The sequence below is a fragment of the Pan paniscus genome, chromosome X (genome assembly GCF_029289425.2).
Source record: "Pan paniscus chromosome X, NHGRI_mPanPan1-v2.0_pri, whole genome shotgun sequence".
In the NCBI taxonomy this organism is placed as follows: Eukaryota; Metazoa; Chordata; class Mammalia; order Primates; family Hominidae; genus Pan; species Pan paniscus.
Genome location: NC_073272.2, coordinates 80938944 through 81011032, shown reverse-complemented (window position 1 = coordinate 81011032; position 72089 = coordinate 80938944). Strand labels below are relative to the sequence as shown.

General features: G+C 36.5%; 1 long non-coding RNA gene across 1 annotated transcript; it reads right to left on the bottom strand.

The window, feature by feature from the left end:
* Positions 1-41385: 41385 nt before the first annotated feature.
* LOC117977543 (uncharacterized) lies at positions 41386-64616 on the bottom strand. The gene is made up of 3 exons (XR_004668729.1): positions 64182-64616; positions 62981-63152; positions 41386-43736 (listed from the first exon to the last, which is right to left on the bottom strand). It is a non-coding gene; the product is annotated as an uncharacterized LOC117977543 (long non-coding RNA).
* Between the last annotated feature and the right edge of the window lie 7473 nt (positions 64617-72089).

Genomic DNA, 72089 nt, shown 5'->3' with positions numbered 1-72089 from the left:
GTCTTATCAAATACTAGATCTTATCCATTCTCTCTATTTTTGTACCCATTAACATGAAAAGTCACATAACTCCATCTCTCCAGGATTTCTCCCTGGTAATTTAGTTCACTTGGTGAGGTCATATTTTCCTGGATAGCCTTGATGCTTGCAGATTATTACTGGTGTCTAGGCATTGAAGGTATTTGCTTTACTCATTGCAGTCTGGGCTTGTTTATTCTTGTCCTTCCTGGGAAGGATTTCCAGGTATTTGAAGGGAACTGGGTGTGATGATCTAAGTTTTTGATATCTTCACCCATGTATGCATTAAGGGGCATCACAAGCTCAGTAACTCTGTGGCTCTTGCAGACACACAGAGGTACTACCTTGGTAGTCTTGGATAAGATGTGCAAGAATTATCTGGATTACCAAACAGAGACTCTTTTTTTCTTCTCTTACTTTCTTCCAGTAAAACAGAATCTCTCTCTCCCTGTGCTGAGCTGCCTGGAGCTAGAGGAGGAGTGGCCACCACTCCTGGGACTGTGCTAGGTCACGCCAAAAGCCAGCCCACCACTCAATCTTATCCAAGACCCATACTAACTACTGCCTGGTTTGTATGTTTGCTCAAGGCTCTAGGGTTCTACAATGAGGAGGTGGCAAGGCCAGCCAGCCTTGCGTCCTTCCTTTCAGGGCAGCCAGTTCCCCTAGTCCCAGGTGGGTCCAGAGGTGCCATACAGGAGCCAGGGCATGGAGCCAAAAGCCTGAGGAATCTACCTTGGTGCAGCTAAGCTGGCACTCCAGCCACAAAAGAGAGTCATTCCCATTGTTCTGTCCACTTTCCACAAGTAGAGGAGTCTCTGTCCATGGCTGCCACCACTCCAGGCCTGTGGTGAGTACTGCCTGAATACCATTGATGTTCATTCAAAAACCAAGGGCTTTTCAGTCAACTTGTGATGAATGCTGCCAGGCCTGGGACTCTCCCTTCAAGGCAGTGGGCTTCCTCCCCTCTGGCCTAGGGTAGATCCAGAAATGCCATCAAAGAGCCAAGGTTTGAAATCAGAAACTCAAAGAGCCCACTTGGCGCTCTATGCCACAGTAGCCTAGCTGGTACCTATGCTGCAAGACTAAGTCCCCTTTACTCTTTCCTCTTTTTTCTCAAGCAGGAAGAGACTCTCCTCATAGCCATCACAACTGGGTATATACTGGGTCATACCTGAAGCCAGCACATCTCTGAATTTCATCCAAGGCCCATGGTGAGTACTACGTGGATACTATTGCTAATTGTTCAAGGCCTAAGGCCTCTTTAGTCAGCAGCTGATTAATCATGCCAAGACTGGGTCTTTCCTTCCAGGCAGTGGGTTTCTTTCTGGCCCAGTGTATCTAGAAATGGCATCCAGAAGCCAGGGACTAAAAGGAGGGCCTCAGGGCTCTGCCTGTTGCCCTATCCTACTGTGGCTGAGCCGGTATTCAACTAGCAAGACAAAGTCCTCTTTAGTCTCCCCTCTCCTCAAGTAGAAGGAAGGATTCTGTCATGGAGCTATAAGCTGTGGTGCGTAGGGTTGGGAGAAGTGTGGCACAAGCACTCCCTTGGTCTCCCTAGCTGGTGTCTCACTAGGTTGCATGCACCTCAAGTACACTGGCTTTGAGCTCAGCACAACACTAGAACTTGACCAGGAATTGCAGTCTTTGTGGTCTTGACTGCCTTTCAAGCGTATTTAGAACACCAGAGCACATTAGCCTGCAGCAGCAAGCCTTGCCAGAATTCAGGTTCCAACGCAAACTATGAAATTCCTTTTTGATTAGGGCTGGTCTAAATGCACTATCTATGGGTGCTGTCTAAATTCTGCCCTGTGTTGCTTTTCTCTGTGTCAGGGCAGCACCAAGTTCCAATGTGAAGTCCCACAATCACTTCATTTTCTCTCCCCAAAGCACAGAGCTTCTCTCTCAGCACCATATGGTTGCTACCAGGGGATGGGATCAGGGGTGGCGTTAGCAATTTAAGACTGTCTTTCCTACCCTCTTCAGTGCCTCTTTTAGTAATATGAAGTTAAAATCAGGTACTGTGATCACTCACTTAATTTTGGGTTCATATATAGGTGCTTTTTTGTGTGGATAGTTGTTAAATTTGGTGTTCCTATGGGGAGAACGATTGTTGGAGGCTTCTATTCAGCTATCTTGCTCCATCTCCTACCAAACATTTGTTTTTTAAAATATCAGACTTGAGGAGATAAGATGGCTGACAAAATACAGTCAGAAAGCACTGCTCCCACTGAGAGAGCCCACATTATCAAGTAAATCACCATACTTTGAGCAGACCTTCAGAGAAAGAAACCACTGAGAATGAACAAAAAGGCAATGGTGAAGCCCAGGCTGAAGGAGGGGGAAGCTGGGATCCCTGGACAGGATACCCAAATGGCAGGGCTAGTTCCTGGCCCTGAGTAAACCTTGGGAAAGTGGTGAGTGAGAGAACTGAGAGAAAGCTGGCTTTCACTATGGACCTCTGAGATCCTAGTCACAATGGACCCCGTGTCCCCCAGGGACACATGATCTGGCAGAGACAGGCCTTCAGATGGCATGGAGTAAGGGAGCTTTTGTGCACTGATAAGCTTCACTGGAGAGCAGCCATAGACATACATACCCAGGGCTTCCTGTCTACCTCCAAGAGGCACAGGGCCCAGCTGACCCTCGAGCCAGTGAGAGTGGAGCCGGTTTCCCTGTGGGACTGTGGCACATCTGTTCTGCAAGTCCTGTTGCTCACCAGCCCCTCCGAGGTTCCATGCCTAGCTGCCTTGCAGGAGTGGGTGCACAGCTCAGCTTCCACAGCACAGACTGAGTGCACTGCTGTACCTGAGTACTTTCTTGGTGACCCAGGAATAAATCAGATTACACCATAGCAGTATGAACTCAACCCAAGCTGTGAGACATCCAGTACCCCCAGGGCTGCAGCAAAAAACTCAGGAGTATGGAGCCGAAATCTGTAGCCAGCACTCGGGCATGGGAGGAACGTCACCTTTATAGCACTGAGAGGGATGAGACACACTGGCTCCTGAACTGGGTGGGAGCAGGGCATACTTCCTTCCACATGGCCAGTCCAGTCCACAAAAAGTGTGGCATATTTCCCAGCCACAGCCTCTGCCCAAGGGGGACCTGCGCCTTGAACACCTAATGAAAACAGCCCCATGGTTGGGTATTAGCCTAGATACCAGCCATTACTCTTAAGTGCCATCTACTGGGTCACAGACCAAACTATAGCACCAGAAATTTATCCTACTAAAATATACACCTGAGAAAAACAAGTGCAATTATTCACCCACACATATTCTGTACAGAGCCCTTGTTCCCTGAAAGCATCTGGAAATGAAGCCAAATGACTATACTCAATTTGTGCTACGTTAAAGGAACATCAATCTTTCCAATTGAGAATCAGTACAAGAACACTGGCAAGCCAACAAGCCAGTGTCCACTTACCTCAAAACGAGCCACTAGCTTCCCAGCAGTGGTTCTTAACCAGTCTAAAACGACTGAAATGACAGAGAATTCAGAATATGGAAACCAAGGAAGCTCATCGAGATTAAAGAAAAAATTGAAACCCAATCCAAGGAATCCAAAAAATCAAGTAAAATGATCCAAAATCTGAAAGATAAAATAGTCATTTTGAGAAAGAACTAAACTGAAATATTAGATCTAAAAAAGTCACTACAAGAATTTTATAATATAATCAGAAGTACTAATAGTGGAATAGACCAGGCTGAGGAAAGAATCTCAGAGCTCAAAGGCCAGTTCTTTGAATCAACTCAGTCAGACAAAAATGAAGAAAAAAAATTAATGAACAAAAGGGTTAAGGTCAAGATGGCTGACTAGAAGGAGCTAATGTGCACTATTCTCATGCAGAGGAGATAGGGTGGCCAGTAAACATTAGCTTTTCAATGGGGTCATCCAGGAGGACACATTGGGATTCATCAAGGCAGTATCATGACTCACAGAGATCAAAGAGGATGAAGACCAGATAGCTGCCTACCCAGGAATGACATGGAGCCCAGGGAGGCTCCTAACCATGGGGAAATGCTGAGTAAGCAAGAGACCCAAGAGACTCACACTTCTGCCATAGACCTTTGCAATCCTGGAAACAGGAGATCTCCCCTGACCCCCTTTCCCTGGGACATCCAGACTAACATGGAAAACTGTGTGGAGTCTGGGAAAGGTCACCACTCAGGCCCACATAAAGTCCCAAGGGCCTTGGACTCTTAAGTATTCTGGCATTCGCTACCATAGCTTCTCTGACAAGGGAGGCCAGGCTTCTTGCACGGTCCAAGGATAGGAGCTGCATCCACAGTACTAAGAAGAAGACAGACTACAGGCCTTGTCTCTGCTACATGTTGCCAGGCAAACCCCACTGTCCTGAAACCTCAGCATAGCCACCACACCCTCATCAGAATACTTGAGCCAGTAGCAGCTCTGCATTTCTCTGGGACAGAACTCCCAGAAGTCACCAACTGGTCTGCCATTTTTGCCACTGCCACAGCCCCACCCTTACTGCCTTCAAGCTGGGAAGAGAGTGAAGAACCCAAGAACTATCATGGGCCTCTAGCACACCACAGCTGCATTATGAAAAAGTAGCCAGACTATTTTCCATGCGGGTTCCTCCTCCCATCTGCTCCTCAATGGGCACGACCTTCTGACATGGGCCCACAACATAGCAGCCCTGCATCGAGCTTATCACTTCAGTCAGTGGCACCTCTGCATTTCTATGAGAGGAAATCCCAGAGACAATCTACAGACTCTGCCATCGCCACTGCAGTGGTACTGCCCTTGCTGTCCTTGGGGAAGGAACAATGAGCCTGATGGCTTTGATTGCACTGACAGCATGCCACAGCTCCCATACTGGAGGCCAGTCTCTCTTCTCTCTGAGCCTCTGAATCCCTGCTCTTCATTAGGCAGGTCCCCTGGCTTGGGTCAGCAGTGCAGATGCTCAGATCTTTCAGCTGAACATTTGCATTAGTAGTGGCTTCATATCTCCCTGGGATGGAGTTCCCAGAGATAACTGACAGCCCCTCTGTCACTGATGCTGCAGCAGCAGTATCCACCCTTTCTGCCTCCAGGCTGCGGAAGCGACAAAGAGCCTGAGTTCTTTACTCAAAATCCGTATGCCACAGCCATCCTATAGAGAAGAGACCAGACTGTCTTCCCCATGAGTCCACCACCCCACATTCTTTTCACCAGGCAGAGTCCCCCATCTTGGGCAAGCAATGCAGACACCCCACCCCAGGCTGATTATTCTAATTGGCAGCAGTTTTGCATTTCTCTGGCATTAAGCCAATGTGCACTCAATGCTGGAGTACCCAGAGTCATAAAACAGGCTCTTAGAGATTTATGAAGAGACTTAGATAACCACACAATAATAGTGGGAGACTTCAACAGCCCACTGACAATATTGAATGATCACTGAGGAAGAATACTAAGAAAGATATTCTAGACCTGAACTTGATACTTGACAAAATGGATTCAACATCCATCTAAAGAACACTCTACCCAACAAAAACAGAATACATATTCTCATCGGAGAGAGACAAGAGTCAAGTGAAAGGGTCTCTGTCATTGCCACTGACAAGGTCCCCAACCATGCAACCCTTAAGATGGTAAGTGAATAAAAAGCCTGAGCCTGACCCAGGGCTGAAATGTGCAGCCTGGGAGTGCCAAGCCAAGATGTGTGGCCAGCACTGGAGAGGGAGATGAGCCTACACACTCAGAGCACTGAGAGGGTGCAGGGATGCAACATGAAGAAGTAACAAGGAGTCATATGGCAGAGTAAGAACCTATCTATCAGGAATTACACTTAAGTGCCAGCTACTAGGTAGCAGCTCAAACTTCAATAATGAAAATACTATGTTAAGACATCCTCCCTGTCAGACCAAGGGGAAGAATTCAGCCACAAATAAAGAGCCTACACAAAGCCTCAGCCCTCTGAAAACATCCAGAAATGAAGCCAACTGAGTATAATCAAATTACATCACAGTTAAAAGAACATCAGCCCACACAGATGAGAAACAACCAGGGCAAGAATTCTGGCAACTAAAAGCCAGTGTGTATCCTTACCTCCAAACAACTCCACTAGATCCACAGCGATGCTTCTCAACCAGAATGAAATGGCAGATATTACAGACATAGAATTCAGAACCTGGATGACAACAAAGATAATTGATAGCCAGAAGTAAGTTGCAACCCATTCCAAAGAAATATAAGGAATCCAATAAAATGATTCAAGAGATGAAAAACAAAATGGTTATTTTAGGAAATAACCAGATTTGAGCTCATGAAACTGAAAAACACACTACAGTAATTTCATAACACAATTTATAGCACTAGCAACAGAATAGACCAACTGAGGAAATAATCTCAGAGTTCAAATACCACTTTTTTGCATTAACTCAGTCAGATAAAAACAGAGAAAATATAATTTGAAAAAAATGAACAAAATGTCTGAGAAATATTGGATTATGTAGAGACCAAATCTATCACTCGTAGAGGTCCAAGAGAGAGAAAGCAGAGCAGAGGGAGAGAGAGCATGAAAGCAACTTGGAACAAATATTTGAGCATATTGTCCATAAAAATGTTTACAACCTCACTAGAGAGGATCGCACCCAAATTCAGAAAATTTAGAGAAACCCTGGGAGGTACTAAACAAGACAACCACCCAAAACGCACAAAGACCCATAGTCATCAGATTCTCCAATGTCAAAGTAAAAGAGAAAACATTAAAGGCAGCTAGAGAGAAGAGGCAGGTCACCTACAAAGGGAGCCCCATCAAGATAACAGCAGACCTCAATCCCACAAGCCAGAAAAGATTGAGGGCCTATATTCAGCATCCCTAAAGCAAAGAAATTCCAACCAAGAATTTCATATCCAGTGAAACTAAACTTTATAAACCAAAAAGAAATAAAGTTTTTTCACACAAGCAAATGCTGAGGGAATTTGATACTGACAGACCTATCTTACAACAGTTCCTTAAGGGTGTGCTAAGTATGAAGAAAAAGAAGACCATTACTGTCCACCCCTAAAAACACATTCAAGTACATAGACGATTGACACTATAAAGCAAATACACAAACAAGACACGTAACAATCAGCTAACAACATGAGGACAGAATCAAATCTGCAAATATTAATATTAACCTTGAATAAAAACAGGCTAACCACCTCTCTGAAAAGGCACAGAGTGGAACATTGAGTAAAGAAGCAAGACCCAACTGTACACGGTCTTTAAGATACCCATCTCACATGAAAGAACAACCATAGACTCAAAGTAAAGGGATGAGAAAAGATTTATCAAGCAAACATAAAACATAAAAGTGCATAGGTTGCTATTCTAATTTGAGAGAAAACAAGCATTAAACCACAAGAATCAAAAAGGATAAAGAAATGCATTACTTAATGATAAAGAGTTCAATGCAACAAGGTGACTTAAATATTCTAACTATATATGCATCCAGCATAGGAGCACCCAGATTCCAAGTTTTTTGAGACGTATGAAGAGACTTAGTCATGCAATAACAGTGAGAGACTCTAACACCCCACTGACAGTATTAGACAGATGATTGATACAGAAAACTAACAAAAATATGTGGGACTTAAGGTTAACACTTAACCAAATAGACCTAATAGACATCTACAGAAATCTCCAGCCCAAAACAACAGAATATACATTATTCTCATCTGCACATAGCACAGACTCTAAAATCAAACTCACACTCAGCCATCAAGCAGTTTTTTTAACTTTTACTTCAAGTTCAGGGTTACAAGTGTAGGTTTGTTACATAGGTAAACTTGTTCCATGGGGGCTTGTTGTATAGATTACTTTATAACCCAGGTATTAAGCCTAGTACCCATTAGTTTTTTTTTTATTCTCTTCCTCCTCCCAACCTCCTCCCTCCAAAAGGCAGCAGTGTGTGTTGTTCCCCTCTGTGTCCATGTGTTCTCATTATTTAGCTCTCACTTACAAGTGAGAACATGCAGTATTTGGTGTTCTGTTCCTGTGTTAGTTTACTAAGAATAATAGCCACCAGCTCCATCTACGTCCCTGCAAAGGACATGATATCATTCTTTTCACAAAACACTTTTCTACAAATTAAAAAAAAATGAAATCATAGAAACCACACTCTCAGACCAAAATCATACAAACCACACTCTCAGCTCAATAAAAAAAGAAATAAATACCAAGATCTCTCAAAATCATACAATTAAATGGAAATCAAACAAACTGTTCCTAAATGACTTTTGGGTAAACAATAAAATTAAGGCAGAAATCTAAAAATTCTGTGAAACAGATGATAAAAAACATAAAACATTCCAGAATATATGGGACACACTTAAAACACTGTTAAAAATAAAGTTTAAAGTACTAAATGCCCACATACGAAATTTACAAATACCTCAAATTAACAATCTAACATCACACCTAAAGGAGTTGGAAAAACAAGAGCAATCTAACCTCAAAGCAAGCAGGATAAATGAAAAAACTAAAATCAGAGCTAAACTGAACAAAATTGAGATGTGGTACAAAAGATCAACAAAACCAAAAATTGTGGTTTTATTGAAAAAAAGATTGCTAGAATTCTAGCTACACAAATAAAGAGAAAAAAGAGAATATCCAAATAAACACAATCAGAAATGAAATAGGGGACATCACTACTGACCCCACAGAAATACAAAATACACTCAGAGACTATTATGAACACCTCTATGCACTCTAATTAGTAAACCTAGAAGAAATGTATAAATTTCTGTGAACACACCACCTCCCAATAATGAAGCAGGAAGATATTGAAACCATGAACACACCACTAATTAGTTTTGAAATTGAATCTGTAATAAAAAATCCTACTAACCAGAAAAGGCAATGGACCAGACAGATTCACAGCCAAACTCTACCAGACAAATAAAGACCTGGTACCAACCCTGTTGAAACTATTCCAAAAAATTGAGAATGAGGGAATCTTCCCTGACTCATTCTATGAAGCCAGCATCATTCTGACACCAAAAAACTGGCAGAGTCATAATGAAAAAAAATTCAGGTCAATATCCTTGATAAAAATATATGCAAAAGTCCTCAAGAAAATACAAGCAAACTGAATCCAGCAACACATCAAAAAGCTAATCCACCATGATCAAGTAGGCCTTATCTCTGGAGTGTAAGGTTGTTTGGACATACCCAAATCAATAAATGTGATTCATCACAGAAACAGAACTTAAAAAAAAAAAGCAACATGATAATCTCAATAGATTAGATTAGAAAAGGCTTTCCATAAAATTCAACGTCCGTTCATATTAAAAATGGAAAATCCTAGGCATTGAAGGTACATACCTCAAAACAATAGGAGCCATCTATGAAAAACCCACAGCCAACATTATACTGAATAGATGAAAGCTGTAAGCATTCCCTTGGAGAAGTGAAACAAGACAAAAGTCCCCACTCTCACCATTCCTCTTAAACATAGTACTGATGGCCTTAGCCAGAACAATCAGGCAAGAGAAAGAAAGCAAAAGCATCCAAATAGAAAGAGAAAAAGTTGAACTGTCTCTCATAGCATATAATTCTATATCTAGAAAACTCCATAGTCTTTTCCCGAAGACTCCTAGATCTGATAAACAACTTCAGCAAAGTTTCAATATACAAAATGCATGTAAAAAATCAGGCTGGTCATGGTGGCTCACGCCTGTAATCCCAGCATTTTGGGAGGCCAAGGCAGGTGGATCACCTGAAGTTTGGAGTTTGAGACCAGCCTGACCAACATGCAGAAACCCCATCTCTACTAAAAATACAAAATTAGCCGGGCATGGTGGTACATGCCTGTAATCCCAGCTACTCGGGAGGCTGAGGCAGGAGAATCGCTTGAACTTAGGAGGCAGAGGTTGTGGTGAGCCGAGATCACCCCATTGCATTCCAGTCTGGTCAACAGGAGGGAAACTCCACCTCAAAACAAAACAAAGTCAGTAGCGTTTCTATACACCAATGATGTCCAAGCTCAGAGCCAAATCAAGAATGCAATCCCATTCACAATAGACATAAAAAGAATAAAATGCCTAGAAATACAGTTAAATTGAGATGTTAAAGATCTGTTAAAGAAAAATGACAAAGCAACACTGCTGAAAGAAATCAGAAATGACACACACAGCTGGAAAAATATTTCAAGCTCATTGATAGGAAAAATCAATGTTGTAAAAGTGATGATACAGCCAAAAGCAATTTACAGATTCAATGCTTCTCCTATCAAACTACCAATAACGTTATTCACAGAGTTAGAAAAAAAATTCTAAAATTTATTTGAAACCCAAAAAGAGCCCAAATAGCCAAAGCAATCCTAAGCAAATAGAACAAAGCTGGAGGTATCACACTACCCAGCTTCAAACTATACTACAAGAATACAGTAACTAAAACAGCTTACTACTGATAAAAAACAGACACATAGAATTATGGAACAGGTTACAGAGGTCAGAAATTAAGCCACACACCTATAACCATCTGATCTTTAACAAAGTTGACAATAACAAGCAATGGGAAAATGAATCCCTATTCAATAAATGGTGATGGAATAACTGGCTAGCCATATACAAAAGATTGAAACTGGACCCTTACATTTCATCATATACAAAATCAACTCAAGATGGATTAAAGACTTAAATGTAAAACCTAAAACTATAAAAACCCTAGAGGAAAACCTAAGAAAGACCACTCTGGATATCAGCCCTGGCAAAGACCTCATGACAAAGACTACAAAAGCAATTGCAACAAAAACCAAAATTGAGAAGACATAATTAAACTAAAGAGCTTCTGCAAAGCAAAAGAAATTATACACAGGGTAAAAAGACAACCTACAGAAATTGAGAATATATTTGCAAGTTATACATCTGAAAAACATCTAATATCCAGATATCCAGAATCTATAAGTAACTTAAGCAAATCAACAAGCAAAAAAAAAAAGAAAAAAGAAAAATTACTAATGGGTCAAGGACATGAATGGACATTTCTCAAAAGAAGACATTCACGTAGCCAACAAGCCTATAAAATAATATGCAACATCACTAATCACAAAACCACAAAAATATATAGCCTCACACCAGTCAGTATAGCTATTATTAAGATGTCAAAAAATAAAAGATGATAGTAAGGTTACAGATAAAAAGGAATATTTATACACTGCTAGCAGGAATATGAATTACTTCAGCCACTGTGAAAAATAGATTTCTCAGAGAACTTAAAAGTGAACTACCATTAGACCCAGCAATTCCACTGCTAGCTACATACCCAAAGAAATACAAATCATTCTACTAAAGACACATATACATATATGTTCATCACAGCACTATTCATAACAGCAAAGACATGGAATCAACCTAGATGCTTATCAACCGTGGACTGAATAAAGAAAATGTGGTACATATACACAATGGAATACTACAGATTCATAAAAAAGAATGAAATTGTGTCCTTTGCAGCAACAACGGAGCTGGAAGCCATTCATCTAAGCAAATTAACCCAAAAACAGAAAACCAAATACTGCATGTTCTCACTTATAAGTGGGAGCTAAACACTGAATTTACATGGACTCAAAGGGAACAATAGACACTGGGGCCTACTTGATGGTTGACGGTGGAAAAAGGGTGAGGACTGAGAAACTACCTATGGGGTACTATGCTGATCACCTGGGTGACAATATTTTCTGTACACCAAAACCCCATGACATGCAATTTACCCATGTAACAAACCTGCTCATGGACCAGTTAAATCTAAAACAATAGTTGCAATGAAATAAAAAAATAAACAAAACCTCTGAGATGTATGAGATTACATAAAGAGACCAAATCTATGACTCATCAGCATTTCTGAGGAAGGAAACAAAATTACCAACTTGAAAATGTTTGAGGACATAGTTCATGAATATTTTTCTAATCTTCATAGAGTTTGACATGCAAATCCAACTAATAGGGAGAAACCTGGCTAGACACTATGTAGGATGACCATCCACAAAGCACATAATCATCAGCTTCATGAAAGAGAATGCAAAAAAACAAACAAAAGTCTTAAAGGCAGCTAGAGAAAGGGCCAGGTCACATAAAAAGGGAGTGCCACCAGGCTAGGAGCAAACTTTTCAGCAGAAACCTTACAAGCCAGAAGAGATTAAAGATCAATTTTCAGTGTCCTTAAAGAAAATAAATTCCAACTAAGAGTTTCATATCCTGCCAAACTAATTTTCATAAGTAAGGGAGAAATAAAGCTCTTTTCACACAAGCAAATGCTGAGGGAATATGTTTCAACTAGACCAGCCTTACAAGAGGTTCTTAAGAGAGTGCTAAACAGGGAACAAAAATAATGACACCTGCTACCACAAAAGCACGCTTAAGCACATAGCTCACAGGCACTATAAAGTAACTATGCAATCAAGTCTACATAACAACCAGCTAACAACATGATGACAGGATTAAAATCACACATATCAATACTAACCTTAAATGTAAATGGGCTGAATGCCCTGCTTGAAAGACAGAGTGGCAGGCTGGAAAAAAAGAAAAGACCCAACCATCTGTTATTTTCAAGAGACCCATCTCACTTTTAATGACACCCACAGGCTAAAAGTAAAAGGATGGAAAAAGATCTACCATGCAAATGGGAAAAAAAAGAGCAGAAGTTGTTATTATATAAGATAAAGTAGGCTTTAAACCAATAAAAAATAATACAGATAAAGCAGAGCATTACATAATAAAAAAGGGTACAATCTAACAAGAAGCCCTAACTACCCTGAATATATAAACATCCAACATTGGAGCATCCAGATTTACAAAACAACTTCTCGGCCTACAAAAGGAATTAAAGAACCACAATAATAGTGGGAGACTTCAACACCCCACTGATAGCATTAGATAGATCATTGAGGCAAAAGAAACTCTAGATTTAAAGTCAGCACTCGACCAATTGGACTGAATAGACATCTACAGAACACTCCATCAAACAACCAAAAAATATACATTCCTCTCAACTGCATATGGAACTTATTTTAAAATTGACCACGTGCTCAGTCATAAAGTTTTTTTAAACTCAATAAGTTCAAAAAAATTAAAATCATACCACGCATATCCTCAGACCACAATGCAATTAAAATAGAGATCAATGTCAAGAAGATATACCAAAACTACAGACATACATGGGAATTAAACAACTTGTTCCAGAGTAACTCCTTGATGAACATCAAATTAAGGTAGAAGTAAAAAAATATATATGTGACAATGATGAACATGTGATCATAAGTTACCTAAATCTTGAGGATACAGCAAAAGCAGGGTTAATTTGAAAGTTTATAGCTATAAACACCTTCATCAAGGAGTTAGAAAGATCTCAAATTAACAAGCTACCCTTGCACCTAAAGAAACAGAAATAAAAGAACAAGTCAACCTCAAAGCTAGCAGAGGAAAAGAAATAACTATAATTAGAGAACTGAATGCTGTTGAGATGCAAAAATCCCTACGAAAGACCAATGAAACCAAGAGTGGGTTCTTTAAAACATGAATAAGATTGATGATATATGTCTAGCTAGATTAACAAAGAAAAAAAGAGAGAAGACTCAAAAAGTACAATCAGAAATGACAAAAATGACAGGACAACTAATCCCACAGATATACAAAAGATCCTTCTGGAAAACTATTAACAAACTTGTGCATAGTAAATAAAAAATCAGTGAGAAAGGGATAAATTCCCGAAACACAGTCTGTCCAGATTGAATCAGGAAGAAACTGAAACACTGAATAGACAAATATTGAGCTCTGAAGTTGAATCAGTAGTAATAAAAACCTACCAACACAAAGAAGCCCTGGAACAGATGGATTCACAGCAAAATTCTAACAGGCATACAAAGAAAAACTGGTCCAAATCCTACCGAAACTATTCAAAGAAATGGATGAGGAGGAGCTCCTCCCAAACTCCTATGAAGCCAGCATCATCTTAATATCAAAATCTGGCAGAGACGCAATAAGTAAAGAAAACTTCAGACCAATATCTCTGGTGTACATAGATGCAAAAATACACAACATAATACTAGTAAATTGAATCCAGAACCACATTAAAAAGCTAATTTCCCATGATCTAGTAGGTTTTATTCCTGAGATCCAAGGTTGGTTCAGTATATGCAAGTCAAAATGTGATGCACCACATAAAAAAAATTAAAATTAAAAATGATCATCTCAGTAGATGCAGAAAAAGCTTTTGATAAAATCCAACATCCCTTCATAATTAAAAATTTCAACAGACTAGGAAACAAAGGAACATACCTCAAAATAATAGGAGCCATCTATGGCAATCCTATAGCCAACATCATACTGAATGGGCAAAAGCTAGAAACGTTCCCCTGGAAAACTGAAACAAGGGAAGGATTTTCACTCTCACCCCTCCCATTCAACATATAACTGGAAGTCCTAAACAGGGCAATCAGGCTAGAAAAATAAATAATAGGCATCCAAATTAGAAAGAAAGTCAAACTCTCTGTCTTCACTGAGGATACAATTCTATCCTTAGAAAACCTAAAGACTCTGCCAAAAGGCTACTAGAACTGATAAATGATTTTAGCAAGACATCGAGATACATATCAATGTCATATAAATCAGTAGCATTTCTGTAAACCAATAATGTCCAGGCTGAGAGTCAAATTAACAACACAATCACATTTACAATAGCCATAGACCAAATGAAATACATAAAACTACAGCTAGCCAAAGAGGTAAACAATTTCTACAAGGAGAACTACAAAACACTACTGAACGAAATCAGAGATGACACAAATAAATGAAAAAACATTCCACTGCTCATGCATTGGAAGAATCAATATCATTAAAACGGCAAAGTAATCTACAGATTATATTCAATTCCTATCAAACTACCAATGACAATTTTCACAGAATTAGAAAAAACTATTTGAAAATTCATATGGAACCAGAACAAGAGCCCAAATAATAAGCAAAAAGAAGAAAGCCAGAGGCATCACATAACCTGACTTGAAACTATGCTCTAAGGTGATACTGATATGAAAGCAGACACAGAGATCAATGGAACAAAAAATAACCTCAGGAATGAAGCTGCACATCTACAACCATCGGATCTTCAACAAGACCAACAAAAACAAGCAATGGGGAAAAAACTCCCTCATCAACAGATGTTGCTGGGATAACTGGCTAGCCATATGTGGAAGAATGAAACTAGATGCCTGCCTTTCATCATGTACAAAATCAAACTCAAATTGAATTAAAAATTTAAATGTAATACATCAAACCATAAAAATCCTAGAAGAAAACCTAGAAAATACCTTTCTCAATATAGGCTTAGGCAAAGAATTTATGGCCAAGTTCCCAAAAGCAATTTCAATAAAAATAAAAAATGAAGCAAGACCTAATTAAACAAAAGAGCTTCTGCACAGCAAAAGAAACAATTAACAGAGTAAACAGACAGGATACAGAATGGGAGAAAATAATCACAAACTATTACACACCTAACAAAAGTCTAATATGTAGGATCTACAATAAACTGCAAGAATTCAACAAAGAAAAATCAAATCACCCCATTAAACAATGAGCAGAGGACATGAACACTTTTCAAAAGAAGACACACATGTGGCCAACAAATATATGAAAAATGCTTATTATCACTAATCCTTAGAGAAATGCAAATCAACCCAGTGAAATACTACCTCACACCAGTCAGAATGGCTATTAATAAAAAGTCAAAAAACAACAGTTGCTGGTGAGGCTGCAGAGAAAAGAGAATGCTTATACACTGCCTGTGGGAATGTAAATTAGTTTAGCCACTGTGGAAAGTAGTTTGATATTTCTCAAAGATCTTAAAACACAGCCACCATTAAACTCATTAAACCATTACTGGGTGATAGGGTTTGGATCGTGTCCCCGCCCAAATCTCATGTCGAATTGTGAACCCAAATGTTGGAGGAGGAGCCTGGTGGGAGGTGATTGAATCATGGGGGTGGATTTCCCCCTTGCTGTTCTAGTTGACAGTGAGTTCTCACAAGACCTGGTTGTTTAAAACTGTGTGACACCTTCCCATTCACTCTTTTCCTCCTTCTCCAGCCATGTAAGATGTGCCTGCTTCTCCTTCACCTTCTGCCATAACTGTAATTTTCTTGAGGCCTCCGCAGCCATGCTTCCTGTACAGCCTGTGGAACTGTAATACAATTAAACCTCTTTCCTATAAATTACCCAGACTCAGGTAGTTCTTTATAGCAATGTGAGAATGAAGTAATACACTGGGTATATACCCAAAGGAATATAGATCATTATACCAACAAGATATATGCACTCGTATGTTCATTGCAGTACTATTCACAATAGCAAAGACATGGTATCAGCCTAGGTGCCCATCAACGGTGGACTGGATAAATAAAATATAGTACATATATATTGTGAAATAGTACACAGTCCCAAAAATGAATGAGATCATGTCCTTTGAAGCAGCATGGATGGAGCTGGAGGACATTATCTTAAGCGAATTAACACAGGAACGGAAAAACAAATACTGCATGCTTTTTTTATTATAAGTGGGAGCTAAACATTGAGAAAGTATACACATAAACACGGTGGGGGGAAAATGCTGCAGACTGCTAGAGGAGGGAGGAAGGGAGGGAAGCATAGGTTTAAAAACTACCTACTGGGTACTATGCTCACCACCTGGGTCAAATATACCCTTGTAACAACCTTACATATGTACTTTCGGAATCTAAAATAAAAGCTGAAATTTAAAAAAAAATCTCAGACGTATTCCTCTGAGGTCACATTAAAATAATTTTTAAAATACTTTATTATTAGCTTAATATCCTTCTTATGGGCCTCAATAGTTTTGTTAAGGACAGAAGACACTTACCACATATCCCCATAACATATATGTCATCCATAAGAATTCAGAAAATAGTCTTGACAAGCAGAATGGCTTACTAGTTTCTTTAGGCCATAGAATGTGCTGCATGAAGATCAATTTCTTGATTTTGCAATTATTTTCAATTATTTTCCTGTAAATGCCCTGTGAATTTACACGGCTACAGGTGCTATTTTTACTTGGCTATTCATCAACCTCTTTCTACTTAATCATCCAGATCATTTTCTTCAACATATTTCTTCAAAAGTGAGAACCCTTCAAAGTGAAACTATTGGTGTGTGAGTTAGAAAACAATTTATTCCAATGGAGGAAAAGCGTCTTACAATCTGAAAAACATTAAATGCCTGGATAGAAGCATCCTATGATACAAAATATTTTATTTGTCAATTATCAGTATTATAGAGCTAAACACATAAGAAGAAAAAACATACTCACTATAAAACTAATACTGTCTATTGTGTCTAAATTCTTAAACTTCGCATAACCTCTCTACTTTTAAGTTATTTCTATTATTTTGCACCTCTTTGAGAATTTACTAAAACTCCAAATCTCAATTATGCCATTCAACCTTTTATACAATAAAGGTGATTTTTTTCACTTCAAAATCCAAGGTTTAGACATCAACTAAAGAAGAAATGTAAACTAAAAATATACAGCTTTGAACATCAGTACAAGTATTTGTGTTGTAGAATTACAGTAGTAGTATATGCAATCATATAATATAAATACATATTTTATGTTGCAAACTGTTCACATAAAGCAGCCAGATGTGCTATCTTACACAGAAATTGACTTTAATGGATCCTATTGTACAACTTAGGTTTATTTAAAGAAAAGCAACTCAGAGAGTATCTTATTAAATAAATACAGTTAATCTGTAACCCCTTTGACATTATGTGCAGTGAAACATTACACTTAAATGAAAGTAAAAATGTTTACATTAGTAAGGCATACTCCATTAAAAGGAAAATTCTCCGTCATCCTCAGTGGCAAAAAAAAAATGAAGTCTGTCTAAAATCAAATGTGGATATTTCTAATGGACTGGAAGAATGTAAATATAAATCACTGGAGAAAGAGTGACAGGAATACAGAGTAGAAAGGATAAAGATGGAATCAAGATGAGAACATTGCTTTGGCACCCTTTTTTTATTTAGAGGTTTCATGTCTTTCCTAATATTAAAAAGAAGGTGAATCCTTTCTTTGTTATTATCAATATGGAAGGCAATTAATTTATATATTTTACTTTACATAATTTTCCATTTTCATGACTTACAAATTTAAAATATATTTTATCTACCTATATTTTATTTTTATTTTTTTTTCAGCTCATCAAACTTAGTAGTATAATTTAGCCAAAAGAAAGAAAATACAAAACAAAATATCTATAAATCACATAAAAAAGTATCCAAAAAGTTAGCATCTATTGACTGTCTATTGTACTATAGGCAAGTGTGAGATACTTTACTTAAAATAGATACATTTAAGAAAGCCTGCACGTTTAAATTCTTCACAAAATAGTGGGGAGGATACATGCATAAGATACAATAGTTATAGTATAGAATTGTGTTGCCCAAGATGGCAGCTACTACCCATGTGACTATTCATTTTTTTTTTTTTTTTTTTAATTATACTTTAAGTTTTAGGGTACATGTGCACATTGTGCAGGTTAGTTACATATGTATACATGTGCCATGCTGGTGCGCTGCACCCACTAACTCGTCATCTAGCATTAGGTATATCTCCCAATGCTATCCCTCCCCCCTCCCCCCTCCCCACCACAGTCCCCAGAGTATGATATTCCCCTTCCTGTGTCCATGTGATCTCATTGTTCAATTCCCACCTATGAGTGAGAATATGCGGTGTTTGGTTTTTTGTTCTTGCGATAGTTTACTGAGAATGATGGTTTCCAATTTCATCCATGTCCCTACAAAGGATATGAACTCATCATTTTTTATGGCTGCATAGTATTCCATGGTGTATATGTGCCACATTTTCTTAATCCAGTCTATCATTGTTGGACATTTGGGTTGGTTCCAAGTCTTTGCTATTGTGAATAATGCCGCAATAAACATACGTGTGCATGTGTCTTTATAGACATGAACAGGCATTTCTCAAAAGAAGACATTTATGCAGCCAAAAAACACATGAAAAAATGCTCATCATCACTGGCCATCAGAGAAATGCAAATCAAAACCACTATGAGATATCATCTCACACCAGTTAGAATGGCAATCATTAAAAAGTCAGGAAACAACAGGTGCTGGAGAGGATGTGGAGAAATAGGAACACTTTTACACTGTTGGTGGGACTGTAAACTAGTTCAACCATTGTGGAAGTCAGTGTGGCGATTCCTCAGGGATCTAGAACTAGAAATACCATTTGACCCAGCCATCCCATTACTGGGTATATACCCAAATGACTATTATCTACCTATATTTTAAAGATAGGCGTAGCTTCAGAAATGCTGAGGTTTGGATACATATAGTTGTCATGATTCTGTAAAGACAGTTACAGAAATCTGTCTACTGAAGACAAAATGGAGCTGGGCAAAACATGAAATGTTCCATCAAAATAACAAACAACATGCAGAAATGAAGTAAAGGAGATAAAGTTTCTATCATCCGATTTTGTTTTTTAATGATTATGATACTTATTTTGAAAGTATCTGACTGATGTTCAAACACAGATGTTTAAAATTAATATTACAATAAATATAGAAGAAAATGGCCAAGCCTCAGAGAGAAAATTTACCTTTGATGTATTCCAAAATTTTAGTCACCATTTTTAGAGCAAATTTTATCTAGGAACAGTTAACTCAACCATCTCCAGTTATGTACAGATTCCCTTGGCAATAATTTTCACTGTCCTGATTTTTTAAAGTTCTACATTTTCTCTAAGATTATAATTTACATATTTAAATACTTCCTCTGCCTTCATAGACTAATGAGAATAATTGTCTCTATATTGTTGTACTATTCTCCCAAATTAAATATTTTTTTCTCAAAATGTGCTCAATTCTGCCAACAATGTCTCTTGGGCTTTATTTTATAAACATTTAATTATTTTGATTATCACATTTGGTTTCCATTATTGGATTATATTTTAACTGTGAAGATTAAAGGGTTTACAAATGTTATAAAGTCTCAACAAATGGTGAGTAGAATAAAAAATCTTATTTTGGGACTAGGTGGGATGTCTTTATATTTGGTAGTTTCCTACTGTGTGTGAAAATTGTATTAAGCTCTTAATTTTTAAAATAATATAGCCAATATGTAAAATTAGACTTATTAATTTTTATAGTTCATCTTGCAATATAATATCACTCATTACTATAACTGCATTCCTGTTACACATCCAATACCCAGCAGAGTGCCCAGTAGATAATAGACTGGGTAAATATTTATTGAATGAATAATTAAATTACTGGCAGTTTCATGAGACAGCAACAAATTGCAATATTAGGCTCTTTACAATTTTTCACCTTGATCTATTTTATCTTCATTTACGTATTCCACACTGCTGGACTTCAGAGAAATAATATAACATTCTGAAGTGGAGTGATTGTGTTTCACATCATAAGGAGCTATGGAATCACCTGGTGGGAAGCGGAGAAAAGTTAAAAACAATCAAGATTATCAGAATTATTTAGAATAAGAGCATAACTGAAAGAAAACAATGGAGAAAAGTTTTGAGTTATATTTGGTTATCCGAAAACCTCAGACACTGTTATCTAATTTTATCCATGTGTACATAAATAGAGTCAGGAAAATTAAGAATGGGAAAATAAATTTAAGTTAAAAATCAAATTATAAATTCAAAGAAAAGCCCACACCAACCCTGTGCATCAATAGAAGAATAATTTTTTCTCTCTATTCAGCCATACTTCACAGACATCCACCTGCACCTCTTCCCTTCCTCCAGAATGGTACATAGTAGAGATAATGAGAAAATGATTAAAAGGTAATTTAAGATCCAAATAGAACAATCACATTTGTCATGAAATGAAATTCAGAGTATTGAAAAATGCTTTTTAAATAGCCAGGCGATAACAATCCAGAAAAAAAAAAGTTAGTGTATCTGGGCTTTTTAATGTCAGTGCTTTTTGTAAGAACCAAAATACACTATTCTTAGGGAATTGCTAATTGCTTTGCTGAAGTTCCTTGGCAACCAGGAAAAGCTGCATATTAGAAAACCATCATCTACCATACTGTGGACACTCATTGATTCTTTCTTTCACAACATAATGTGACGTGGATAATAAGCTATTGTATGCTTATATATAATAAGAGAAGGTCCTGACTGCCTAAATTAGATTATAACCCCTTCCCTTTTTAAGGATATAAAAGAAACAACACACCCTTGATCTGCCACCCATTACATCTCCATTAATTTCTCCAGAGATTGTAAATTATTTACAGCCCAGAATTCAGGTGAAAATCTTGTCACTCGATACGTAAAACTTCCAAAATTTTTCTTTCAAATGTTAGAAATGGAAGAGCTTCTGCAAAGCGTTAGAACATCTAATTCTGTATTTTTGTCGCTGTCAGGGTCCTTTTCAATCTCAAAATAATAACCAGGAGAGAACACTTTTCAGATAATATGTGAAGAGGGAGAAATTAAAAAATCAGCTGACAAGGTAATACCTCCTGAGTCTCCTCATACGGAGTCTGAGGAGGACAAGATAATGTGTCACAATTTGCTTTCTCCCCCTCTATTATTTGTTGAATAGTTTGAAAAGAAAAAGAATACTGAATATAACAAATCATTTGTTGTCAAATTCACCCATGAATCTGAGATTTCTAATATAAAAGCAACAGATCTACAGCTGTTTAAGTGACCACATAGCAAGAAAGAAAGATAAAAGCAGGCAGGGCGCGGTGGCTCACTACTGTAATCCCAGCACTTTGGGAGGCCGAGGAGGGCGGATCACAAGGTCAGGAGATCGAGACCATCCTGGCTAACACAGTGAAACCCCGTCTCTACTAAAAATACAAAAATTAGCTGGGCGTGGTGGCGGACACCTGTAGTCCCAGCTGCTGGGGAGGCTGAGGCAGGAGAATGGTGTGAACCCGGGAGGCCTAGCTTGCCGAGATCGCGCCACTGCACTCCAGCCTGGGCAACAGAGCGAGACTCCGTCTCAAAAAAATAAAATAAAAAAAAAAAGATGAAAGCAATCTAAAGAAAAAAAACATCTGATTGAACAAGGTAAAATATCTATCAACCTATGCACTTTGTTATGTTTTCTCTGGGAAGAAACAATATAAGTATAAACACAATCAAGAGGAAAAAAATGTTCTCTAGAATTGTACAAAAACCATCACAATATCAGAGAGCACAAATCCATCCTATGTCTCAGACTTCTCTCAAACATAAAGGAAATGGCAAACTCTCTGCATCTTTGAGGAAGTGACCAATGTTACAGGGAACAGAGAAGGATTTTCAATTTATTCCCAAATCCTTCATAATAATGAAGCCAGGTTCACATAATTTCTGTGTCACTATTTTAGGCAAGTCATATTTCATTAACTATATTACCCACACTTTGAAAGGTAAACATATCCAAAGCAAAGGCTATTGATAAAAATATAACTCAAACCAGGCAAAATAATATATATATTGTCAGCACATTTACTGTTGAAATACAAATATTATAGGTAACTTAATTTGTTTCCTTTCACCCATGTTCATAAAAATGTTCAAAAAATGACATAAAAATGTCATTGTCTCCTTTATACACAAAGGCACTGTAATGAGGCATCCTCAATACTGTTAGTTTTGCACTGATTTATTTAAAACTTCCTACCCAATTTTCCTTGTAATCAATGGCCTACAACAATATTTTTAGTTATATGATTGAAAACCTAACAATTAAATATAAGCACATTTTACCTTTTTATGTTTTTGGAGTCACTATGGCGTGAGACAGCTGACCATATTTCAGGATATAGTTTTATTTTTCAAATATTTTTTATTTTAATTTTTGTAGGTACATAGTAGGTGTATGTATTTATGGGGTACGTGGGATGATTTGTTACAGACATACAATGCATAAAAATCACATCATGTAAAATGGGGTACCCATCCCCTCAACCATTTATCCTTTTTGTTACAAACAATCCAATTATACCCTTTTAGTTATTTTTAAGTGTACAATTAAATTGTTCATGACTATAGTCACCCAGTTGTGCTATCAAATGTTAGATCTTATTTATTTTTTTCTATTTTTTGTACCAATTAAGCATCCCCATGCTCCCCCCTGCACAGTCCTCCACCTTCCCATCACCCGTCCCAGCCTCTGGTGGCCATCCTTCTACTCTCTATCTCCATGAGTTCAATTGTTTTGACTTTTTAATTCCACAAATAAGTGAGAACATGTGATGTTTGTGTTCTCTGCTTGGCTTATTTCACTTAGCCCATAATGACCTCAAGTTCTATTAATGTTGTAGTAAATGACAAGATATCATTCTTTTTTATGGCTGAACCATACTCTATTTTGTATTAGTACCACATTTCTTTTATCCATTCATCTGTTGATGGACACATAGGTTGCTTCCAAATTTGGGCTATGGTGAGCAATGCTGCAGCAAACATGGGAGTGCATAAATCTCCTTGATATACTAATTTCCCTACTTCTGAGTATATCCCCAGTAGTGTGATTGCTGTATCATATGGTAGCTCTATTTTTAGTATTTTTGAGGAACTTCCAAACTGTTCTCCATAGTGGTTATACTAACTTACATTCCCACCAGCAGCGCATGATGGTTCCCTTTTCTTCACATCCTCCTCAGCTTTTGTTATTTCCTGACTTTCTGATACAAGCCTTTTTAACTGGTGTGAGATGATAGCTCATTGTAGTTTTGATTTGCATTTCTCTGATAATCAATAATGTTAACCTCCTTGTTATATGCCTGTTTGCCATTTGTATGTCTTCTTTTGAAAAATATCTATTCAAATATTTTGCCCATTTTTGATTGGATTATTAAATAGTTTCTGTAGAGTTGTTTGAGCTCCTTATATATTGTGGTAATTAATCCCTTAGTAGATGGTTAGTTTGAAGACGTTTTTTCCCATTATGTGGGTTGCATCTTCACTTTGTTGGTTATTTCCTTCACTGTGCAGAAACTTTTTAACTTGATGTAATCTTATTTGTACATTTTTGCTTTGGTTGCCTGTGCTTGTGGGGTATTACTTAAAAAATGTTTGCCCAGGCTTATGTCCTGGAGATTTTCCCAGATGTTTTCTTGTGGTAATTTATTAGCCAGGGTCTTAGATTTAAATTTTTGATTCATTTTTATTTGATTTTTATATGCTGAGTGATAGGGGTCTAGTTTCATTCTTCTGCATATGGATATCCAGTTTTTCCAGGAACATTTATTGAAGAGACTGTCTTTTCCCCAATGCATGTTCTTGGCACCTTTGTCATAAATGAATTTGCTGTAAATGTGTGAACTTGTTTCTGGGTTCTCTATTCTTTTCCATTGGTCGTGTGTCTGTTTTTATGTCAGTACCTTCCAGCTTTGGTTACTATAGCTTTGTAGTATAATTTGAAGTCAGGTAATATGATTTCTCCAGTTTTAGCCTTTTTGTTCAGGATGGCTTTGGCTATTCTGGGTCTTTATGGTTCAATATAAATTGTAGAGTTGTTTTTTTTCTATTTCTGTGAAGAATGTTATTTCTATTTTGATAGGGATTTCATTTAATCTGTAGATTGCTTTGAGTAGTATGGGCATTTTTAAAATATTGATTCTTTCAATCCATAAATGTGGAATATTTTTTCATTTTTTTTCCTCTTCAATTTCTTTCACCAGTGCTTTAAAATTTTAATTATACAGAACTTTCACTTCTTGTGTTTAGTTAATTGCTAGGTATTTAATTTTATGTGTGGCTACTGTAAATGGAATTACTTTTTTGATTTCCATTTCAGATTGTTCACTGTTGGCATATAGAAATCCCACTTTTTATGTTGATTTTGTATCCTGCAACTTTACTGAATTTATCAATTCTAGTAGTTTTTTTGTGGAGTCTTTTGGTTATTCCAAATAAAAGATTATATAATCTGCAAACAAGGTGTATTAGTCCATTTACACACTGCTGATAAAGACATACCTGAGACTGAGAATGGACAATTTACAAAAAAAAAAAAAGAGGTTTAATTGGACTTCAGTTCCACATGGCTAGGGAGGCCTCATAATCATGGCAGAAGGCAAGGAGGAGCAAGTCACATCTTACATGGATGGTGGCAGGCAAAAAAAAAAGAGCTTGTACAGAGAAGTTCCCGTTTTTAAAACCATCAGATCTTGTGAGGCCCACTCACTATCCTGAGAACAGCATGGGAAAGACCCACCCCTATGATTCAATCATCTCCCACCGGGTCCCTCCCACAACGTGTAGGAATTATGGGAGCTACAAGGTGAGATTTGGGTGGAGACACAGAGCCAAACCTTATCATTCCACCCATGGCACCTCCCAAATCTCGTATCTTCACATTTCAAAACCAATCATGCCTTCCCAACAATCCCCCAAAATCTCAACTCATTTCAGCATTAACTCAAAAGTCCAAAGTCCAAAGTCTCATCCAAGACAAGGCAAGTTACTTCTGCCTATGAGCCTATAAAATTAAAAGCGATTTAGTTACTTCCTAGATACAATGGAGGTACAGGCATTGGGTAAATACAAGCATTCCAAATGGAAGAAATTGGCCAAAACAAAAGGACTATAGGCCCCATGCAAGTCTGAAATCCAGTGTGGCAGTCAAATTTTAAAGCATCAAAATAATCTCCTTTGACTCCATGTCTCCCATCCAGGCCATGCTGATGCAAGAGGTAGATTCCCATAGTATTGGGCAGCACTGTCCCTGTGGCTTTGCAGGGTACAGCCTTCCTCCTGGCTTCCTTCACAGGCTGGTGTTGATTGTCTGTGGCTTTTCCAGGAATACAGTGCAAGCTGTAAATGGATCTATCTTTCTGGGGTCTGGAGGACGCAGTACCCCTGTAAGGCAGTACCCCAGTACCTCTGTATGGGGTTCCCACCCCATATTTCCCTTCTGCACTGCCCTAGCAGAAGTTCTCCATAAGGACCCTGCCCTACAGCAAACTTCTGCCTGGACATCCAAGCATTTCCATACGTCTTCTGAAATCTGGGTGGAGGTTCCCAAACCTCAGTTCTTGACTTCTGCGCATTCACAGGCTCAACACCACATGGAAGCTGCCAAAGCCTGAGGCTTCCACCCTCTGAAGTCATGGCCCAAGCTCTACTTTGGCCACTTTCAGCCAAGGCTGGAGCAGCTGGGACACAGGGTATCAAGTCCCTAGGCTGCACACAGCACAGGGACCCTGGGCCTGGCCCACAAAACTACTTTTTTCTCGTAGGCCTCTGGGCCTGTGATGGGAGGGGCTGCCGTGAATATTTTTGACATGCCCTGGAGATATTTTCCACATTGTCTTGAGAATTAACTTTCACCTCTTTGTTACTTATGCAAATTTCTGCAGCCAGCTTGAATTTATCCTCAAAAATTGAATTTTCTTTTCTATTGCATTGTCGGGCTGCAAATTTTTCAAACTTTTATGCTGTTTCCCTTTTAAAACTGAATGACTTTAACAGCACCCAAGTCACTTCTTGAATGCTGTGCTGCTTAGAAATTTCTTCTGCCAGATACCCTAAATCATCTCTCTCACTATCAAAGTTCCTCAAATCTCTAGGGCAGGAACAAAATGCTAGGAGTCTCTTTGCTAAAACATAACAAAAATCACCTTTGCTCCAGTTCCCAACAAGTTTCTCACTTCCATCTGAGACCACCTCAGCCTGGACTTTATTGTCCGTGTCGCTATCAGCATTTTGGGCAAAGCCATTCAACAAGTCTCTTATAATTCATTAATTTAAGCTGATAAAAACTTTATACTTTTTGAATAAGCAAACAAGCAAAAAGAAAACTAATGAAGACTGTAACCCTTAACTTCTCCCTGCTTTTTAACTTTTTGTCCTTTCTCTATATATCTTATTGTACTATGTATTGAAAAGTTACTGTAGTTACAATTTTTAGATGATTTATTGTCTTTCTGCTTAAGATAGAAGTAGTTTACACACCACAGTTACAGTGTTATATATTCTGTTTCTCTGTGTACTTACTATTACCGGTGAGTTTTGTACATTCAGATGATTTCTCATTGTTCATTTATATCTTTTGCTTTGTTATCAAAGTACTCCCTTCAGCATTTCTTGTAGAACAGGTCTGATGTTGATGAAATCCCTCAGTTTTTGGTTGTATAGGAAAATCTTTATTTCTTCTTCATGTTTGAAGATTTTTGCCAGATATATTATCCTATGGTAGAAGTTTTTTTTTCTTTTTTTTCTTTCAGCAAATAAACATGTCGTGCCACTTTCCCCTGGCTTGTAAGATTTCCAGTGAAAAATCTACTGCCAGACATATTGGAGCTCCATTGTTTGTTATTTTGTTTCTGTTCTCTCACTGCTTTTAGGATCCTTTCTTTATCCTTGTTCTTTATGAGTTTAATCATTAAAGGCATTTAGGTACTCTTCTTTGAGAAAAGTCTGCTTGGTGTTGCATAACCTTCTTGTACTTAGATATTGATATCTTTCTCTAGGTTTGGGAATTTCTCTTTTATTGTCCCCTTTAATAAACTTTCTTCCCCTATCTCTTTCTCTACTTCCTCTTTAAGCTAAAAAACTCTCTGGTTTGTCCTTCTGAGGCTATTTTCTACATTCAGTAGATGTACTTCATTGTTCTTTATTATTTTTTATTTTGTCTCCTCTGACCATGTATATTCAAATAGCCTGTCTTCAAGCTCACTAACTCTATTCTGCTTCTCAGTTCTGCTATTAAGAGACTGATGCATTCTTCAGTATGCCAATTGTATTTTTCAACTCCAGGATTTCTGCTTAGTTCTTTATGGTTATTTCTATCTCTTTGTTAAATTTATCTGATATCCCTTCTCTGTGTCATCTTGAATTTCTTTGAGTTTCCACAATACAACTATTCTGAATTCTCTGTCTGAAAGGTCACACATTTCTGTTTCTCCAGTATTGGTCCCTGCTGCTTATTTACTTTATTTGATAAGATCATGTTTTTCTGAATGATTTTGATACTGTAGATGTTCATCTGTGTCTGGGCACGGAAGAGTTAGGTATATATTTTAGTCTTCTCAGCCTAGACTTCTTTGTTCTGTTCTTCTTTGGAAGACTTTCCAGATATTTGAAAGGACTTCAGTGCTGTGGTCTAAGCTCTATTTGCTTATAAGGCACCCCAATCCGAGTAACACTGTGGTTCTTGCAGACTCACTGAGGTGCCACCTTGATGGTCTTGGACAAGATCTGGAAGAATTCTCTGGATTACCAGGCAGAGATACTTTTTCTCTTCCCTTACTTTCTATGAAATGAACAGTCTGTCTCTGTTCTCAGCCACCTGGAGCTTGGGGTGGTATTTCACTATCACCTCTGTGGCTACCACCACTATGACAGTGCTCAGTCAGACCTGAAACCTGCAAAGTAGTGGGTCTCACCCAAGTTCTGCTAAATCACCCCCAGACTATGGCATATGTTCACTCAAGGCCTTAGGGCTCTACAATCTGCAGGTGGCTAAGCCAACAAGGTCTCTGTCCTTTCCTTCAAGATGGTGAGTTCTATTGTACTGCAGCTGAGTTGGCACGTAAGCCATAAGATGCAGTTCTTCCTACTTTTCCCTCCCCTTTCTAAAGGCAGAGAATCCTTGTCCCACAGCCACAGCCACCACAGGCCCATAGGAAGTACTACCAGTCTACCACCAATATTTCCTTAAGTCCCAAGGACTCTTCATTCAGCTTATGGTGAATGCTGTCTGACTTGGAACTCACCTTTCAGGACTGTGGGCTCCCTTCTGGCCTAGAGCAGGTTCAGAAATGTCATCTAAGAGCCAACTCCTGCAATCAGGGATGCCAAGAACACTCTTGGTGCTATATCCCCCTGTGGCTGAGCTGGTACCTAAGATGCAAGATGAAGATACCTTTGCTTTTCCCTAGGTTTTTCTTAAATGGAAGGACTCTTGCCCCATTGTCACCACAGCTGGGAATGTGTTGAGTGTTACCTAAAGCTAGCAAGTCTCAAGATCTCACCCAAGCCCCTCAGTGTAGTGCCTGGATATTGCTGCTCAAAAGGCTCTTCAGTTAGAAGGTAATGGACGCTTTCAAGACTGGGTTCTTCCCTTCAAGGAAACAGGTTCCTTTCTGGCCCAGTGTATGTCTAGAGATGTAGTTCAGGAGCTAGTGCCTGAAGAGTGGGCCTCAAGCCTCTGACAAGTGCCCAATTCTGCTCTGGCTAAACTGGTATCCAAGATGCAAGACAAAGTCCTTCCCACTCTTTCCTCTTCTCTTCTGGAGTGTAGAGGTGGGGTCTATTTTGGAGTCAAGAGTTGTACATCCTGGAGTTATGGGAGAGGTGAGGCCAGTACTCCTTTAGCTCCACGTGGCCCCTCCCAATCCACTGTCTCTAGGCTCAGTTCAGCACTAGGACATGGCTAGGATTTGCAATCCTTGTAGACTAGACTGCCTTTCAGGTTTATTTAAAACCCCAGAGGACTTCAGCCAGTTGTGGCTAGGCTAGTGGGAACTCAAGTTCAGAACACTGGGATCTGTGATTCTCTTCTTGCTAGGGCTGGATTCAGTACTCCCTCCATGTATGGGCATCAGCTAAGTTTGGTCCAGTTTTTTTCCTGCTACAATAAGGCAGCACTGGGTTCAATGCCTCACAAATGCTGTGACCTCTGTCTTTCCCACAAACTTGCAGATGATGAGGTGTGAGGGATGATGGGAAGAGGCCACGTGTGTGATTCAAGACTGCTTTTTCTTCCTGTTCAGTGCCTTTCAGTTATATGAAGTTAAAATCACTTGCTGTGAGTGCTCACTTGATTTTTTGTTATTATGAAGGTGATTTTTGTGTGTGTGTAGATAGTTGTTAAAGTGGTGTCCTTCTGGTGGGGGGCAATCAGTGGAGCCTTCTCTTATGCCATCTTGTTTCACTGGAAAATCAGGACACAATTTTCAAGAAATGATGAGAGTGAAACTAAAAGATTCACATGGCACTAAGCCTATGATTTTGATTCTGTTAATTTTACTGATTGAGCTAACCCAATAAGTAGATAAATTAGTTGAATATGGTATATTTCTCAACTACATTATAATGGACTGACACACACATGACAAAAACGATTAAGTTAAACATAAAAGAAAGAAAAGTAAAACCACTGATAGCAAGTCCAGTGCTCATTTATCATCACTAAAGCTGTAGAAAGTTAATGAATTTAATTGTCTTAGTCAAATCACTATTGGGGGAAGCAACTTGCAGTTAACATTTTTATTATATAAATATGATGAAGTCCTGCTAAGTATCAGTAGAATTACTAAAACAAACAAAAACCAAAAACCACTGCTTCCATCTTACCTACAATACTGATATATGCATATATAAATTTACAAATGTGCCAAGAGAGATCTCTGAAAATTGACTTTTAATTTTTACATAAACCACCTTGAATCATTCCATTGTAAAAAAAATGGCAATGAGACTTCGTCAACTAATTTGGCATAGTACTTTTGAGGATTACATTATTAACAAAATGTTTAACTATTGAAGTAGGTTCCAGGAAGTATAAACATGCCCTAAAACATACCACATATAATATGTGATAAAAATAAGTAGTCGTTGTTGTCATGGTAAAAACACTGGAGAAAAACAGTATCTGTAGTTATAGTATTACAAACTTACCAGTTAATGATAGGTACTACTTAGCCTTTATTTCAGAATGACCATGTGCTGTTTATAATTTACTAAGACAAATATGTATTTCACTGACATTTGTTATTTCGTATTTATGAATTGCCAAGAAAGTACAAAACAAAAAAATATTACTTTTTCAAGAGTAGAAGATTTCTTCTAATTTTATTTTTCTTTGATTACCCCATTATTTTCTTTGGGGAATAGATGCTATCAAAAAAAGTAAAGCAAGCCATAGAAACATCTGTCTGGTGAATTTTATGTAGCCTTCACTGAGAAAAAATAATGATGCACCTGATATCCGACCACTTAAAATATTTGGAAAAAAGTAACTAGAGTCCCAGGGTAATAACCTATTGACATTTAATTAATTATGAAAATATTCTGTAGAATGGTATTTCACTTTTACATGAAAGTGATATATACAATGAGCACCTTTTTTTTCTTTCTTTTTTTCTTTTTGTTTCTTGAGACAGGGTCTCATATGTCAACCAGGCTAAAGTTCAGTGGTGTGATCATGGCTCACTCTTGAAATTTAGAACTCCTTATAAGTTAAAATTTGCCTTTATTTTGTTGGAATTAACTCTTAGAAAGATTATAAAAAGTTCTGGGTCAAATTTTACTAACCTGATATTTTGTCTCACAAAATTCAGAAAGACATGAATTCAGAATTTAAAAATTCACAACACTCCAATGTAAGCCTACAGGTAAACTTACCTACAGTAGATTCAGAATTCACACCATTTTATTTCTTCTTCTTTTTTTTTATTATACTTCCAGTTCTGGGATACATATGCAGAATGTGCAGATTTGTTACGTAGGTGTACACATGCCATGGTGGTTTGCTGCACCCATCAACCCGTGATCTACATTAGGTATTTCTCCTAATGCTGAACCTCCCCTAGTCCCCCACCCCCAATAGGCCCCAGTGTGTGATGTTCCCCTCCCTGTGTCCATGTGTTCTCATTGTTCAACTCTCACTTATGAGTGAGAACATGAGGTGTTTGGTTTTCTGTTCCTGTGTTAGTTTGCTGAGAATGATGGTTTCCAGCTTCATCTATGTTCCTGCAAAGAACATGAACTCATCCTTTTTTATGGCTGCATAGTATTCCATGGTACATATGTGCCACATTTTCTTTATCCAGTCTATCACTGATGGACATTTGGGTTGGTTCCAAGTCTTTGCTATAGTGAATAATGCTGCAACATACATACGTGTGCATGTGTCTTTATAGTAGAATGATTTATAATCCTTTGGGTATATACCCAGTAATGGGATTGCTGGGTCAAATGGTAAAATGGTATTTCTAGTTTTAGATCTTTGAGGAATTGCCACACTGTCTTCCACAGTGGTTGAACTAATTTACACTCCCACCAACAGCGTAAAAGCATTCCTATTTCTCCACATCCTCTCCAGCGTCTGTTATTTCCTGACTTTAATAATCACCATTCATTCTAACAGGTGTGAGATGGTATCTCATTGTGCTTTTTTTTTTTTTTTTTTTTTTTTTGATGGAGTCTTGCTCTGTCGCCCAGGCTGGAGTGCAGTGGAATGATCTCGGCTCATTGCAAGCTCCGCCTCCCAGATTCAGGCCATTCTCCTGCCTCAGCCTCCCAAGTAGCTGGGACTACAGGTGCCCGCCACCATGCCCAGCTAATTTTTTTGTATTTTTAGTAAAGATGGGGTTTCATCGTGTTAGTCAGGATGCTCTCGATCTCCTGACCTTGTGATCCACCCACCTCGGCCTCCCAAAGTGCTGGGATTACAGGCGTGAGCCACTGCGCCCAGCCCTCATTGTGCTTTTGATTTGCATTTCTCTAATGACCAGTGATGAGCTTTTTTTCATGTTTGTTGACCACATAAATGTCTTCTTTTGAGAAGTGTCTATTCATAACCTTCACCCACATTTTGATGAGGCTGTTTGTTTTTATCTTGTAAATTTGTTTAAGTTCTTTGTAAATTCTAGATATCAGCCCTTTGTCAGATGGGTAGATCGCAAATATTTTCCCCCATTCTGTAGGTTGCCTGTTCACTCTGATGGTAGTTTCTTTTGCTGTGCGAAGCTCTTTAGTTTAATTAGATCCCATTTGTCAATTTTGGCTTTTGTTGCCATTGCTTTTGGTGTTTAGTCATGAAGTCTTTGCTCATGCCTATATCATGAATGGTATTTCCTAGGTTTTCTTCTACTGTTTTTATGGTTTTAGGTCTAACGTTTAAGTCTTTAATCCATCTTGAGTTAATTTTTGTATAAGGAGTAAGGAAGTGGTCCAGTTTCACCTTGAAACCAGAAAAATGGCTAGCCAGTTTTCCCAGCACCATTTATTAAATAGGGTATCCTTCCCCCAAACCCCATCATCTCAGCCCAAAACCTCCTTAAGCTGATAAGCAACTTCAGCAAAGTCTCAGGATACAAAATCAATGTGTGAAAATCACAAGCATTCCTATACAGCAATAATAGACAAACTGAGAGCCAAATCATGAGTGAACTCCCATTCACAATTGCTTCAAAGAGAATAAAATACCTGGAAATACAACTTACAAGGGATGTGAAGGACCTCTTCAAGGAGAACTACAAACCACTGCTCAAGGAAATAAGAGAGAACACAAACAAATGGAGAAAGATTCCATGCCCATGGATAGGAAGAATCAATATCGTGAAAATGGCCATACTTCCCAAAGTAATTTATAAACTCAATGCTACCTCCATCAAACTACCATCGACTTTCTTCACAGAATTAGAAAAAATTACTTTGAATTTCATATGGAACCAAAAAACAGACCGTATAGCCAAGACAATTGTAAGCAAAAAGAACAAAGCTGGAGCCATCACACTACCTGACTTCAAACTATACTACAAGGCTACAGTAACCAAAACAGCATGGTACTGGTACCAAAACAGATGTATATACCAATGGAACAGAACAGAGGCCTCAGAATAACACCACACATCTACAACCATCTGATCTTTGATGAACTTGATAGTTTTATTTTTAAATACCATGTGTGACTGACAAAACCATATTAATATGCTTGTCATTTATAACAGTCATGCTATAAAGAGTGCATAGAATAAAGTTTACCATCTTTAACATTTTTAATTGTTAGGTATACAGTTCATTCATGTTAACTATATTCATATCACTGTGCAGCCAATCTCTGGAAGTTTTTCATCTTGCAAAATTGAAACTTTATAATCATTTAACAAAAACTCCCAATTTTCCCCTATTTCCAACCCCTGGAAACCACCATTCTACTTTCTGTTTCTATGAGAATGATACTCTAGATACCTCATATAAGTTAAATAATACAGCATTTGTCTTTTTGTTACTGACTTATTTTACTTAGCTTAATGTCTTCAAGGTTCATCCATGTTGTAGTGTGTGTCTGAATTTGTATTATATTTAGGCTGAATGATATTACATTGCCTGTATGTATATTACATTTTATTTATCCATTTATCCATTGATCACTTGGATTTCTTTTACTTTTGTCTATTTTGAATAATGCTTAGACATGAGTGTGCGATTATCTCTTCAATACCCTGCTTTGAATTATTTGCAAATATACCCAGAAATTAGATTGCTAGATGATATGGTAATACTATTTTTAACTTTTTGAAAAGCCACCAAACTATGTATGTACAAGAGTTCTGATTTCTTTACATTCTCTCACAACACTTTTTATTTTCCCTTTCTTATACTAGACATTGTAATTGGTATGAGATGACACTCATTGTGGTTTTTATTTGCATTTCCCTAATGATTAGAGATTTTGAGCATCTTTTTATATGCTTGTTGGCTATTTGTGTATCTTCTTTAGAGGAATGTTTATTCAAGTCTTTGTCCATTTTTTAATTGAGTCATTTGGGTTTTCTTTTGTTGTTGAGTTGTAAGAGTTATTTGTGTATTCTGGATATTGACCCCCATCAGACACATAATTTGCAAATATTTTCACCCATTTTTTGGTTTCCTTTTTATTATGTTGAGTGTGTTTTTCAATGCAGTCCATCTTGTTTGGTTTTGATTTTGTTTCCTGTGCTTTTAGTATCATATCAAAAATATCATTGCCAAACCCAATGTATAAACCTTTCCCTCTATGCTTTATTCTAAGAATTTTATAGTTTTTTTCTCTTATGTTTAAGTCTTTAATCCAATTTGAGTTAATATTTGCATATGGTATAAGTTAAAGGTCCAACTTTATTCTTTCACATGTGGATATCAAGTTTACACATGGTTATTTGTTGAAGAAACCATACTTTCCACATTCAGTAGGCTTGGTTGACCCTATATGCAAGGGTTTAATATTGGGCTCTTTATTCTATTTCTAATTGCTTTTATTTCACTTTTTTCTTCTCCACCTCCTTTTACCTTCTACTTGACAAAAATTTTATACATTTAAGTGTATAATATGTTTTGATATGTGTATACATGATGAAATGGCTAAACCAAGCTAATTAATATCATATGTATTGCCCAACAAAGTCACCATTTTGTGGGATGAGAATGCTTATACTCTCTTAGCAATGTTCAATTGTATAATTTATTGTTATTAACTACAGTCACTATGATGTAAAATAAGTCTCTTGAAATTATTATCTGACTGAAATTATATATTCTTTGACCAATAGCTCCCCAATCCCCCTCACTCCCAGGCTCTGATAACTGACATTCTACTCTCTGCTTCTATGAGTTCAATTGTTTTCGATTCTATATACGTATGAGATCATGCAGATTTCACTTATCATAATGTCTTCTAGGTTCATACATATCATCACAAATTACAGAATTTCCTCCTTTATAAAGACAGAATAGTATTCTGTTGTGTATAAAAACCACATTTCTTTATCTGTTCATTCATTGATGTCCAATTAGGTTGATTCCTTATGTTTGCTATTGTAAAAAATAATGTTGAAATGAACATGGGAGTATAAATATCTCATCAACATACTGATTTAATTTTCTTTGGATATATATACCCACTAGTGAGATTGCTGGATCATATGGCAGTGTATTTTTTTTTTAATTTTTTGAAAAACCTCCACAGTGGTTTTCATAATGACTCTAATAATTTGCACTCCCACCCATAGTACACACATGTTCCCTTTTCTTCATATTTTCACCAACGCTTATCTTTCGTCTTTTTGATAATAGCCAGTTGAACGGATGTGAAGTGATATATTATTGTAGTCTTAATTTGCATTTTTCTGATGATTAGTAACATTTAGTATTTTAAAATATAAATGTTACGAATTTGTTTGACTGTTTTTGAAAAATGTTTGTTCAGATCCTATACCCATTGAAATGAGTTATATATTTTCTTAATATTGAGTTGCTTGAGTTCCTTTTGTATCTTGGATATTAACCCATTATCAGATGTATGTCCTGGAAATACTCTCTCCCATTTCATAGGTTATCAATTCATTCTGTTTATTGTTTTCTTTTTTGTGTATATGCTTTTTAGTGTGATGTAATTCCATTTGTCTATTTTTGCTTCTAATGCTTGTGCTTTTGGTGTCATATATAAAAATTATTGCCCAGACCAATGTTGTGGAGGTTTTCCTTTATGTTTCTTCTAGTAGTTTCACAGTTGTAGGTTTTACATTTAACTCTTTAATTTATTTCGAGTTGATTTTTCATCTGATGTGAGATGAGGGTCTAATTTCTTTTTCTTCTGCATGTGGATATGCAGTTTTATCAACATCTTATTGAAAAGACTGTGTTTCCCCCATTGTGTGTTCTTGACATCTTTGTCAAAAATCAATTGACCATAGATATTTGGATTTATTTCTGGACTTTCTATTCTGTTCCCTTGGTCAATGTGTCAGTTTTTTATGCCAGTAATAGGCTGTTTTTATTGCTATCATCTGTAGGAGATTTTCAAATCACATAGTGTAACACCTTCAGCTTTGTTCTTTTTTGCTCAAGATTGCTTTAGCTATTTGGGTTCTTTTCTGGTTCCACATAAATGTCAAAATTAGTTTTCTATTTCTGTAAAAAATATCCTTGAAATTTTGATAGGGATTGCACTGAATCTGTAGATTGCTTTGAGTATTATGGACATTTTAACAATATTAATCATTCAAATCCATGAACATAGAACATATTTCCATTTATTTGTGTCTTCTACAATTTCTTTTATCAGTATTGTGTGATTTTCAGTTTACAAATTTTTCATCTCCTTGGTTAAATTTTTCCAAGTATTTTGGGTATTTTTTGTAGCTTTTGTAAATGGTATTTTTGACTTATTTTTATATAGTTTTTCATTAGTGTACAGAAAAGTTACAGATTTTATATGTTCATTTTGTATCTTCCAACTTTACTGACATTTACTATTATTTTCAACAGTTATTTTGTGTAAGTCTTTTGAGGTTTTTCTCTTTTTTTACATGTAAGATCATACCATTTGCAAACAGAGACAATTTAGCTTTACCCTTTCCAAATCAGAAACATTTTATTTCTTCTTTTTGCCTAACTGCTCTGCTTAGGACTTCCAATATTATGATAAATACAAGTGGAGAAAATGAGCACATTTTCTTGTTCCTAACATAGAGGGAAAAAAAATATTTCAACATTTCACTGTTGAGTATAACATTAGCTGTGGGCCTCTCATATATGGCCTTTATGGTGTAGCAGTACATTCCTGAAAAACTCATTAGTAGAGAGTTTTTATAATGAAAGGATGTTGAATTATATCAAATGTTTTTACTACAACTGTTGTGATAATCGTATGGTTCTTGTCCTTCATTCTGTTAATGTGGTGTACCACATTTATTTATTTGCATATGTTTAACCATCCTTTCTTCTCAAGAATAAATTCTGCTTGATAGTCGTGAATGATAATTTTAATGTGCTGCTGATTTGGGCTTACTAATATTATTATTTTTTTTTTTTAATGTTTTCATATGGAGTCTCCCTCTGTCGCCCAGGCTGGAGTGCAGTGGCGTGATCTCAGCTCACTGCAACCTCTGGCTTCCAGGTTCAAGCAATTCTCCTGCCTCAGCCTCCCAAGTTGCTGAAATTAACAGATGCACACCACCATGCCTGGCTAATTTTTGTATTTTTAGAGACAGGGTTTCACCATGTTGGCCAGGCTCATCTGAAACTCCTGACCTCAAATGATCTGCCTGCCTCAGCCTCCCAAGGTGCTGGAATTACAGGTGTGAGCCACCGCACATGGCCAGGGCTTACAATATTTTATTGAGTATTCTTGCATCTATGTTCCTCAGGGATATTGGCTTGTAATTTTCTTTTCTTGAAAAGTCCTTATCTGTCTTTAGTACCTGAGTAATGATAGACTTACAAAATTCATTTGGAAGTATTCTTTTATCTTCAGTTTTTTGGAATAATTTGGGAAAGAATGGCATCTTTAAATGTTTGATAAAATTCAGCAGTTAAGCCATTAGGTTCTGGGCTTTTCTTTTTTGGGATACATTTAGCTACTGATTTAATCTCCTGACTTGTTATTGGTCTGTTCAGATCTTCTGTTTCTTTATAATTTAGTCTGCATAGGTTGCATGTTTCCAGGAATTTATCCATTTTTTTAGATTATCCAAAAGTTGACATGTAATTGTTCATAGTAGGCTCATGATTCTATGCATTTCTATGGCAACTGTCATAATGTCTCTTTTATTTCTGACTTTATTTATTTGAGTCTTCTCTTTTTTTCTTTGTTAGTCTAACTAAAGGTTTGTTGATGTTACCTTTTCAAAAAAACAGTTTTTACTTTGTTGATTTTTTCTATCATTTTTCTATTCTGTATTTCATTTATGCCTTCCCTTATCTTTATTATTTCCTCCCTTCAGTTAATTTTGGGATTAGTTTGTTCTGTTTCTAGTTTCTTGATGTATAACATTAGACTGTTTATTTTAAATCTTTCCTCTTTTTTGATGTAGGTGTGTATTGCTGTAAATTTTCCTCTTAGGAATGTTTTGGCTGCATTTCATAAGTTTTAGTATGTTTTGTTTTCCAATTTCTGTTGTCTCAAGATTATTTAAATGTTTATTTTAATTTCTTCTTTCATACATTGGTAGTTCAGTAGCATGTTGTTTAATTTTTAGATATTTGTGAATTTTTCAAATTTTCTTCTTTTATTGATTTATGGTTTCATACAATTATGATTGGAAAAGACACTTAATATTATTTCAATTTCTTAAGAACAATCATGACAGCTCAACTTCCAGGAAGCCACATCAATAGGAAAAAGGGGAGAGTACTACATCAAGGGAATACCCCATGGGACAAAAGAATCTGAACAAAAGCCTTCAGCCCTAGTCTTTACCTCTGACAGAGGCTACCCAAATGAGAAGGAACCAGAAAACCAACTATGGTAATATGACAAAACAAGGCTCTTTGACACTCCCAAAAAATCACACTAGCTCACCAGCAATGGATCCAAACTAAGAGGAAATCCCTGATTTACTTGAAAAAGAATTCAGGAGGTTAGTTATTAAGTTAATCAGTGAGGCACCAGAGAAATGCAAAGCCCAGTGAAAGGAAATAAAAAAAAAAAAGATACAAGCAGTGAAGGGAGAAATATTCAAGGAAATAGATAGCATAAACAAAAACCAATCAAAACTTCAGCAAACATTGGACACACTTATAGAAATGCAAACTGTTCTGGAAAGTCTCAGCAATACAATTGAACAAACAGAAGAAAGAAATTCAGAGCTCAAAGACAAGGTCTTCGAATTAACCCAATCAAACAAAGACAAAGAAAAAAGATAAGAAAATATGAACAAAGCCTCCAAGAAGTCTCAGATTACATTAAATGACCAAACCTAAAAATAGTCAGTGATCCTTAGTAATAAGAGAAATCTAAAAGTTTGGAAAACATATTTGGGGAAATAACTGAGGAAAACTTTCTCAGTCTTGCTAGAGACCTAGACATCCAAATACAAGAAGCACAAAGAATACCTGGAAAATTTATTGCAAAAAGATCATCTCCAAAGCACATTGTCATCAGGTTATCTAAAGTAAAGACAAAGGAAAGAATCTTGACTAGTGCTATGAGACAAAAGCACTAGTTAACCTGTAATAAAAAACCTCTCAGATTAACAGCAAGTTTCTCAGCAAAAACCCTACAAGCTAGAAGGAATTAGGGCCCTATCTTCAGCCTCCTTAAACAAAACAATTATGAGCCAAGAATTTTGTATCCAGTGAAATTAAGTATCATATGTGAAGGAAAGATATAGTCTTTCTCAGACAAACAAATACTGAGAGAATTTGCCACTACCAAGCCACCACTACAAAAACTGCTAAAAGAATCTCTAAATCTTGAAACAAATCTTAGAAACATATCAAAACAGAACCTCTATTTATGCTTTATAGCATAAATCACACAGGACTTATAAAACAAAAATACAATTTAAAAGGCAAAAAACAAAAACCAAAATACATAGGAAATGAATAGCATGATGAATGGAAGGGTATCTCACATCTCAATACTAACATTGAATGTAAATGACCTAAATGCTCCACTTAAAAGATACTGCACTGCAGAATAGATTAGAACTCACCAACCAACTACCTGCTGCCTTCAAAAGACTCACTTAACACATAAGGATTCACATAAAGTGGTGGAAGAAGGCATTTCATGCAAATGGACACCAAAACTAGCAGAGGTAGCTCTTCTTACATCAGACAAAACAAACTTTAAAGCAACAGTCGTCAAAAAAGACAAAGAGGGACATTTTATAATGACAAAAGGCCTTGTCCAACAGGAGAATATCACAATCCTAAACATATATGCAGCTAACACTGGAGCTCCCAAATTTATAAAGCAATTACTAATAGACCTAAGAAATGAGAGAGATAGCAACACAATAAAAGTGGGGGACTTCAATACTCCACTGAGAACACTAGAAATGGGTCATCAAGACAGAAAGTCAACTCCAAAAGGAACCTTCAAAACCATACAAATACATAGAAACTAAATAACCTTCCCCTGAATGATTATTGGGTCAAAAAGGAAATCAAAATGAAAATTAAAAAATTCTTCAAACTGAACAACAATGACGCAACCTATCAAAACCTCTGGGATACAGTAAAGATGACGCTAAGAATAAAGTTCATAGCCCTAAACACCTACATCGAAAAGACTGAAAGAGCACAAGCTGACATTCTATGGTCACACCTCAAGGAACTAGAGAAAGAAGAACAAACCCAACCCACACCCAGCAGAAGAAAGGAAATAACCAAGACCCACAAGTAATGGAGATACAAAAATGCCCTGACAAAAAGTTTAAAATAATAGGAAGCTCCATGAACTAGAAAATATGGGAATACAATTTAATGAAATTAGAAAAACAATAAACAAAATAAAAATATAACGGAGATATACTGAAATCATTAAAAAGGAATTCTGCAGTTGAAGAACACAATGAATAAAGTGAAAAAGCAATAGAGAGCAAAAACAGAAGAATTGATGAAGCAGAAGAATGAATATGTGAATTTGAAGATAGATTACTTGAAAATTAATTAGAGAGAAAACAAGATCTTTGCCACGCAGGAAATCAGTATAATAACTGATAGGTAGTTTTTTAATCCTCACCCTCCTCCCAACCTCTATCCTCAAGTGGGCCCCAGTGTCTATTGTTCTCTTCTTTGTGTCCATGTGTACTCAATGATTAGCTATGACTTACAAGTGGGAACATGTGGTGTTTTTTGTTCTGTTGCTGCATTAATTTGCTTAGGATAATATCATAGGAGTAGTATCAGATAAGTTAAAAAAAAGACTATTTCAAGAAAGACATTTGTCAAACATTTTTACAAGTAAGATATTAATTTGACCTTTTATTTCTCATTTTACTTTCCTCTTACAAAGACACATAAAACTTGCTTCTCATACCCAGTACCAATAAATAAAACACTTTTTACCAGTCCAAACAATACATAAAGATATTAAATAAAAAGCATCTATATCCTTCTTTTCATCTGCCTCTTCCTCATTCTATCACTCAAAGGCAAACATTGTCAAGAGTTCCTTGTGTTTCTGTAAAAAAAAAAAAAAAATTGTACTTTAGGAGTAACTATTCTGCTTGATTACAATTTTTTGCTTCCCTACAGTCCTCCAAAGAGTGAGGTATTAATCTTTTAAAGCTGGGATATGATCATGTCATCACCCTGCTTGAAGCCCTCATTATTTACCATTGCATTGGAAATAGAATTTACATCTACAAATTCCTACATGATCTTGCCTAGAACTACCTCTCTGCCTCATTGCACACATTAATGTCTGAATTCAGATACAGTGGCCTTTATTTAAATTCTCTAAGAGAAGTTCTTTCCCAACTCAGAATTTTGAATATGTTCTTTCATCTACTGAATGCCTTTTCCCTCCACCTTTTGCATAGCCAGCCCCTTCTCATCCTTCAGGTCTCAGTTTACTGCTAGTTACTCAGAAAATGTATCCCTGACCACCAGATTTAAAGTAAGTCCTGGCATCCCACAGTATTATCTATTCTTCATTTTTTTATTTTCTTTCACAGTAGTATACCACAATTTGTAATTTTTTGCTTACTTTTGCTTATTTGTTTATTTTCTGCCTCTTCCACTGCTTAGTGCACTAAGTTCCAGGATTGTATGGAGCTCATTTGTACTGTTCACTGATGGACATGTAGAACCTAGAACTGAGTTAGTACATCTCAGACACATAACATCCATTTTGTGTAAGACAAGTACTAATGTGTTTTCTCTCATTAGAGATTAGTTTGCATTTTCTATAATTTAGTATGAATCAAATCTTTTAATATTTATTCATATTGTCATGTATATCAATATTTTTTTCTTTTTGAGTAGTATTTCATTGTGAGAATACCACAATTTGTTTATGCATTCACCTGTTAATGGACATTTAGATGCCAGTTTTTTGCTATTACAGATTAAGTTGTTATTAATATTCATATACAAGTATGAAAATATGCTTTCTTTCCTCTTTAGTAAATACTGTCCAATGGTATCACTAGATCATACGGTAAATGTATTTTTAACAACATGTGGACATGCCAAACTGTTTTCCAAAGTCACTGTACCAGTTTACATTTTTATCAACGGTGTATCAGTGTTCCTTTTCATCCTTGACAGAATTTGGAATGATCTTTAAAAGAAAAATTTGGACATTCTATTGGACAGGTAATGGTATCTTATTGTGATTTTGGTTTACATTTCCCTAATGACTAATGATTTTAAGCATCTTTTCTTGTGTTTATTGGCTATTTATATATATTTTTATGTATAAATCATGTGTCATTAAACAATAGGGATACATTGTGAAAAATGTATCCTTAGGCTATTTTTTCATTGTGTGAACATCATACAGTGTACTTAAACAAACTTTGATAGTTTAGCCTACTACACACCCAGGCTATATAATATAGCCTATTGCTCCTAGAATACAAACATATATGGCACGTTGCTGTACTAAATACTGTAGGCAATTTTAACACAATGGTAAATATTTATGTATCTATACATAGAAGAAATACAATGAAAATATGGTATAAAAGGTGAAAAAACGATACACCTGCATGAAGCACTTACCATCGTGAATAGAGCTTATAGGACTGGGAGTAGCTATGAGTCAATTGGTAAGTGGTAAGTGAATGTGAAGGCCTAGGACATTACTGTACACTATTGTAGAGTTTATAAACACTGTACACTTAGACCAGACTAAATTTTAAAAGTTTCTGTCTTCAATAATAACTTAACCTTAACTTACTGCAATTTTTTTACTTTATAAACTTTTTATTTTTTTAACTTTTGACTCTTTTGTAATAACACTTAGCTGAAAACACAAACACATTGTACAGTTGCACAAAAATATCTTTACTTATACCCTTATTCTATAAGATTTGTTTGCTATTTTTAATTTTTATTTTTTTAAACTTTTTAACTTTTATTATTAGAAACAAGACACAAGCACACATAGTAGTTTAGGCCTACACAGGTTCAAGATATTCAATATAACTGCCTTCCCTCTTCACATCTTGTCCCACAAGAAGATCTTCAGGGGTAATCACATTTGTGGAGCTTTCTTCTTGTATAATAACAATGCCTTCTTCTGGAATATCACTGAAGAATCTGTCTGAGAAGGTTCACAGTTAATTTATTTTGTAAGTATTAATAGAAGGAGTACACTTTAAAATACAATAAAAATATAGTATAATAAATGCATAAACCAGTAACAGTCATTTGTTATCATTATCAGGTGTTATATATATACATAACTTTTATATTATGCTTTTATATCAATGGCAGTGCAGTAGATTTGTTTACACTAGCATCACCACAAACACATGAGTAATACATTGTGCTGTGATGTTACAATGGTTAGGATGTCACTAGGTAATAAGAACATTTTCAGCTCTATTATAGTCTTATGGAACCACTTTCATGTATGTGGTCTATTTTTGGCTGAAATTTATTACTTGGCTCATGATTGCATCGTGTATTCAAATATTTTGCCCATTTCCTTTTTGGATGGTTTGTATTCTTATTGAGTAGAAAGATATATTTACATATTGCAGACACAAGTCTTGTGTCTAATATCTGTGATGCAAATATTTTATCTTAGTGTGCTCTGTTTTCAGCATGCACATACACATTTATAATTGTATGGCTTCCTAATACATCATCATATTTATCATTATGAAGTGTCTCTCTTTATCTCTGGTAACCTGCTTTGTCTTGAAATATATTTTGTCTGATACTAAAATATCACTCAAGCTTTCTTATGCTTAATATTTGTAAGACATCATTTCTCTATATTTACCTTTAATTTATTTATATACTTATATTGAAAGTGTGTTTCTTAGAGACAGATATAGTAGAGTACTGCTTTTTTCCACTCTGTCAATGGCAACCTTTTAATTAAGTGTTTGCACGGGTGTCCAACCCTTTGAATGCAAGATTTTTTTTTGCTTACCTATGGTGATAGATACAACTAAACTTATGCAAGATTTTTTTTAAGCTCATCGGCTATTGTTAGCGTTAGTGTATTTTATGTGTGGCCCAAGACAATTCTTCCAATGTGGCCCAGGGAAAAAATGTTGAACACACGTGGTTTAGACCGTTAAAATGTAATCTAAATAGTAATATTTTTACTTTAGGTTAACCATCATGTTATTATTATTATTATTATTATTATTATTATTATTATTGGAGTAACAAAAATGTCATTTAGTCAACATTTATTTAACATTGAATATATCATATTCCTGTAGGCTCTGGGAATACAGGAATAAACCAGATAGACAAAACAGTCTGTCCCTTTGACTGCTGGGATTATCAGCCTTGCTTAACTACAAGGCTTAACAGAGGTTTCAACTATAAATCTTTTTTAAAAATTTGTATTTTACTTTAAGTTCAGGGATACATGTGGAAGATGTGCAGTTTTGTTACATAGGGAAACGTGTGCCATGGTGGTTTGCTGCACCTCTCAAGCCATCACTTAGGTATTAAGCCCCACATGAATTAGCTACTTTCCCTGATGCTCTCCCTCCCCCTGCCCCCCCACAAAGGCCATTAGGTGTTGTTCACCTCCCTGTGTCCATGTGTTCTTATTGTTCAGCTCCCACTTACTTATAAGTGAGAACATGCTAACCATTGTATTATTTATTTTCTCTTTGTCTCTTATGTTTATTTATTCCTCTATTTTTCCTTCTCTATTTTCTTTTTAAATATTTAAAATATTTGGATACTTTTATTTTTATATGAACCTGTTTACTATAACCCTGTGTGTGGTTTTTCAGTGGTTGATTGATGATTTGCAATAAACATACTTAACAATTCACAGTCTACTTAAAGTTAATATTGTGCCATTTAACCCCAAATGTAGAAATCTTGCAACTAGTTTCTCTTTATTGATGTTATTGTTACAATTGTCAAAAAATTATGTTTTCATACACAGAAAACCACACCAGACTATGTTATATTTACTTTCCAAAGTTGTGTATATTTTAAGAACTTAAGAGAAAATAGTCTTTTATAGTTTGGTAGATAAATACCATTTCAGTTGTTCTTCCTTCCTTCCAGAAGATTCAAGCTTCTCTTTGATATTCACAAATAACTTTAGTATTTCTTGTAGAGTAGCTCTATTCGTGATGAAATCTCTTAGTTTTCTTTCATCTGAAAATGCCATTGTTTATTCCTGATGTGCTAGGAAAATAGAATGCACGGTTGACATTTTTTTTTCTTTTTAACTTCAAAGATTTTGTTCCATTGTTTTCTGGACTTCATAGTTTCTGATGAGACTTCTACAATGTTTGAATTCTTGTTCCACTGTGTGTAATTTATTATTTTGGGGGGAAGATTTAAAGGTTTTATTCTTTAGCTTTGGTTTTCAGCAGTTTAATTGTGATGTGTATAGACATAGCCTCTTCTGAATTTATTCTATTTGAAGACTGTTGAACTTCTTAAATCTGTGAATGTATGCTTTTCCCTACATTTGAGAGGTTTTTGGTCATTATGTCTTCAGATAAATTTTCCACCTCAATCTCCTTCTCTTCTTCTAGAATTCTAATTACTTTTGGATAGTGTTCCACAAGTCCCATTGCTCATTTTTTCAATTTTTATTATTCTCTCTTTTACAATTTGGATAATTTCTGGTGATCTAGTAATTTTCTTTTTGGTTTCCCTGATTCTTTCCTATGTCAATTTTTAAAATTGCTGATATTGAACTTTTTGTTCTAAATATTCCATTTTGTTCTTGTATTATATTTTATATTTTCTCCAATAATGTCTATCTTTCTATTTATGGCAAGTATGTTTACCTCTACCTCATGGAACACAGAATAGCTGTTATGTTACAGGGTATTAAGTTTTGGTTACACAAGATAAATAAATTACAGAGATTAACTGTACAGCATAGTGCCTATAGTTAGCAATATTGTATTGTTTACTTAAAAATTTGCAAAGAGTTTAGATCTTATGTGAAGTGTTCTTATATTATCAATAATAATAGTAATGATAATAATAATAAGTAAAGACAGCAGGAGGAGGTTTTTGGAGGTGATAAGTTTATGACACAGATTGTGGTGATGACTTCACAAGTGTAACCTTATCTCCAAACCTATCAAGTTGTATATACATTAAATATGTATGGCATTTGTGTGTCAATCATATTTCAACAAATGCAAATCAAAATCACAATGAGATAGAATATCACACTAGTAAGATGGCTATTACTAAAAAGTCAAAAAACAACATATGCTGGCGAGGTTGGAGAGAAAAAGGAGCACTTATATCCTGCTGGTGAAAATGTAAACTAGGTCATCCACTGTGGAAGGCAGTTTCGAGATTTCTCAGAGAACTTAAAACAAAACTACCATTCCAAGCAGCTATCCCTCTGGCGGATATATGCCCAAAAGAAAATACATAATTATATCAAAAAGACATATGCACTAATATGTTCATCACAGCCCTATTCACAACAGCAATAGAATAAACCAAGATGCCCATCAACAGTGGACTGGTTAAAGAAAATGTGGCACATATACACCATGGAATACTACACAATCACAAAAAATGAAATCATGTCCTTTGCGTAAACAAAAATGCAACTGAAGGCCATTATCTTAAGTGAACTAATGCAGGAAGAGAAAACCGAATACCACAATACACATGGACACAAAGATGGGAACAATAGACACTGGAGACTACTTGAGAGGGGAGAGTGGGAGAAGAGTGTGGGCTGGAAGGCAATGTATTATATACTACGCTTACTATCTAGGTAACAGGATCATTCATACACTAAGCCTCAGCAACGCAAAACTTACCCATGTAACAAACCTGCACATGTACCCCCTAGAACCCAAAATAAAAGTAGAAGAAAATAAAAGTAGAAATAAATAAAAGTTTCATAAAGAAAATATACTCAAAATCATGATAATAATTTACATATTATAAGAGTTCCATCACAAAATAAAATCAACAGTGTTAGGAGAAACTGAAACTAATTTATAATGAATTCAATGAACTATAAGTTCTATGCTGCATGGAAATTAGGGACTAGAATTAATTCTTGATTCATGCCTATTCCAACCTCAACAATGCTTATCCTCTGAGGTGTATCATCAACAATTTGACATTCCAGTTAGTTAAATTCAATGCAATTTTTAAGAACAATAAACATAGAGAAAAAAATTTTAAGTATATAAAGTTGTTTCAGCCAACAAATGTAGGGTAATTGCTACAAGTAAATGAATATCTTGTCACTACCCTATACATTCTCAGATAATTGCTAGAAATAAATGTCTACCTCGTCAATCTGCAAAAAAAATAAATAAATAAATAAATAAGTAAAAGTTTTTGTCTGATAGTTCCAACATTTTAAAATTATTTGGAATCTAGGAAATTATTATTTGTTTTATCAGGCAATCAACCTGATTCAGACTACATATTTTACTTGAAGTTTCTCTGAGACTATCCAAGCAGGTTATTAAGCAGGGACTTTGAAATGACAGCATGAAACTCAAGAGAAGAGTTGCGTATAGATATGGAGTCACATACCTAAAGACAATAATTGAAACAAATGAGTGTATTAATAAGACAATATGTGTAAAAATGAAAGGTTAAAAAATGAATAAAATACAAATCTAGGTATCAGATAAGAAAAACAAGAAAAGAGATAAAGATATCAAGCTTAGTTTTTGTCACCGTGCCTAGATTATAGTTGATGATCAATAATATCTGTTGAATCTGTGAATAAAAAGACAACATAAGGATGAAGTGAAATAATTCTAAAGTTAGAATAGAGTTAAACATATTTTGAGTTAAAGAGAAAGAATACAGTATATAGTTAAATAGAATAAATTGAGATTAGAGACATTGATAAAAATATAAGGACTCTGTATTAGAAGCAATGCATCATGGTAGCATTATTACAAATTTCCTGATATGATAGAAAAAGTCATAGGATTCAACATGTACCTTTAGTGGTAAAAAAAAAACCTTTACTTTGCAATTAATTGAATTACATAAAAGTAAGGGAAAAGAAGGTATCACATCAGATCTTCATAAGCGAGTGGTTAGATAAATAATGGTAACCCATTCTTTAAGATAAATAGAAGAGTTTATCTTTAACATCTCCTTTTACCCCACCCTCTACATTCCAAACAAGGCACTATAAAAAGGGGCATAGCACTGACATCATCAAGTGGTATAAACATCAAGATAAGAGATGTTTCTTACATAAAAGGGAAAGAATAATTATTGAAACGTGAAGAGAATCCCATCTCCACATCACAGTCCAATTCCATATGAATGGTGAAATTAAAGATAGCATCCACTAGGGAATATTTTTATTTATCCTGTGAAAGAACAATGTTTTTTAAAGCAAAGGAAGAGAAATTATTCTGTGATAAGAATTTAGAATGTAAAGAGATTTGTTCACAAAGGAACAGTAGAATGGTAGGGATGAAGGCCAGTGGTAGTGTTGAAAAGAGCTGAGGTAAGGGTGTGTGCAGTGTCACAGGGAGTTAATAATACAGAGGAAATAGTTTTAGAGAGGCATTATCTTTTAGCTGGCCATTAAGGGTAACAGAAGTTCAATCACGGGTAGAACTTACTGATCTTAAGAAGTCTATTATTGATGAGAGAACTAACAAAGGATTGCAGGTTTAACCTGTTCTGACTTTGATATGTGTTTCTGTTCTTGCCTGTGCCACCCCTTAGGTTGGTGAGAGCTGCCTTTAGGTTACATGGGAGCAGCAAGGAGGATACTTGTATGGATGGGATCTACCACAATTTGAGCAGCCTCTAGTTTGGTGAGATCTGCCGCACTATCTGTAAAATGGACAAAAAAGAGAAAAGGACAATTGAACACAGAGGTGCACAAGAAAGAAGCAATATGAGCTCATACCTAGTTTTCTTTTGCTGTTGGTCAGAGATGATTTCTTTATTGTATTTAAATATACATTACATAAACTTTGTCAATTTAACCATATTTAATTGTACAGTTTTTGGCATTAATTACTTTCACAACATTTTGCAACCATAACTACTATCTGTTTCCAAAACATTTATTCCACCCAAAACAGAAACTCATAACCATTAAGTAATAACTCCTCACTACCATCATCTACCCGCAGCCCCTGGTGACCTCTAATCTACTGTCTGTCTCTATGAATTTGCCTATTTTAGATATCTCACCTTCATTTCCTAAAAAACATAATGGTCATTGGTTAAGAGTGCTGAGTTATCATCTTGAGAGGACTGGCCACTGATGGTATACTGAGACAACATATAAACTAGAGAACAGTAAACAGCTTACAATGGCCAGAATAGTCATAAAAACGAGCTAAGTGACTCAAGTATCATCCAGTAGATATTTCTTGGAACTGAAATATTAGAAAGACAATGTTCTATCTAAAGGTTACAATGACTTTTCAACTCCTGCCAACTGTTGTCATTAATTAATTAGAAACTCAGTGCTGCCAGAATTTTCTTTTTTAGGAAAACTAGAACATTCGGACTGTTAGGCAAAAAATCCAAAATTTGAAAGTCTGTAGGTCAAATCTGGCCCTCATGTCATCAGCTTATGGACTTTATTATTAAAAAGTCTTATTTCTTTGCGAAAAATGCTATTATATTTTAAATGGCCTGCGTTTGTAATGGAACAAAGATATAAGCTTTGTGACATTTTTGAGCAACTTTGAGAGGCCCAGGTATATATGCACAAAATGAGTATTTCCCAAAGATGAGGAATGGCAAAGCAGAACTAGCAGAAGGTCAGGAATCCAAGGAATTCTAGAATGGTAAGTTATTTCTTTGTGCCTTTATATTATTTAATTAATTTTTTCCTTTTGATAAAACTGTATATATTTATCATGTACAACATGATGTTTTGAAGTTTACATATGTTGACTAATGGTTAAATCTAGCTAGTAATGTATTACCTCACATTGCTCTCATTTTTGTGATGAGAACACTTAACATGTACTCCCTTAGCGTTTGTCAAGAATACAGTATATTATGGTTAAATATAGTCGCCTTGTTGTACAATAGATCTCTTGAATATATTCTTCCTATCTTCCGACCAACATCTCCCCTACCTCCCCTTCCTCCTAACCACCCTAGCCTCTGTAACCACCATTCTACCGTACTTCCCTGAGATTAACTTTTTAAGATTACATATATGAGTGAGATCATCTGGTATTTATCTTTCTGTGTCTTTTAAAAGTAGTGCCTTGCAATTGATAAGCATTCAATAATTACTTGTTCAATGGTTAAAAAAAGGAAAGAAATAAATATCAGTTGATATGATCTGATTGGACCATTCAAATTAATAATGCCTTCATTAAAGTTATAAAAAGGCATTTCACTTTCTAAACATTTGGAAGAGGCAGCTTTTTAGCTTTTCTGGATTTTCCTAAACTAAGAAAATTGGTGATAATTCATAGGGTCCCATTTTGTGAGAAAGTTTTAAGGATTTTCTGTTTTAGATGTCAGAATAATAAAAAAAAGTTTAAAAACAGTAACTATGAAGATCCTTCTGGTGAGACTGACAATAAGTGTGTTTTACTTTTTGAAACACTCAATATTTACTTTAAACATTTTATATAAAACTATATTGATCTATCCTACAAAATATCCCCTGAAAAACATACATGGTGTTAATTTAAAACAGGAGATACAGGCCTAGAACACTGAAAGTTCAAGTCCCTTTTTCTGTTCCAAGCAATACATAATAAATTTTTATTCAGTATTTATTTACTTGAGTACTATTGAAAATTGTATCAATTCTCACAGCCTTGGCTTCAATTTTTTTTTTTTTTTTTTTTTTTTTTGTCCTCTGTGATATAAATTCTGATGGTTCCCTCTTGTGGTGAAAATCAGAAAATCAGAAGAGGTTCTAAGTATTTCATTTTATTTTCTTGTTTATAAAAAGATCTAAAATAAAACCCACTGTGAAAAAAATCAAAATGTATAAACTTAGTTATTTATGAAATGTTTGAATTTATTTTCCCTGTCCTCAAGAACTTAATAGCTAATAGGGAATAAAGGCACAGGAGCAGATATTTCAAGATAGTGTTATTGATACAAAAAGGAATGATTTTCATAACAAGCAGTAGTGGCACAAAGTAAGTGTCTGATTCCTTTTACCTCTTGGGAATGTTAGGTAGGAAATAGTACTGTTTGTTTGATTCTTCAGGGCTTTGGTTAGAATGCTAAGCTACAATTATGTGAGAAGAAAGCCAAGTGTCATAATTACCCTAGAGGCAGAATGGCGAGGGCTCAACACTGGGATCAGAAAAAAAGGGAACTAAGGCAAATATTAAGAGTCACACTTGAGAGCTAAACAGAGATTAATTATCCAGGGATGATATTAGAGATGAGCAATAGTTAGACTTTGGCCAAAAACAAAACAAAACAAAAAGGTGTAGAAAATTTCACAGGTGATTTCTTTCTTGTAGTAAAATATATATTACATAAACTTTGCCACTTTGATTACATTTTTTCCTTTGCACATCTTAAAATTTTTTAAAAAAATTTTTTAAATAATTTTAAACTTATTTAAAATTATTTACAATAATTTTAAACTTATTTAAAATTATTTAAAATAATTTTAAACTTATTTAAAATTATTTAAAATAATTGTAAATTTATTTAAAATTATTTAAAATAATTGTAAATTTATTTAAAATTATTTAAAATTATTTTAAATTTATTTAAAATAATTTTAAATTTATTTAAAATTTATTTAAATATTTTTAGGGGTACAAGTGATTTTTCATTACATGGGTGGATTGTTTAGTGGTGAAGTCTGGGCTTTTGGTGTACCCATCACCAGAATAGTGTATATTGTAACCAACAGGTAATTTTTCATCCCTCACCCCCCTCCCAAACTCCCCACTTCTCAGTCTCCAGTGTCCATTGTACCACTCTGTATACCTTCATGTACCCATAGCTTAGCTCCCATTTTTAAGTGAGAACCTGTGGTATTCGGTTTTCTATTCCTGAGTTACTTCATTTAGGTTAATGGCCTCGAGTTCCATCTACGTTGCTGCAAAACATATTATTTCTTCATTCTGTTTTATGACTAAGTAATATTTCATCATATATATGTATATATATGTGTGCATAGGTATATATATGTGTGTATATATGTATATATATGTGTGTGTGTGTGTGTATGTATATCGCACACTTTATCCACTCATAGGTTATTGGGCATTTAAGTTTGTTCCAACTCTTTGCATCTGTAAATGGTGCTGCAATAAACATACATGTGCAGTTGTCTTTTGTATATAACGACTTATTTTCCTTTGGGTAGACACCGAGCAGTGGGATTGCTGGGTTGAGTGGTAGATCTACTTTTAGTTCTTTGAGAAATCTCCATGCTGTTTTCCATAGAGGTTGTACTGATTTACACTCCACTAACAGTGTATAAGCGTTTCCCTTTCAGCAAATCCACACCAACATCTGTTGCTGACTTTTTAATAATAGTCACTCTGGCTGGGGTAAGGTCTTATCTCACTGTGGTTTAATTTGCATTTCCCTGATCATTAGTGATGTTGAACATTTTTTCATATGTTTGTTCATCATTGGTATATCTTCTTTTGAGAAATTTCTATTCATGACATTTGCGTATTATTTAATAATATTATTCATTTATTTCTTGCTGATTTGAGTTCCTTATAGATTTTAGATATTAGTTATTTGTTGGATATATGGACTGCAAATATTTCCTCCCATTTTGTAGGTTTTCTATTTATTTTCTTGTTATTTCTTTTGCTGTGCAGAAGCTTTTTAGTTTAGTTAATTCCCGCTTCTTTATTCTTTATTTTTATTGGATTTGCTTTTGGGGTCTTAGTCATAAATTATTTGCCTAATCCAATATCCAGAAAAGCTTTTCCTGTTACCTTCTTGGTTTGTTATAGCTTCAGGTCTTAGATTTAAGTTTTTAATCCATCTTGAGTTAGTTTTTGTATATGGTAATAGATAGGGAACCAGTTACATTCTTCTGCCACTGACTATTCAATTTTCTGAGCACCATTTATTGAATAGTTATTTTCCCAGTGTACGTTTCTGTCTGTTTTGTCAAAGATCAGTTGCTATACATGTTGGGCTTTATTTCTAGGTTCTCTATTCGTTTCCATGGGTCTATGTATCTACTTTTATACTAGTACCATGCATATTTGGTTACTATAAACTTATAATATAATTTTGATTTGGGTCATGGAATACCTCCAGCTTTGTTCTTTTTACTTAGAATTGCTTTAGCTACTTGGGCTCTTTTGTGGTTCCATAGGAATCTTAGAACTTATTTTTTCCTAATTCTCTGAAAAATGACATTGATGTTTCAATAGAAATCTCATAAAATGTGTGTATTTCTTTGAGCGGTATGGCCATTTTAACAATGTTGATTATCCCAATCCATGAATATGGAATGTTTTTTCATTTGTTTGTAACATCTCTGATTTCTTTCAGCAGTGTTTTTGCAGTTCTCCTTGTAGAGAGCTTTCACTTCCTTGGTTACGTATACTAGGTTTTTTTTTTTTTTTCGCAGCTAGTGTAAATGGAATTGAGTTCTTGAATTGATTTTCATCTTAGTCATTATTGGTCTATAGCAGTGCTACAGATTTGTATACATATATTTTTAACCTGAGACCTTAGTGAATTCATTTATCACATCTAAGAGTTTTTTGGAGGAGTCTTTAGGGTTTTCCAGGTATAAGATCATATCATCAACAAGCAGAGATAGGTTAGCTTTCTCTTTTCCAATTTGGATGCCCTTTATTTTTTTCTCTTGTTTGATTGCTCTGCCTAGGACTTCTATTACTATGCTAAACAGAAGTGGTGAAAGTGAGCATCTTTGCCTTATTCCAGATCATAGGAAGAATACTTTCAACTTTTCCCCATTCAGTATGATGTTGGCTGATGGTTTGTCATATATGGCTTTTATTAATTTGAGATATGTTCTTTCTATGCCTAGTCTGTTGAAGGTTTTTATCATGAAGGAACTTTGGATTTTGTCAAATGCTTTTTCTGCATCTATTAAATTGATCATATAGCTTTTGTGTGTAAGTTCTTTAAATGTCTGGTAGAATTCAATTATGCATGTGTCTGGTACTGGGCTTTTATTTGTTGGGAGATTTTTTATTACAGAGTTAATCACTATGCTTTCTGTTAGTCTTTTCAGGATTTCTATCTATTCCTGATTCAAGCTTGTGAGAATGTTTATTTCAAGGAATGTATTCATTCCCTCTAGATTTTATAGTTTCTTTATATAGAAGTGTTCATAGTAGTTTCAGATGATCTTTCATATTTCTGTGATATCCATTGTAATGTCTCCATTTGCATTTCTGATTGATCTTATTTGAATCTTCTCTCCTCTTGCTTAATCTACATAGTAGTCTGGTAATTTTACCTTTTCAAAAAAACAACTTTTTATTTCATTGATCCTTTGTAATTTTCTCTTCAATTTCATTTATTTCTGTTCTGATCTTTGCTATTTCTTTTCTGCTAGCTTTGGGTTTGGTTTGTCGTAGTTTCTCTAGTTCCTTATGGTGCAACATTACCTTGTCAATATGTGATCTTTCTGTTTCTTTGATGTAGGAATTTAGCAGTATAAATGTTCCTCTTAGGACTGTTATTGCTCTATCCCAGGGATTTTTATAACCTGTGTTACTGTTATCATAAATTATGGAAATTGTGTAAATTTTCATCTTGATTTTATTATTGACCAAAAGAGTATTCAGGAGCAGATTAATTTCCATGTATTTGCATAGTTTTGACAGTTCCTTCTGGAATTGATTTCTAGTTTTATTTCACTGTGGTCTGATAAGATACTTTACATAATTTTGATTTTCTTAAAATGTATTGAGACTTGTTTTGTGGCCTATCATATGGCCTATCTTGGAGAATATTCCATGTGCTGATAAGAAAAATGTATCTTTTTCAGGTTTTGGGTAGAATATTATGTAAATTCCTGATAGGTCCATTTGTTCTAGAGTCCAGTTTAAGTCCAGTATTTATTTGTTAACTTTCTGCCTCAATGATCTCTCTAGTGCAGTTAATGGAATGCTGAACTCCTTCATTATTATTGTATTGCTGCCTATATCTTTTTTAAGGTCTAATAGTATTTGTTTTATGAATCTGTGAGCTCTGGTATTAGGTGCATATATATTTAGGATTGTTATATCTTCTTCTGAAATAGATCCCTTTGCCATCATATAATGACCTTATTTGACTTTATATTATTTTATAATTGCCTTCTTTGTCTTCTTTGTCTGCTGTTGATTTAAAGTTTGTTTTGCCTGATACGAGAACAGCTACTCCTACTCACTTTTATTTTCCATTTGCACAGAATTTTTTTTCCCACTTCTTTACCTTTAATCTAAAAGAAACTTTACATGTTAGGTGGGTTGCTTAATGGCAACAGATGTTTGGTTTGTGTGTGTGTGTGAGTATGTTTAATCCATTCTGCCAATCTATATCTTCTAAGTGGGGCACTTAAATCATTTACATTCATAGAAAATATTGAGAAGGTGAGGTACTGTTCCAGTCATCATGTTGATTGTTACCTAGTTGCTTTATTTTCTTCATTGTGCTGCTGTTACATAAGCCCTGAGAGTTTCATACTTGCAGGCATTTTTATTTTTGGTTGATTTATTCCTTTTACTCTTTACTTTCAGTTGACATATAATAATTGTACATATTTATGGCATACAGAGTAGTATTTTATTCATGCATTTTGATACATGAATACAATGTATAATGATCATATCAGGGTAATTAGCACATCCATCACCTCTAACATTTATTATTTCTTTGTAATGGGAAATCTCCGAATCCTCTCTTAGCTTTTTGAAAATATGGAGTAATTTATAACTAACCACATTTGCCCTACAGTTTGGCAGAATATCAGAGTGCATTTCTCCCACCTAGCTGTAATTTTGTATTCAATAACCAACATCTCCCCAAGCTCCCTTCTTCCTTACTCTTCCCAGCCTCTATACCCACAGTTCTATTCTCTACTTCTGTGAACTCAAAAATAATGTTTTCAGTTCCCATGTGAGTGAGAACATGTGGTATTTATCTTTCTGTAACTGACTTATTTTGCTTAACATAATGTCCTTCAGGCTGAGACTCAGGCCTTGATCCAGAGAAATGATGAATCTGCAGGTATCATGGAAATGGCTAGATGAAGTGATTAATTTGTACTTAATTCATAAAAGAACAGCTTTGTTTTCAAATTTGAAATTCATGTATTTATATACAGGTGTGTATCAACCTTTGAGGTTGATGTTTAGAACACCTTTGAGCATTTCTTACAGGGCTGGCCTAGCAGTGACATATTGCTTAAGCATTTGCTTTACTGGGAAATATTTTATTTCTCTTTCATTTACAAAACTTAATACGACTGAATATGGAATTATTGGCTGACAGTTATTCTATTGGAGGAGACTAAATATAGGATCCCAAGCCCTTCTGGCTTGTAAGATTTCTGCCGAGAAGTCTGATGTTAGTCTGATAGATTTTCTTTTGTAAATTATTTGATTATTCTGTCTCATTGCTGTTAGAATTATTTCCTTCATGTTGTCTTTAGATAATCTGATGACAATATGCCTTGATGATGTTCGTTTTGCTATGAATCTCCCAGGAGTTATTTCAGCTTCTTGTATTTGCATATCAAGTCTCTAGCAAGGCCATGAACATTTTCCTTAATTATTCATTCAAATGTGTTTTCCAAGCTTTTTTCCCCCTCCGAAGCACCTATGATTCTTAGGTTTGGATGTTTTACATAATCCCATATTTCTTGGAGACTGTTCACTTCTTTTCATTCTTTTTTCTTTATTTTTGTCTGATTCAAAAGCCTTGTCTTCATGCTCTGAAATTCTTTCTTCTACTTGGTCTAGTGTATTGTTAAAACTTTCCATTATATTTTGTAGTTCTATAACCGAGTCTTTCATTTCCAGAGTTCTGTTTGTTTTTCTTAAAATGTCTATCTCAAGAACATTTTTCATTCATATTACAAATTACTTTTTTATTTTTTATGCAGAAATCTACATTTGTATGTGAAATCTTTATATATTTAAATCTTTTTTATTTAACTTTTAAGTTCAGGGGTACATGTGCAAGTTTGTTTATAGGTAAACTTATGTCATGGAGGTTTGTTGTACAGATTATTTCATCACCCAGCTATTAAGCCTAGTACTCAGTTCTTTACATGACCCTCTCCGTCCTCTAACCCTCCAACAGGCCTCGGTGTCAGCTATTTCCCTCTATGTGTCCATGTATTCTCATTATTTAGCTCCTACTTATAAGTGAGTGCATGTGGTATTTCGTTTTCTAGTCCTGCATTAGTTTGCTAAGAATAATGACCTCCAGCTCCATCCATGTTTCTGCAAATAATATAATCTCTTCTTATGACTGTATAGTATTCCATTGTGTATGTACCACATTTTCTTTATTTACTCTACCTTTGATGGACATTGAGACTGATTTCATGTCTTTGTTATTTTGAATAGTTCTGCAATGAAAATATGCATGCATGTGTCTTCATGATAGAACAATTTATATTCCCTTGGGTATATACCCAGTAATGGGACTGCTGGGTTGAATGGTATTTCTGTTTTTAAGTTTTTGAGGAATTCCCACACTCTTTTCCACAATTATTAAACAAATTTACATTCCCACCAACAGTGTATAAGTATTTCTTTTATTTCACAACCTTGTCAGCATGTTATTTTTTGACTTTTTAATAATAGCCATTCTAACTGGTGAGAGATGGTATCTCATTGCACTTTTGATTTGCGTTTCTCCAATGATCAGAGATGTTGAGCTTTGTTTTTGTATGCATGTTGGCCACATGGGTGTCTTGTTTAAAAAATTGTCTGTTCATGTCCTTTGCCCATTTTAATAGGGTTGTTTCTTTTTTATTGTAGTAAATCTGTTTACGTTCCTTATAGATGCTGGATAATAGACATTTGTCAGATGCATAATTGGCAAATATTTTCTCATATTACATAGGTTGTCTGTTTATTCTATTGATTGTTTCTCTTGCTGTCCAGAAGCTCTTTAATTTAATTAGATCCCATTTGTCAATTTTTGTTATTGTTGCAATTGCTTTTGTTGTCTTTGTCATAAAATCTTTGCTGTTTCTTATGTCCAGAATGGTATTGTCTAGGTTTTTATAGTGTTAAGTTTTACATTTAAGTATTTACTCCATCTTAAGTTAATTTTTGTATATGGTGTGAGGAAGTGGCACCATTTCAATCTTCTGTATATGGCTAGCCAGTTATCCCATCACCATTTATAGTTTAGGGAGTCCTTTCCCCATTGCTGGTTTCTGTCAGCTTTGTGAAAGAGCAGATAGTTGTAGGTTTACAGCCTTGGTTTTCGGCTCTCTATTATTTTCCACTGGTCTGTGTGCTTTTTTTTTTTTTCCAGTACCATGCTGCTTGGGTTACCATAGGACAGCATGAAGCGGAGTAGCATGATAGTAGCATAATATCTTCAAATTTGCTCTTTTTGCTTAAAATTTTCTTCACTATTCAGACTCTTTATTTGGTCCTATGTGAATGTTAATATAGCTCTTTTTTTTTCTAGTTCTGTGAGGAATGTCATTAGTAGTTTAATAGCAATTGCATTGAATGTGGAAGTTGCTTTGGGCACTATGGTAATTTTTTTTTTCAGACAGAGTCTCCCTCTGTCACCCCGGCTGGAGGGCAGTGGTACAATCTCGGCTCACTGCAACCTCCGTCTCCCAGGTTCAAGTGATTTTTTTTGCCTCAGCCTCCCCAGTACCTGGGACTAGAGACACATGCCATCACGCAAAGCTAATTTTTTTTTGTTTGTTTTGTATTTTTAGTAGAGATGGGGTTTCACCATATTGGTCAGGCTGGTCTCAAACTCCTGATCTCATGATCCGCCCACCTTGGCCTCCCAAAGTTCTGGGATTACAGGCATGAGCCACCATTCCCAGGCACTACAGCCATTTTAATAGTACTGTTTCTTCCTATCCATAAGCATGCAATATTTTTCCATTTTTTGTCATCTCTGATTTCTTTGAGCAGTGTTTGTTTGTTTGCTTGTTTGTTTGAGATGCAGTCTCACCTTGTTGCCCAGGCTGGAGTGCAGTGGCGTGATCTCAGCTCAGTACAACCTCCACCTCCTGCATTCAAGCAATTCTTCTGCCTCAGTCTCTTGAGTAGCTGGGACTACAAGCACGCAACACCATGCCCAGCTAATTTTTGTATTTTTAGTAGAGATGGGGTTTCATCATGTTGGCCAGGCTGGTCACGACCTCCTGACCTCAAGTGCTTTGCCCACCTTGGCCTCACAAAGTGCTGGGATTACAGGCATAAGCCACTGTGCCCGGTCGTGATCAGTGCTTTGTAGTTCTCTTTGTAGAGATCCTTCACCTCCATCGTTAGCTGTACTCCTAGGTATTTTATTATTTTTGTGGCAATTGTGAATGGAATTGCTTCCCTGATTTGGCTCTTGGCTTGACTGTTGTTAGTGTATAGAAATGCTAGTGACTTTTGCACATTAATTTTGTATCCTGAGACTTTGCTGAAGTTGTTTATCAGCTTAAGGAGCTTTTGGGCTGAGATTATGGGGTTTTGTAGCTATTGGATTATGTCATCTGAAAACAAGAATAGTTTGACTTCCTCTCATCCTATTTGAATGTCCTTTATTTCTTTCTTTTGCCTAATTTGCCTGGCCAGGACATCCAGTACAATGTTTAATAAGAGTGGTGAGGGAGGGCATCCTTGTCTTATGCCAGTTTTCAAGGGGAATGCTTCTGGCTTTTGCTCATTCAGTATGACGTTGGTTGTGGGTTTATCATAGATGGCTCTTATTATTTTGAGGTGTGTTTCTTTAATACCTAGTTTATTGAGAGTTTTGAACCTGAAGAGCTCTTGAATTTTATTGAAAGCCCTTTCTGTGTCAATTGAGATAATCATGTACTTTTGTATTTAGTTCTGTTTATGTGATGACTTACATTTATTGATTTGAATATGTTGAACCAACCTCTCATCTCAGGAACAAAGACTACCTGATTGTGTTGGACTAACTTTTTGATGTGCTGCTGGTTTCAGTTTGCCACTATTTTCTTGAGGATTTTTGCATCAATAGTCATCAAAAATATTGGCCTGAAGTTGTTTTTTTTTTAATTTGTTGTGTCTCTGCCAGGTTTTGGTATCAGAATTATGCTGGCCTCATAGAAGGAGTTAGGGAGGAGTCCTTCCTTTTCAATTTTTTGGAATTGTTTCAGTAGAAAATGGTGCCAGATTTTCTTTGTACATTTGGTAGAATTTGGCTGTGGATGTTGATTTGTAATTCATCTTGTCATGGGCTTTTTTTTGTTTGGTTGGGTTTTGGTTGGTATAGTATTACTGATTCAATTTTGGAGCTCATTACTGGTCTTTTCCACAATTCAATTTCTTCCTATCTCAATCATGGGAGGTTGTATTTGTCCAGGAATTCATCCATTTCTTTTAGATTTTCTATTTTTATGTGCATAGAGCTTTTCATAATATTCTCCAATGGTTATTGGTATTTCTGTGAAGTCAGTGGTAACATCCCCTTTGTCATTTCTAATTATGTTTATTTGGTCTCTCTTTTCTTCTTTGTTGGTCTAGCTAGTGGTCTATCTATTTTATTAATATTGTCAAAAAACTCTTGTATTTCTTGATCTTTTGAATGGTTTTTCTTGTCTCAATTTCTTTCATTTCAGCTCTAATTTTGGTTATATGAATTATTTTTAACTTTTTTATGTTGGTTTTCAGTTTTCTCTTGGATCTCATTGAATAGCTTTATGATTCACATTTTGAATTATTTGTCTGGTATTTCAATTATTTCATTTTAGTTTGAATCTATTGGTAGAGAGTTAGTGTGATCTTTTCAGGGTGTTATAAAATTCTTGGTTTCTTTTCCATATTGCCAGAATTATTTTTTCTCATTCCTTCTCATCTGGGTAGATTATTTATTCTTATTATTATTGAATTTATTTTTTATTTCACTAGATCTTTCCTTTCTGAGAATGTGACTTCAATATGTTTAGTTCACGGTCACCTATCTTTGGTTCTGTTTGCCTTCAGTAGAAAAGACTGTGTGAATCCTTAATTACAGAGAATCTTTGTGGGATGACGTTCTCAGATGATGATAGTAGTAGTTATGTACTTGTTGTGAGCAGGTTCACTCTCTCCTGTGAGGCCAGAATTGCAGAGGTGTCATGAAGCTTACAATGTTTCCCAATGGTGCGCACTTTCTTTTCCCAGTGCTTTTTTGCACTAGGTTGAACAGTTTAGTCTTCCGCCCATTAGGAGGTGTCTATGGATGAAAACCAGCTGCAGCTGAGGCACGTGGGTACATGCAATAACACAATGGTGGACAAAAGTCCCATTTTTGACAGAAGTGGCTGTGGGGGCTTCCAGTGGAATACACTGTGGTCTTCGCAGGGTGGAGTGAGGGAGCCACCTCAGCTCTGCTACCAGGCAAGCAGGAAAGCAATCTGCCTCCCTATCATGTTTCTATCCCAGTGATCTGGATATTCCAATCAGACAGGCACCTTTGTCCAGCTGCAGAAATGCTAACATTCTGTGTAAAGAGGCAGTAAGACTCTCTACCCTTCATGCAAGCCTGAGCCCAGAGGGCACTTCTCCCATGAAGATGCAGTTACCTCAAAGTGCCCCCAGAAAGGCAGTCAACAGGTGCAACCTTGCTGATCTCCCATGGGGAAGCCCCAGCTGTGACTGCAGTGGTAAGTGAGAGGGAGGAGAAGTCTCCTGCTCCAAGTCCCTTCCTGAGCACTGGAGCTGCTTGACTACTGGGGCAGAACTGATGCTTTTACCCACTGAGCTCAACACTGTGGCTGTGCCTCTGCTGAAAAAAAAAACTTCCCACAAGCAGGAAGTTCTGGAACACAGAAAAGCCTGCACTCTTGTTTCTTTTGTTCCATGGGGTGCTTCCTTGTTGTGGTATACTCCCTCTTCCCCTAAGAGTACCAATCTCCCAAGGGCCAGACTACTGTGAATTCTGCTGCTCCTCTGGGTCTAGCTGCCCTCTGGGGATGCTGCAATCTAAGCTGGTGCTGGTGAATGTCTGCAAGGGATCCAGTAATGAGAAGACACAAGGGCTGGAGGTCTCTGAGCAGAACAAAGTCCCATGATGCATGCACACCCAGTATAGTGCACACTAATACAGCTTGGGTCCAGGAGGAAAGGGAAAGAAACTTGCATGTGCAAGGTAATCCCCTCGAGAAGTCCCCAAATCACAGTCCACTCCTGTACTTGGTCTTGTGGGGGCAAAGAAGCTCTTTTTGAGTTTGGATACCAGCAATCAAGGGCTAGAGAGGCTGAAATCTTTCCCACTTACCTTTTCCACAGAATACGAAGTCTCTCAGGGTTTGATCTTTGCCAGCTTCTTCTTACTTTCTTTCTGTGTGTATCATAGATCCTTCCAATTAACTTTCTTATAGGTTCCAGCACTCTTCCCTTAGCACTCTGCTTGGGCTATGATTATTCACTTCTAGTATAGGTTCTTCCTTCTGAGGATAATTAGTCACCAATGTCTCTAGTTAGTTAGTCACCTGGATAAGCTATCCAATGCCTCAGGCTATGGACAGGTCTGGGGGACTTGTAGTGGCTTGAGCTCTGTTCTTAGCTCCAGAAGAGGATAATATAGTGTGGAGCTACACTGGGATGACCTGTCCACTGGTCTCCCAGTAGCAGGTGCATGCATCTCCTCAGATGGGTGGTGCAGGAGAGTGGCATAAACTCTATAAGATGCCATTAGTTGTAAATACCCTTAATGTGGTGGCTTTCTCAATTACTAGCTGTAGTAGTAATGTACTGGATGCATAAATAGGCTTAAGGCCCTGAGTAGCCACGGTGGTGTGGGCAATGGTGTTAGCTGAGGTTGCACAAAGTATTTTTCATTCCTGAGTGCTGTGTTACTGTGTCAGCAGATGTTGTAATGGGCTGTGTGAGGTGACCTCTGGCCAAGAGATGGTGCTTGCCGAAGAGGGCCAGGCAGTGGCGGCTGTGGAATTTATGCTTGGCTTATGCTACCCAGGCCAAGTACTCAGATCTTCCAGGTGATGGGTGGGGCCATGAGCCTCCCAATAGTCCTTTTTATTGTGTTATGCTACAAAGGCCAGTTGAGGGGCAATGTTAGATGAGTGAGGAAAGTCCACATTCTGGCTACCCACATGTGGACACAAGCCAATGGGGATTGGAAGGCAGTTTCCTGTGTACTGAAGTAGTGTTCCAGGGAGGAGTTAAACTGCCTCTGCTGCGCAAGAGAATTGGCATGAGAGAGGGGTGTAACAAGCAGCAGTGAGGCGTGCCCTGCTCCCCTGTCCTTGATGTGGTGGATCTCACGCCCATAGACTTCTCCTGGCAACAGCTAGCTGGGTCTTGGGCAGTTCTGGGCTTACAGTGTAAAACTCCCCTAGGCCACAAGCCTTCCCACCTGGGAAAAAGGCCACAGCTTTCAGGACACGCCCCTCCCATTTACCCACAAAACAGGGGCACCCAGCACCCACACCCATGGCAAGAGCATGCTTCCTGCTCACCTTCAATTCTGTTTAAAGGAATCCATCCCACTCTAGATTAGATTGCACATCTCAGTCGGAAGATGCTGCTAACCTGTGACCACCACTTGAGTTAGTTGGCAGAATTCTATGAGGTCCCCTATGAGTCAGATCAGGAATATCTTCTCTCTGTCTTTGCTGGGCTATGAGAGTGCACACAAAACACTTCTTGATGCCTCTCCTTCTCACGTAGTCCTCACTACTCACCAAATAACCTTCAACACTGGGTAGAGTTAAGGCACTCACTCCCTCATTGCCTGGATTTCCCAGCTCCCCAGTGAGAATAAGTATCATGCAGACAGTTTCTCCCCCTTTCAAGCTCTAGAAACACAGTTTTCTGCCTCTCTCAAGGTAGAGATTGCTGTGCACCTCTCCATGCAATGTGTCTGAAGTTTCTTTCATTTTTTGTGTTAGGCACCTGTGTTTCTTCTCCGATGAAAGTTTACAGTGTGAATCTTCACACTCTATTTTACTCTAAGTGGATGAGGCACATTAATAAAACCCCCAATAAACCATCTTGAAGATAAAACCATTTTAACCATATTTCAATGTACAGTTCAGTGGCACTAATTACCTTCATAACACTGTGAAACCATCATTACCATTTATTCCAAAACTTTTCATCCCAAACAGGAACTCATAATTGGTAGAATTGGATTTAGAAGGCAGAACGGAAGGTTTAGACCTCCAATTGAGAAGGCATTTAAAGTTTATCCTTGGGGCAGACTCTGCATCAAATGCATAATAATGTTAGATTAAAAATAGAAATTATGAGAATAAAAGGCACATTAAAGCCAAAAAAAAAACAAGAAAATATTCTCTATGGATCATCAATAAAGAGAAAGAAACACCAATAAGTAAAGCTAAAGCAATGACCTGCTGCTCTCTGAACTCAAAATCAGGAAGTGGATTAGAAATTAGTCTCCCACAGGGAAGCTACACTTTACATATATATATATATATATATATATATATATATATATATATACTCATGTGTATATACTATATATATATACACACACATATATACTATATGTACACATACATACATATATATATACACACATATATATGTGCGTGTGTGTGTATATATATAGTTTACCTGCCTGCAGGTTTTCTCTGGCATTTTAAACCCTGTTTGTCACCCATGCAGTAAGCCAGAAATGTGAAGGAATTAACTTTTTTCAGGGTAGCCCTCAGTGAATGTATGACAGAAACTGGTGAATAAATACTTCAGCTCCCTTAATTCTTCAGGGGCTTAAATCTGAGGTCCATATTTTACACTAGGTTTTAGTATTCCTCAGAAGAATTATGTTTTATTAACCTGCAGTGAAGTGATAATTTGCTTAATAATAAACCCTTTTGGCTACTTTCCCTTATCTACCTCACTTTTTCCTTCCCTTTGCAATATTTTTAAAATATTACTTCCAAAATAAACAATTTAAACTGGAATCTTTGCTTTAAAGTTTGGTTCTGGAAAAGCACAAACTAAGACGTACTGTTATAGACTGAAGATACCAGGGAGCCAAGTAAAGGTAAGTAACTCTATACCTCTCTCTATCTGCTAGAAAGGGAGAGGTATAGAGAAGAAAAAAGAGAAAAAGTATCTCCAATTCAAAAAGCTAAAAAATAATAATAATAATTGAATAGTCTTAAAAGACTTTAAAATATGTGTGTTTAGGAGACTCCTAGAGATAAATGAATAATTAAAATTTATAGTAAGAATAACAAAACAAGGAGGCAGAAACAAAACAAGGAAGACATGAATATTAATCTATTATAAATATTAGAAAAATTTTAGTAATTATAATACGAATATTAATATACAGGTAAACACTTGACTAGACCTTAAAGAGAGAATTATAAAAATGGAAGATAGTATTGAGGAATTCACCCATTATGCAGGACAGAAGAAAATCCTTAAGGAATATAAAAAGGGGATTAAAAAGATGATACACAAATACCTTCCAAGATGGCCAAATACGAACAGCTCCGGTCTGCAGCTCCCAGTGTGATCGACACAGAAGATGGGTGATTTCTGCATTTCCAACTGAGGTACCAGGTTCGTCTCACTGGGACTGGTTGGACAGTGGGTGCAGCCCACGGAGGGCTAGCTGAAGCAGGGCGGGGCATCTTTTCACCCTGGAAGCACAAGGGGCCGGGGCATTTCCCTTTCCTAGCCAAGGGAAGCCTTGGCAGATCACCTGGAAAAACGGGACACTCCCCACCCAAATACTGTGCTTTTCTGAGGGTATTAGCAATCTGCAGACAAGGTGATTCTCTCCCCGTGCCTGGATCGGCAGGTCCCACACCCATGGAGCATTGCTCACTGATAGTGCAGCAGTCTGAGATCCATCTGTGAGTCGGCAGCCTGGCTGGGGGAGGGGCATGCACCATTGCTGAGGCTTGAGTAGGCCAGGAAGCTCAAAATGGGCGAAGCCCACCACAGCTCAACAAGGCCTACTGCCTCTAGCCTCCACTTTTATGGGCAGGGAATAGCTGAACAAAAGGCAGCAGACAACTTCTGCAGACTTAAACATCCCTGTCTGACAGCTGTGAAGAGAGCAGTGGTTCTCCCAGCACAGCATTTGAGCTCTGAGAAAGGACAGACTGCCCCCTCAAGTGAGTCCCTGGCCCCATGTAGCCTAACTGGGAGACACCTCCGAGTAGGGGCTGACAGACACCTCATATAGGCGGCTGCCCCTCTGGGAAGAAGCTTCCAGAGGAAGGATCAGGGAGCAATATTTGCTGTTCTGCAGCCTCCACTGGTGATACCCAGGCGAACAGGGTCTGGAGTAGAACTCCAGCAAACTCCAACAGACCTGCAGCTGAGGGACCTGTTAGAAGGAAAACTAACAAAAAGAAAGGAATAGCATCAACATCAACAAAAAGGTCATCTTCACCAAAACGCCATCTGTAGGTCACCAACATCAAAGACCAAAGGTAGATAAAACCACAAAGATGGGGAGAAACCAGAGCAGAAAAGCTGAAAATTTTAAAAATCCGAGCATCTCTTCTCCTCCAAAGGGTTGCAGCTCCTAGCCAGCAATGGTACAAAGCTGGACGGAGAATGACTTTGATGAGCTGACAGAAGTAGACTTCGGAAGATAGGTAATAACGAACTTCTCCGAGCTAAAGGAGGATGTTTGAACCCATCGCAAGGAAGCTAAAAACCTTGAAAAAAAGATTAGACAAATGGCTAACTAGAATAAACACTGTAGAGAGGACCTTAAATGACCTGATGGAGCTGAAAACCATGGCACAAGAACTACGTGACACATGCACAAGCTTCAATAGCTGATTCGATCAAGTGGAAGAAAGGGTATCAGTGATTGAAGATCAGATTAATGAAATAAAGTGAGAAAACAAGGTTAGAGAAAAAAGAGTAAAATGAAACGAACATAGCCTCCAAGAAATATGGGACTATGTGAAAAGACCAAATCTACATTTGATTGGTGTACCTGAAAGTGATGGGGAGAATGGAACCAAGTTGGAAAACACTTTGCAGTATATTATGCAGGAGAACTTCCACAACCTCACAAGGCAGGCCAACATTCAACTTCAGGAAATACAGAGAACAACACAAAGATACTCCTTGAGAAGAGCAACCCCAAGACACATAATTGTCAGACTCACCAAGGTTGAAATGAAGGAAAAAGTGTTAAGGGCAGCCACAGAGAAAGGTCGAGTTACCCACAAAGGGAAGCCCATCAGACTAACAGTGGATCTCTTGACAGAAACCCTACAAGCCAGAAGAGATTGGCGGCCAATATTCAACATTCTTAAAGAAGAGAATTTTCAACCCAGAATTTCATATCTAGCCAAATTAAGCTTCATAAGAGAAAGATAAATGAAATACTTTACAGACAAGCAAATGTTGAGAGATTTTGTCACCACAAGGCCTGCCTTAGAAGAGCTCCTGAAGGAAGCACTTAACATGGAAAGGAAAAACTGGTACTAGCCACTGCAAAAACATACCAAATTGTAAAGACCATCAATACTATGAAGAAACTGTACCAACTTATGGGCAAAACAACCAGCTAGCATCATAATGACAGGAAAAAATTCACACATAACAATATTAACCTTAAATGTAAATGGGCTAAATGGCCCAATTAAAAGACACAGACTGGCAAATTGGATAAAGAGTCAAGACCCCTTTGTGTGCTCTATTCAGGAGACCCTTCTCACGTGCAAAGATGCACCTAGGCTCAAAATAAAGGGATGGAGGAAGATCTACCAAGCAAATGGAAAGCAAAAAAAAAAGCAGGGGTTGCAATCCTACTCTATGATAAAACAGACTTTAAACCTACAAAGATCAAAAGAGACAAAGAAGGCCGTTACATAATGGTAAAGGAATAAATTCAACAAGAAGAGCTAACTGTCCTAAATATATATGCACCCAATACAGGAAGACCCAGATTCACAAAGCAAGTCCTTAGAGACCTACAAAGAGACGTAGACTCCCACACATTAATGGGAGATTTTAACACCCCACTGTCAATATTAGACAGATCAATGAGACAGAAGTTTAACAAGGATATCCAGGACTTGAACTCAGCTCTGCATCAAGTGGACCTAATAGAACTCTCCATCCCAAATCAACAGTATATACACTCTTCTCAGCACCACATCGCACTTATTCCAAAATTGAACACATAATTGGAAGTAAAACACTCCTCAGCAAATGTAAAAGAACAGGAATCACAACAAAACTGTCTCTCAAACCACAGTGCAATCAAGTTAGAACTCAAGATTAAGAAACTCCCTCAAAAATGCACAACTACATGGATACTGAGTAACTTGCTCCTGAATGACTACTGGGAAAATAACGAAATGAAGGCAGAAATAAAGACGTTCTTTGAAACCAATGAGAACAAAGACACAACGTACCAGAATATCTGGGACACATTTAAAGTAGTGTGTAGGGGGAAGTTTATGGCACTAAATGTCCACAGGAGAAAGCAGGAAACATCTAAAATCAACACTCTAATATCACAATTAAAAGAAGTAGAGAAGCAAGAGCAAACAAATTCAGAAGGCTAGAAATAACTAAGATCACGGCAGAACTGAAAAACATAGAGACACAAAAAACCCTTCAAAACATCAATGAATCCAGGAGCTGGTTTTTTGAAAAGATCAACAAAATTGGTAGACCACTAACAAAGCTAATAACGAAGAAAAGACAGAAGAATCAAATAGACGCAATAAAAAATGTTAAAGGGGATATCATCACCGATCCCACAGAAACACAAACTATCATCGGAAAATACTATAAACACCTCTACACAAATAAACTAGAAAAACTAGAAAAAATGGATAAATTCCTGGACACATACACTCTCCCAAGTCTAAACCAGAAAGACTTGAATCTCTGAATAGATCAATAACAGACTCTGAAATTGAGGCAATAATTAGTAGCCTACCAGCCAAAAAAAAATGCAGGACCAGACAGATTCACAGCCGAATTATACCAGAGGTACAAAGAGGAGCTGGTACCATTCCTTCTGAAACTACTCCAACCAATAGAAAAAGAGGGAATCCTCCCTAATTCATTTAATGAGGCCAACATCATCCTGATAGCAACGCATGGCAGAGACACAACAAGAAAAGAGAATTTTAGACCAATATCCCTGATGAACATCGATGCAAAAATCCTCAATAAAATACTGGCAAACCGAATCCAGCAGCACATCAAAAAGCTTATCCACCACGATCAAGTGGGCTTTATCACTGGGATGCAAGGCTGGTTGAATGCATGCAAATCAATACAAGTAATCCATCACATAAACAGAACTAAAGACAAAAACCACATGATTATCTCAATAGATGCAGAAAAGGCCTTTGACAAAATTCAACAGTCCTTCATGCTAAATCTCTCAATAAACTAGACATTGGTGGAACATATCTCAAAATAATAAGAGCTATTTATGACAAACCCACAGCCAATATCATACTGAATGGGCACACACTGGAAGCATTCCCTTTGAAAACCAGCACAAGACAAGGCTGCCCTCTCTCACCACTCCTATTCAACATAGTGTTGGAAGTTCTGGCTAGGGAAATCAGGAAAGAGAAAGAAATAAAGGGTATTCAATTAGGAAAAGAGGAAGTAAAGTTGTCCCTGTTTGCAGATGACATGATTGTATATTTAGAAAACCCCATCGTCTCACCCCAAAATCTCCTTAAGCTGATAAACAACTTCAGCAGAGTCTCAAGATACAAAATCAATGTGCAAAAATCACAAGCATTCCTACACGTAATTAACAGATATACAGAGAGCCAAATCATGAGTGAAATCCCATCCACAATTGCTACAAAGAGAATAAAATATGTAGGAATCCAACTCACAAGAGATGTGAAGGACCTCTTCAAGGAGAACTACAAACCACTGCTCAATGAAATAAAAGAGGACACAAACATATGGAAGAATATTCCATGCTCCTGGATAGGAAGAATCAATATCATGAAAATGGCCATACTGCCCAAAGTAATTTATAGATTCAGTGCCATCCCCATCAAGCTACCAATGACTTTCTTCACAGAATTGGAAAAAAACTACTTTAAATTTCATATGGAACCATAAAAGAGCCTGCATTACCAAGGCAATCCTAAGCCAAAAGAACAAAGCTGGAGGCATCATGCTACCTGACTTCAAACTATACTACAAGGCTATAGTAACCAAAAATAACCAAAACGGCATAGTACTGGTACCAAAACAGAGATATAGAACAATGGAACAGAACAGAGCCCTCAGAAATAGTGCCACATATCTACAACCATCTGATCTTTGACAAACCTGAAAAAACAAGCAATGGGGAAAGAATTCCCTATTTAATAAATGGTGTTGGGAAAACTGACTAGCCATATGCAGAAAACCGAAACTGGATCCCTTTCTTACAACTTATACAAAAATTAATTCAAGATGGATTAAAGACTTAAATGTTAGACCTAAAACCATAAAAACCCTAGAAGAAAACCTAGGCAATACCATTCAGGACATAGGCATGGGCAAGGACTTCATGACTAAATCACCAAAAGCAATGGCAACAAAAGCCAAAATAGACAAATGGCAACTAATTAAACTAAAGAGCTTCTGCATGGCAAAAGAAACTACCATCAGAGTGAACAGGCAACCTACAGAGTGGGAGAAAGTTTTCCAATCTACCCATCTGACAAAGGGCTAATATCCAGAATCTACAAAGAACTCAAACAAATTTATAAGAAAAAGACAACCCCATCAAAAAGTGGCCAAAAGATATGAACAGACACTTCTTAAAAGAAGACATTTATGCAACCAAAAGACACATGAAAAAATGCTCATCATCACCAGTCATCAGAGAAATGCAAAGCAAAACCATAATGAGATACCATCTCACACCAGTTAGAATGGCAATCATTTAATGGATTTAATCATTTAATCATTAAGTCAGGAAACAACAGATGCTGGAGAGAATGTGGAGAAATAGGAACACTTTTACACTGTTGGTGGGAGTGTAAATTGGTTCAACCATTGTGGAAGACAGTGTGGCGATTCCTCAAGGATCTACAACTAGAATTACCATTTGACCCAGCAATCCCATTACTGGGTATATACCCAAAGGATTATAAATCATGCTGCTATAAAGACACATGCAGATGTATGCTTATTGCGGCACTATTCACAATAGCAAAGACTTGGAACCAACCCAAATGCCCATTAATGATAGACTGGATTAAGAAAATGTGGCACATATACACCATGGAATACTATGCAGCCATAAAAAAGGATGAGTTCATGTCTTTTGCAGGGACATGGATGAAGCTGAAAACCATCATTTTCTGAAGAACAGAAAACCAAACATGGCATGTTCTCACTCATAATTGGGAGTTGAACAACGAGAACATATC